This window comes from Thunnus maccoyii, chromosome 22 (genome assembly GCF_910596095.1).
Source record: "Thunnus maccoyii chromosome 22, fThuMac1.1, whole genome shotgun sequence".
Taxonomy (NCBI): Eukaryota; Metazoa; Chordata; class Actinopteri; order Scombriformes; family Scombridae; genus Thunnus; species Thunnus maccoyii.
In genome coordinates, this window is record NC_056554.1 from 6129645 (window position 1) to 6189100 (window position 59456).

General features: G+C 37.9%; 9 protein-coding genes and 1 pseudogene across 13 annotated transcripts; all 10 read right to left on the minus strand.

The window, feature by feature from the left end:
• Positions 1–281: 281 nt before the first annotated feature.
• On the minus strand, positions 282–2491 carry LOC121890073 (immunoglobulin kappa light chain-like). The gene is made up of 5 exons (XM_042402340.1): positions 2212–2491; positions 1354–2064; positions 1107–1229; positions 984–1027; positions 282–850 (listed from the first exon to the last, which is right to left on the minus strand). The coding sequence occupies exons 1-5, from the start codon at positions 2264–2266 to the stop codon at positions 737–739; spliced, it is 1047 nt and encodes a 348-aa protein (XP_042258274.1). The 5' UTR covers positions 2267–2491; the 3' UTR covers positions 282–736.
• Positions 2492–6780: 4289 nt separating this feature from the next.
• On the minus strand, positions 6781–8526 carry LOC121890029 (immunoglobulin kappa light chain-like). 2 transcript variants are annotated; one of them, XM_042402281.1, is made up of 5 exons: positions 8372–8526; positions 7508–8218; positions 7263–7376; positions 7147–7190; positions 6781–7008 (listed from the first exon to the last, which is right to left on the minus strand). In XM_042402281.1, exons 1-5 carry the CDS (start codon positions 8424–8426, stop codon positions 6889–6891), a joined length of 1044 nt encoding a protein of 347 aa, XP_042258215.1. In that variant the 5' UTR covers positions 8427–8526; the 3' UTR covers positions 6781–6888. The 2 variants fall into 2 exon arrangements, with proteins under 2 accessions (XP_042258215.1, XP_042258217.1); XM_042402283.1 differs by having other exon boundaries at positions 7263–7380.
• Positions 8527–13399: 4873 nt separating this feature from the next.
• LOC121890051 (immunoglobulin kappa light chain-like) lies at positions 13400–15037 on the minus strand. Of its 2 annotated transcripts, XM_042402307.1 has the most exons (5): positions 14883–15037; positions 14019–14729; positions 13774–13887; positions 13658–13701; positions 13400–13519 (listed from the first exon to the last, which is right to left on the minus strand). In XM_042402307.1, exons 1-5 carry the CDS (start codon positions 14935–14937, stop codon positions 13400–13402), a joined length of 1044 nt encoding a protein of 347 aa, XP_042258241.1. In that variant the 5' UTR covers positions 14938–15037. The 2 variants fall into 2 exon arrangements, with proteins under 2 accessions (XP_042258241.1, XP_042258240.1); XM_042402306.1 differs by lacking the exons at positions 13400–13519; positions 13658–13701 and having other exon boundaries at positions 13735–13891.
• Positions 15038–19910: 4873 nt separating this feature from the next.
• Positions 19911–21551, minus strand: LOC121890031 (immunoglobulin kappa light chain-like). Of its 2 annotated transcripts, none has more exons than XM_042402285.1 (5): positions 21410–21551; positions 20537–21247; positions 20290–20403; positions 20168–20211; positions 19911–20030 (listed from the first exon to the last, which is right to left on the minus strand). In XM_042402285.1, exons 1-5 carry the CDS (start codon positions 21462–21464, stop codon positions 19911–19913), a joined length of 1044 nt encoding a protein of 347 aa, XP_042258219.1. In that variant the 5' UTR covers positions 21465–21551. The 2 variants fall into 2 exon arrangements, with proteins under 2 accessions (XP_042258219.1, XP_042258220.1); XM_042402286.1 differs by having other exon boundaries at positions 19917–20030; positions 20290–20407.
• A 3735-nt stretch (positions 21552–25286) lies between these two features.
• Positions 25287–27748, minus strand: LOC121890075 (immunoglobulin kappa light chain-like). The gene is made up of 5 exons (XM_042402342.1): positions 27019–27748; positions 26152–26862; positions 25905–26018; positions 25783–25826; positions 25287–25645 (listed from the first exon to the last, which is right to left on the minus strand). The coding sequence occupies exons 1-5, from the start codon at positions 27071–27073 to the stop codon at positions 25520–25522; spliced, it is 1050 nt and encodes a 349-aa protein (XP_042258276.1). The 5' UTR covers positions 27074–27748; the 3' UTR covers positions 25287–25519.
• Positions 27749–29860: 2112 nt separating this feature from the next.
• On the minus strand, positions 29861–31555 carry LOC121890044 (annotated as a pseudogene).
• Positions 31556–33759: 2204 nt separating this feature from the next.
• LOC121890026 (immunoglobulin kappa light chain-like) lies at positions 33760–37393 on the minus strand. Of its 2 annotated transcripts, none has more exons than XM_042402277.1 (6): positions 37166–37393; positions 35670–35828; positions 34806–35516; positions 34556–34672; positions 34434–34477; positions 33760–34325 (listed from the first exon to the last, which is right to left on the minus strand). In XM_042402277.1, exons 2-6 carry the CDS (start codon positions 35722–35724, stop codon positions 34209–34211), a joined length of 1044 nt encoding a protein of 347 aa, XP_042258211.1. In that variant the 5' UTR covers positions 35725–35828; positions 37166–37393; the 3' UTR covers positions 33760–34208. The 2 variants fall into 2 exon arrangements, with proteins under 2 accessions (XP_042258211.1, XP_042258212.1); XM_042402278.1 differs by having other exon boundaries at positions 34205–34325; positions 34556–34676.
• Positions 37394–41496: 4103 nt separating this feature from the next.
• LOC121889889 (immunoglobulin kappa light chain-like) lies at positions 41497–44658 on the minus strand. The gene is made up of 6 exons (XM_042402114.1): positions 44495–44658; positions 42995–43153; positions 42136–42841; positions 41884–42011; positions 41762–41805; positions 41497–41622 (listed from the first exon to the last, which is right to left on the minus strand). The coding sequence occupies exons 2-6, from the start codon at positions 43047–43049 to the stop codon at positions 41497–41499; spliced, it is 1059 nt and encodes a 352-aa protein (XP_042258048.1). The 5' UTR covers positions 43050–43153; positions 44495–44658.
• Positions 44659–47889: 3231 nt separating this feature from the next.
• Positions 47890–51511, minus strand: LOC121889421 (immunoglobulin kappa light chain-like). The gene is made up of 6 exons (XM_042401368.1): positions 51382–51511; positions 49521–49593; positions 48688–49398; positions 48441–48554; positions 48319–48362; positions 47890–48180 (listed from the first exon to the last, which is right to left on the minus strand). Exons 1-6 carry the CDS (start codon positions 51418–51420, stop codon positions 48061–48063), a joined length of 1101 nt encoding a protein of 366 aa, XP_042257302.1. The 5' UTR covers positions 51421–51511; the 3' UTR covers positions 47890–48060.
• A 2028-nt stretch (positions 51512–53539) lies between these two features.
• LOC121889890 (immunoglobulin kappa light chain-like) lies at positions 53540–55606 on the minus strand. The gene is made up of 5 exons (XM_042402115.1): positions 55033–55606; positions 54172–54879; positions 53925–54038; positions 53803–53846; positions 53540–53664 (listed from the first exon to the last, which is right to left on the minus strand). Exons 1-5 carry the CDS (start codon positions 55085–55087, stop codon positions 53545–53547), a joined length of 1041 nt encoding a protein of 346 aa, XP_042258049.1. The 5' UTR covers positions 55088–55606; the 3' UTR covers positions 53540–53544.
• Between the last annotated feature and the right edge of the window lie 3850 nt (positions 55607–59456).

Genomic DNA, 59456 nt, shown 5'->3' on the forward strand with positions numbered 1-59456 from the left:
GGCTTCATGCGCCACTGAGCAACTTTCATAGGAATGAACGGGGCCCCACCTCCGACGCTGTATCCAGTTCTCTTTATACATCCATGTGAGAAACTCCTGCCCTCCTGCCTCACACAGCCACGCCCCCTCCACACCCCCCAACCCTCCTCCCCTTACACTCTTGCCAGCAATAATTTTCCCCAAACAGTAACACTGTGTATTAACAGAGCTTCAGGTCATTAGACGAAACCTTCCTGTGCCACTTTATTTTGTAGTCTGGGAACAAGTGACTTGTCTCATGGTCAATGTCTTCCAAATTTTTATTATGTTTATTTGATTATTAATATAAAATGTACAAAAACACATACATGCTAAACCAATACAAACAAACCAATGCGGATAAAACACAAAAGTCCAACACAATCTTTATCCTAAAAACCCAGAAGTATCTTCAACAGTATAGATCAAACCATTTACTGATTAAGACACAAAAATCATTATATTCATACAGTATGTACTAAAAATAACATGAGATACACAGTGTATTTGCAAGAAACAAAGTTGTTCAGATATTCTGCTCTAGACTACTCAGACAAAAAGTAGAGTATCCTAAAAATACTAAAGCATAGCAAGAGAATTAAGAAACTATAAAACATATTTCTTTTAAGCTTTCAACTAAATCCATGTTACACCTTCAAAGAGATTCTACAATATAATGTCTTATGCACAAAGTACAAATGAAATATGTCCAGTTCTACTACTTTACGCTGTAGTACACACATTCACTCCAGGTTTGGTTCTGTCTTCTTCGTCTGTTGGTCAGATTCACACTTAAAGCAGCGTAATACAGGTTGTCTGCGTCTTTGTAACCCTGGTAACAAAGTATTAATGATTATGATATTATTCTAAAACAATGTCCAAAAATTTTTTTGTTGTTGCACTGAATGTTAAAAATAAAAATAAAATAAAATAAAAAAGAATTAATGAATACAGTTATTATTCACCTTTGCATTGACTGTAGAGGGAGCTGAAATTCTTTCTTGAGACTCTGGTTGTGAAACACAGAAAAAGTTTTTTATTCAAAAGCCATGTTCAGTGAATACAAGCTGTCAGATATAAACAGTTACCTGCAGATTGGAAGCTGTTGATCATGTTCATCATGCACACTGAGAAAGCCGATAAAACACTGAGGATGGTGGTGAACACCAAAGCTCCACTCAAGAAATACACCAAGACAGGAGAGTCTACCTCATTAGCAGAGAGACATAAAGAGATATTACACAGCTCTCAGATTTATCTCTATTTTGATGTTAAGTCTGATTAGGGAGTAATCATGTATTGATCAGATGAAACAATGTCTGCTAGAAAGTTACTTACGCTCAACGTCCAGCTTGGTCCCGTTTCCAAACAGTATCTGTCCACATGAGGCGACAGCACAGTAGTAGGTCCCAGCATGAGAAAGATCCAGACTCTTCATTGGCAAGTTGTAGACACAGGTGTGTGTTTGTGTGTTGTTGTTCCTCTCACACTGATCATTCCTGCCTCCATGTGTGTAAATGACTCCTGGTTGAGATTCTTCAGAGTTTTTGAACCAGTAAACACTGTGTTCTCCATCATCACAGGTCCCAGTGTGTACTGTACAGTTCAGAGTCACAGAGCCTCCTGGCTGGATGCTCTCAGGTGCCGACTGATGGACCAAACCTTGGATGTTACCTGAACCCTTTACACTGAGAGTAGTGCCCTCCAAAAATTCTAACTTGTTTAAATAGCTACTAATGCAGTAGTAAGTAGCTGAGTCTGAAATGTGCAAATCTATGATCTTCAAGTAATTTTTACTGTTTTCAGTATCCAATGTGAAGCGAGGATTGTTGTTGAATTCATTATAAAAAGTGCCATTACTTTCATAGTCGTAGAGGGTGGAGATGATCCTTGGTTTCTGTCCCAGAGTTTGTTTATACCAGTAAAGCTTTGCTGTAACATCACCTTCATAGGAACATTTCAAAGATACGCTGTCACCAACATTAGCTGATATAAAACTACTGTCTTGACGAACAGATGAGGAGAATTTCAGAGCAGTTGTCTGAGCTGTAGTGAAATGAGAAATAAAGCAAATTGTTTGTTAACAATTCAGCGTAATCAATCCACTAAAAATATTCATAAAATAATCATTTGTATGAGGAGTGAGCATACACTCTTAAAGAAACAAGTTGGAATCACAAAAACACAACTCACCTGTTTCCCCTAAAAACAGACATGTGAGATAGAGAGCAAACACTGGAGATGTCATCGTGTTCAACTTGTCGTGTGAAATGAAAAGAGCATTGATCTTTTCTTCACTCTTCAGAGACAAGACTGCATTTGATTGGCCAACCAGAAGTCATTCTACGTGTCCTACTAAGGAAACATGATCACATGTTCACTTCAACCTATAATGTGAAGTTTGTCTCTCAACAACATTCACATGATGACAGAAATATATAAAGAACAGCTCACATCTTGGCATTCAATTTAAAATGACTAAAAATTAAATATCTAGTATAATCATGTAGCAGGTCATAGTGGGCAGACTTGAATATTTAACTACCTGTGAAGAACATTAGAACACAGCATGATGCAGGTCAGTTGGTAGATGTAGTTGTAACTTAATGAGGAAGTAGATTTTTAAAGAATATAACTGTTATAAAACCCACATACAAATAGCTGCATGCTTTCTTTTAAATGATCTAACTGTGAATTGTCCTGAGTAAACAGGACACTGTGTCTGGACAGAGAAGTTGCTGATTTTCTAATGTGTTTGTTTGATGCTTTGAGTGTAATAATAAATTCCATTCACCTCCATTTTACTGGACTGGTAACAGAAGTCAAATAAAATCAGTTCAATCACCACTAAGCATAAAGTTAGACAGGCTTTTGCATTTGAAATTGCGGGCTGTTCATCTTACAAAGTCGATATAATCAGAAAAGTTTGACCTGATAAGGATGCTGCACTTTTAAGTGTTTAAAGAAAAATTACGGTTTATTTGAACCTGATGTATTTCCCATAAATGTGGCCATTGTGGATCTATGTTTCAGGTAATGTTGCTCTCTCTGGCTCTGTTATAGAGATTCTGGTGAGTCACAAAAAACCCTGGCAGCTTACTGGTGAACTGAACCACCCAGCTGATTCATCCAACTTGTTTATATTTATGAGACTGTCTTTCACTGCAGTTAGAATGTAAGGAAACTAAAAAAAAACTAAATGCAATTATTGGATTATCTGGTGGACTATTATGCGGACAACTGTGAATCATTTCACTTTGACTGGCCAACTGTATTTATTTGAGCCAGAGTACACAGGTGGTAAATGAGTGCACTTATAAAATGCTTTTCAAGTCTACTGAACACTCAGAGTGCTCTACAATAAACACCAACTTGCTCATCAGGAGTGATATAATGCTTTTATATCCAAAGCTCTCCACAATGCTTCTAATGCTAACCCATTCACAACACACACTCACACACTGACGGCAACCATTGGGAGTAATTTGAGGTTCAGTATCTTGCCCAAGAACACTTTGACATGCGGACTGGAGGAGCCGGGCATCGACCCACTGACCTTCTAATTAGTGGATGACTCACTCTAGGTCCTTCCGCCACAGAGAGGAGATAAAAGAACTGAAAGAGGAAATATAAAGAATGGAGGCAGAAAGGCAACAGGACTGTCAGGAAAGACAACGTACAGTAACAGTTACCTCAGAGAAACTACTGCTGTTCCTGAAGTCACTGTTCTCCCGAAGAGTGGAGAGGAAAACTTTTTCTGCAGAGTGGGACCTGTAGCTGTCAGACTCAGAAGATCTAGAAGTGTCCATGGATGAGAATAATCCCAGCTGTGTAACTACCACAAATGGATTTACAGCATTTATTAACATTGTCAAACAGACACTGAACTATCCACAGCCTCAGACGTAAACAAACCAACATGCAAGTGGTCCCGGATGTAGTTCCCTATTAGTACTGGGAAGTTCCAGTGTTTGAGTTGTCTCAGTATATTCGATGATGGACTTCTAAATGTATCAAGTATTCCAAGTCTTCTAGTAGTGGGTGTACTAGTGACCTATTATGCATAATAGTGACCTCTCAGGCCATTAACCAGGACACTCTAACCAGATGTGTGTGTATCAAGTGGTAGTAAATACATTTATGCTTCATTATCCTCTCAAAATATTGGGCTGTAAACTAAATACAGCTGATATTTTATTGCATCAGTTTGTTTTTTTTATTTATTTACAGTGATAATTGTGCTACATGTGTATGATATTTACAGTTAATACTGACTTGTATGAAAAAATAAGAAATGACCTGGAGAAAATTAAGACATTTCAATCAAAATGTAAAACAATTATTAACAGGCACTAAAGTAGTCAAAGTATCTTATCAACCAAACTGCAGCAGAAAGGATCTCCAAAGTCTGCAAGTAGAAAAGTATCTACAGGCTAACAAGCTAACAGGCTAATAAACTGTGTCTGACTCTACATGAACAGACAGCGCATCAGCATGTACAGGGTGTGTCGAAGGCAGCAAGTCTGAATGGTATCAGTTATATCAGTATCAGCAGTTGAGTAGAGTCTAGTATACAGGTTTTGAGTACTAGTAATACAGCTACGGTAAGTAGGAGGGGAAAACCTGTCAGTCTGTCACCAGTCACCTGCACTGCCTCACAACTAAACAGTTTTACACAGTACTCAAATGACTTTTAGCACTATTTAACATTGCAATGTTTCCATTTTGATCACTGGCAGTTAGTTTGGTAACATAAGCAGAACAGGTTGGAGAAGGTGAGGGCTTTTGTTAGTGTTGACATGACTACTAGTACTTCCTGGATACAGTATGTACCAGCAGGTCCAGTACGTGTTGAACCCACAAAAGAATCGGCACTTAGGATTCATTTGTAAATTTTTGACCAGCACTGTCGAGACAGAGCTGATTTAGTCCTGCCCACTCTGGAGGGGAAAACAATTCATTACTCTCCATTGACTTTGTGTTGTGTGGAGGTTCCTCCTTGTCATTTCTGTCTGCTAGCAAACAACAGGAAATGCCTAAAAGCTGCTGTGTGGTGGGATGCACTACCAACAGGGTTCAGAACCCAGAACTAAGTTTTTATAAGTTGCTGAACCAAAAAACTGAACCTTTAAGGAGACAGAAGTGGATACAGGGTTGTAAGAGACAGACCTGACCTGAGCTGCACAGACAGCCTGCTGCTCAAAAACCTCCGTAAAAATGAAACATATACCTGGACATGCTGCTAGTCACAGAGAACACATATCAAAGTAAAAACAGAACAGCTGCTTAATTGAAAGGTACGTTAGTAATAGACTTTTAATCACAGAATAGCTAACCTGCATTCAGCTGAAATATTAACTGTAAAAAGAGCCTGAATAGGAAATGACTGCATGTCTGTGTGTATTGATTATGTTTATAAACTGTAGTCAACATATCAGCAGCCTGTGAAAAGTGTCATGCTTACCTGTTATGTAGTGGAGTTTGCTATACAGTTACATAGACATGATGTCAGCCCTTGCATTCATGTATTGCATCTTAGCATATACAATGTATCAGGTTTCAGCATTTACTATAAACTACTTTTTACACTCTTGTAGACATAGGGCGCTAAAATAATAATTTGACATGCTGAAATCTAATGTTGTTCACTAGCTAGAGGCATTTTGTTAGCATTTCAGCCCTTGGTTGCATATTATGGCGCCGACTGTTTTCCCCACCGGCGGGCGGGCTTTTCAGAGTATGACGCAGTGCACTCTGTCTCTGTTCTCTATGCAGTTAGCCATTATGGCTACTACAGGCAGCTAGTTTCTTTCTTTACTTTCGTTCAGACTGAGAAACACACTTTTGAAGTGATTCATGTTTATTTGGGAAGTTGAAGAAGTCTCAGCAGTTTGTCCCAATGATAGATGTCTTTGTGAATTCCCTGAATCTCTATAACAGAGCTGGAGAGAGCAAAATTAACATGACACACAGAGCCACAATAACCACATTTACGGGAAATACATCAGGTTGAAATGAACTGGAATTTTCCTTTAAGTGGATTTGGCTCAAGAGATATCATTGTGAGAGTGGAAACACTCTTACATCCTGCTAAAAACCACAAATTTTAGTATTATAGTAAAGGTTGAAACAGTTGCTGCATGTTGGATGTGCAGTAGAACACAGTACACAGTGGGAAGACACAATAATAACCTGGTCGTGTAATAGTGAGTGAATTAATAACAGATCTACTAGACCCTGTTTTCAAATGAAGTCACTGAGTGAAAGTGGGATCATCCTCCAGCCTGTTACATTGTTACATTTCCAGACTTCATATATTGTACCTGACTTGGACATATGTGGATTCAAGTACTGAAGGTCAGTATAAAAACCTTCCTGTGCCATTTTACTTTTGTGCCAGAACACGAGAGTCACCCACTAACTAGAGTGAGTGATGTCAGTTACATGATTTCTCTGATTCACATGATGCCACCAGCCACACTTGTATGATGAAGCTGCAGTTAATGCTACCAGGAACTGAACTCACACCCACACATATTATCTCAAGGTCAAAGTGATCCATAATCAACTTATATTATTTATGTGATCACTAATGATATAAAATGTATATATAAAAACAAAAGCCATGAATCATCAATTAATCTGTGCTTATACAATACATTTACTAGTTTTTAATCAAAATGGAATTTATTCAAATGTATTAAAAATTGTCTCAGTATTTTAAATACAATTTTTCTTCTTACAATAAGAAATCCTGCTTAAAACCACAAGGACAAAAAATATTTATCTCAAGATCAACTTCTAAATATGCATTTTTGTATAAAAATAAAAAAATAAAAAACTTTAAAACTGGAATTGTAACATGTAATTCTACCGCTTTACACTGGAGTACACACATTCATTCTTGGTGTTGTTCCCCGCTCTTCTTGGTCTGTTGGGCAGGTTCACACTTAAAGCAGCATAATGCAGGTTGTCTGTGTCTTGGTAACCCTGGTAACAAAATATGTACAAGTTGATAACAATATGGATCCTGACAAACATCAACACAATGTCCAAACAACTCTCCAACAATAATGGTTATATAAAAATGTGTTTAAATATTAATTCAACTGTTAAAATAAGTTTTACCTCGCCGTTTGTTGCATAGGAAGCTGAAAATCTTGCTTGAGACTCTGGTTGTGAAAACAGAAATTTTATTCAAAGTCATGTTCAGTGAATACAAGCTGTCAGATATAAACAGTTACCTGTAGATTGGAAGCTGTTTCTCTTCATCTTGTACATTGAGAAAGCCAGTAAAACACTGAGGATGGTGGTGAACGCCAAAGCTCCACTCAAGAAATACACCAAGACAGCAGAGTCTACCTCATTAGCAGAGACATAAAGAGATATTACACAGCTCTCAGATTTATCTCTATTTTGATGTCAAGTTTGATTAGGGAGTAATCATGTATTGATCAGATGAAACAATGTCTGCTAGAAAGTTACTTACAGCCAACGTCCAGCTTGGTCCCGTTTCCAAACAGTATCTGTCCACATGAGGCGACAGCACAGTAGTAGGTCCCAGCATGAGAAAGATTCAGACTCTTCAATGGCAAGTTGTAGACACAGGTGTGTGTTTGTGTGTTGTTGTTCCTCTCACACTGATCATTCCTGCCTCCATGTGTGTAAATGACTCCTGGTTGAGATTCTTCAGAGTTTTTGAACCAGTAAACACTGTGATTTCCATCATCACAGGTCCCAGTGTGTACTGTACAGTTCAGAGTCACAGAGCCTCCTGGCTGGATGCTCTCAGATGCCGACTGATGGACCAAAGCTTGGATGTTCAAACCTGAACCCTTTACACTTACAATAATGTTCTCTGAAAATTTTAATGTGTATAAATAGCTACTAACGCAGTAGTAAGTAGCTGAGTCTGAAATGTGCAAATCTGTGATCTTCAAGTAATTTTTACTGTTTTCAGTATCCAGTGTGAAGCGAGGATTGTTGTTGAATTCATTATAAAAAGTGCCATTTCTGTCAAACGTATAGAAAGTGGAGATGATCCTTGGTCCCTGTCCCAGAATTTGTTTATACCAGTAAAGCCTTGTCACAACATCACCTTCATAGGAACATCTCAAAGATACGCTGTCACCAAAATAAGCTGATATAAAACTACTGTCTTGACGAACAGATGAGGAGAAATTCAGAGCAGTTGTCTGAGCTGTAGTGAAATGAGAAATAGAGCAAATTGTTTGCTAACTTAATGTGACAGAATTCAGCATAATCAGTACATTAAAAATATTAGAATCATTTGTATGAGGAGTGAGCATACACTCTTAAAGAAACAAGTTGGAATTACAAAAACACAACTCACCTGTTTTCCCCAAAAACAGACATGTGAGATAGAGAGCAAACACTGGAGATGTCATCGTGTTCAACTTGTCGTGTGAAATGAAAAGAGCATTGATCTTTTCTTCACTCTTCAGAGACAAGACTGCATTTGATTGGCCAACCAGAAGTTATACTGACTGTCCTATTAAAGAAACATGATCACATGTTCACTTCAACCTATAATGTGAAGTTTGTCTCTCGACAACATTCACATGATGACAGAAATATATAAAAAAAACAGCTCACATCTTGGCATTCAATTTAAAATGACTAAAAATTAAATATCCAGTACAAACATGTAGCAGGTCACAGTGGGCAGGCTTGAATATTTAACTACCTGTGAAGAACACTAGAGACACAGCATGTTGCAGATCAGTTGGTAGATGTAGTTGTAACTTAATGAGGAAAAAGATTTTTAAAGAATATAACTGTTATAAAACCCACATACAAATAGCTGCATGCTTTGTTTTAAATGATCTAACTGTGAATTGTCCTGAATAATCAGGACACTGTCTCTGAACAGAGAAGTTGCTGATTTTCTAATGTGTTTGTTTGATGCTTTGAGTGTAATAATAAATTCCATTCACCTCCATTTTACTGGACTGGCAACAGAAGTCAAATAAAATCAGTTCAATCACCACTAAGCATAAAGTTAGACAGGCTTTTGCATTTGAAATTGCAGGCTTTTCATCTTACAAAGTCGATATAATCAGACAAGTTTGACCTGATAAGGATGCTGCACTTTTAAGTGTTTAAAGGAAAAGTCCAGTTTATTTGAACCTGATGTATTTCCCATAAATGTAGCCATTCTGTCACTATGTGTCAGGTAATGTTGCTCTCTCTGGCTCTGTTATAGAGATTCTGGTGATTCACAAATTCATGTCAGATTACTGGTGAACTGAGCCACCCAGCTGATTCATCCAATTTGTTTATATGTATGAGTCTGATTTTCACTGCGGTTAGAATGTAAGGAAACTAAAAAAACTAAATGCAATTATTGGATTATCTGGTGGACTATTATGAGGACAACCGTGAGTCATTTCACTTTGACTGGCCAACTGTATTTATTTGAGCCAGAGTACACAGGTGGTAAATGAGTGCACTTATAAAATGCTTTTCAAGTCTACTGAACACTCAGAGTGCTCTACAATAAACACCAACCTGCTCATCAGGAGTGATATACTGCTTTTATATCTAGAGCTCTCCACAGTGCTTCTAATGCTAACCCATTCACACACACACTCACACAATGACGGCAACCATTGGGAGTAATTTGGGGTTCAGTATCTTGCCCAAGAACACTTTGACATGCGGACTGGAGGAGCTGGGCATCGATCCACCGACCTTCTAATTAGTGGATGACTCACTCTAGGTCCTTCCGCCACAGAGAGGAGATAAACGAACTGAAAGAGGAAATATAAAGAATGGAGGGAGAAAGGCAACAGGACTGTCAGGAAAGACAACGTACAGTAACAGTTACCTCAGAGAAACTGCTGCTGTTCCTGAAGTCACTGTTCTCCTGAAGAGTGAAGAGGAAAACTTTTTCTGCAGAGTGGGACCTGTAGCTGTCAGACTCAGAAGATCTAGAAGTGTCCATGGATGAGAGTAATCCCAGCTGTGTAACTACAACAAATGGATTTACAGCATTTATTAACATTGTCAAACAGACACTGAACTATCCACAGCCTCAGATGTAAACAAACCAACATGCAAGTGGTCCTGGGTGTAGTTCCCTATTAGTACTGGGAAGTTCCAATGTTTGAGTTGTCTCAGTATAGTCGATGTTGGACTTCTAAATTTATTGAGTATTCCAAGTCTTCTAGTAGTGGGTGTACTAGTGACCTAGTGTGCATTATAGTGACCTCTCAGGCCATTAACCAGGACACTCTAACCAGATGTGTGTGTATCAAGTGGTAGTAAATACATTTATGCTTCATTATCCTCTCAAAATATTGGGCTGTAAACTAAATACAGCTGATATTTTATTGCATCAGTTTGTTTTATTTATTTACAGTGATAATTGTGCTACATGTGTATGATTTTTATAGTTAATACTGACTTGTATGACAAAATAAGAAATGACCTGGAGAAAATGAAGACATTATCAATCAAAATGCAAACAATTATTAACAGGCACTAAAGTAGTCAAAGTATCTTATCAACCAAACTGCAGCAGAAAGGATCTCCAAAGTCTGCAAGTAGCAAAGTATCTACAGGATAACAAGCTAACAGGCTAACAAACTGTGTCTGACTACATGAACAGACAGCGCATCAGCATGTACAGGATGTGTCGAAGGCAGCAAGTCTGAATGGTATCAGTTATATCAGTATTGCAGTTGAGTAGAGTCTAATATACAGGTTTTTAGTACTAGTAATACAGCTACGGTAAGTAGGAGGGGAAAACCTGTCAGTCTGTCACCAGTCACCTGCACTGCCTCACAACTAAACAGTTTCGTACAATAGTTTGAGTTTTAGCACTATTTAATGTTGTAATGTTTTCATTTTGTTCACTGGCAGTTAGTTTGGTAACATAAGCAGAACAGGTTGGAGAAGGTGAAGGCTTTTGTTAGTGTTTACATGGCTACTAGTACTTCCTGGATACAGTATGTACCAGCAGGTCCGGTATGTGTTGAACCCGGAAAAGAATCGGCACATAGGATTCATTTGTAAATTTTTGACTGTAGAGACAGAGCTGATTAAGTCCCGCCCACTCTGGAGGGGAAAACAATTCATCGCTCTCCATTGACTTTGTGTTGTGTGGAGGTTCCTCCTTGTTACTTCTGCTTGCAAACAACAAGAAATGCAAAAAAAGCTGCTGTGTGGTGGGATGTGCTACCAACAGGATAAAGAAACCAGAACTAAGTTTTTATAAGTTGCTGAACCAAAAAACTGAACCTTTAAGGAGACAGAAGTGGATACAGGGTTGTAAGAGACAGACCTGACCTGAGCTGCACAGACAGCCTGCTGCTCAAAAACCTCCATAAAAATGACACATATACCTGGACATGCTGCTAGTCACAGAGAACACATATGAAAGTAAAAACAGAACAGTTGCTTAATTGAAAGGTACGTTAGTAATAGACTTTTAATCACAGCATAGCTAACCTGCATTCAGCTGAAATATTAACTGTAAAAAGAGCCTGAATAGGAAATGAATGCATGTCTGTGTGTATTGATTATGTTTATAAACTGTAGTCAACATATCAGCAGCCTGTGAAAAGTGTCATGCTTACCTGTTATGTAGTGGAGTTTGCTATACAGTTGTCCTATCTCTACTGTAGTCATGATGTCAGCCCTTGCATTCATGTATTGCATCTTAGCATATACAATGTATCAGGTTTCAACATTTACTATAAACTACCTTTTACACTCTGGTAGACATAGCACTAAAATAACAGTAATGCAGTTAACCATTATGGCTACTACAGACAGCTAGTTTCTTTCTTTACTTTCGTTCAGACTGAGAAATATACTTTTGAAGTGATTCATGTTTATTTGGAAAGTTGAAGGAGTCTCAGCAGTTTGTCCCAATGATAGACATCTTTGTGAATTCCCTGAATCTCTATAACAGAGCTGGAGAGAGCAAAATTAGCACGACACACAGAACCACAATAACCCCATTTAAAGAGAATACATCAAGTTGAAATGAAGCGCAATTTTCCTTTAAGTGGATTTGGCTCAAGAGATATCATTGTGAGAGTGGAAACACTCTTACATCCTGCTAAAAACCACAAATTACTTTTCTTTTCTACATATGTTCATTGTCAAAAAAGTGCCAAAATGTATAACCACTGTATTTCATGAAAGCTTTTCCCCTCTTAAACCTGCTCTACATGGGCTGCATAGTGAAAGCAGCACAAAGCAGCAGCTGCAGTCCTCCATCAGTGTGTAACTGGATGTGTTCAGTCACAGTGCTGCTGTGCACTCAGATGCAGCTCAGTATACAGTCGATGCAGTAATGTGTGGTGGGTCAGAGTTACACTCATAAAGCACCAATATATACCCCGATATATGTTGTGTTGCGTGAGTCCTCATCCTCGTTAGCATGACTCATTGAGTCACAATGACCACATTTATGGAAAATTCATCAGGGAAATATACCATAAATTTTCTTTTCACTGGTCAGTCACTCTCATATTTGTATCCAAATCTGCACAAACCTGGCATAAAGTCTGTATACAAGCTTGTTTTGTAAAAACAATCAAACACTAAGTATTTCTCTGTATTTTCAGCAGTAAATGTTGAAACAGTGGCTGCATGTTGGATGTGCAGTAGAACACAGTACACAGTGGGAAGACACAATTATAACCTGGTCGTGTAATAGTGAGTGAATTAATAACAGATCTACTAGATCCAGTTTTCAAATGAAGTCACTGAGTGAAAGTGGGATCATCCTCCAGCCTGTTACATTGTTACATTTCCAGACTTCATATATTGTACCTGACTTGGACATATGTGGATTCAAGTACTGAAGGTCAGTATAAAAACCGTCCTGTGCCATTTTACTTTTGTGCCAGAACATGAGAGTCACCCACTAACTAGAGTGAGTGATGTCAGTTACATGATTTCTCTGATTCACATGATGCCACCAGGCACACTTGTATGATGAAGCTGCAGTTAATGCTACCAGGGACTGAACTCACACCCACACATATTATCTCAAGGTCAAAGTGATCCATAATCAACTTATATTATTTATGTGATCACTAATGATATAAAATGTATGTATAAAAACAAAGGCCATGAGTCATCAATTAATCTGTGCTTATACAATACATTTACTAGTTTTTAATCAAAATGGAATTTATTCAAATGTATTAAAAATTGCCTCATTATTTTGAATACAATTTTTCTTCTTACAATAAGAAATCCTGCTTAAAACCACAAAGACAAAAAATATTTATCTCAAGATCAACTTCTAAATATGCATTTTTGTATAAAAAAACAAAACAAAACTTTTTTATATTATATATATAATATTACTTTAAAACCAGAATTGTAACATGTAATTCTACTGCTTTACACTGGAGTACACACATTCATTCTTGGTGTTGTTCCTCGCTCTTCTTGATCTGTTGGGCAGGTTCACACTTAAAGCAGCATAATGCAGGTTGTCTGTGTGTTGGTAACCCTGGTAACAAAATATGTACAAGTTGATAACAATATGGATCCTGACAAACATCAACACAATGTCCAAAAAACTCTCAAAACATAATGGTTGTGTAAAAATGTGTTTAAATATTAATTCAACTGTTAAAATAAGTTTTACCTCGCCGTTTGTTGCATAGGAAGCTGAAAATCTTGCTTGAGACTCTGGTTGTGAAAACAGAAATTTTATTCAAAGTCATGTTCAGTGAATACAAGCTGTCAGATATAAACAGTTACCTGTAGATTGGAAGCTGTTTCTCTTCATCTTGTACATTGAGAAAGCCAGTAAAACACTGAGGATGGTGGTGAACGCCAAAGCTCCACTCAAGAAATACACCAAGACAGCAGAGTCTACCTCATTAGCAGAGACATAAAGAGATATTACACAGCTCTCAGATTTATCTCTATTTTGATGTCAAGTTTGATTAGGGAGTAATCATGTATTGATCAGATGAAACAATGTCTGCTAGAAAGTTACTTACAGCCAACGTCCAGCTTGGTCCCGTTTCCAAACAGTATCTGTCCACATGAGGCGACAGCACAGTAGTAGGTCCCAGCATGAGAAAGATTCAGACTCTTCAATGGCAAGTTGTAGACACAGGTGTGTGTTTGTGTGTTGTTGTTCCTCTCACACTGATCATTCCTGCCTCCATGTGTGTAAATGACTCCTGGTTGAGATTCTTCAGAGTTTTTGAACCAGTAAACACTGTGATTTCCATCATCACAGGTCCCAGTGTGTACTGTACAGTTCAGAGTCACAGAGCCTCCTGGCTGGATGCTCTCAGATGCCGACTGATGGACCAAAGCTTGGATGTTCAAACCTGAACCCTTTACACTTACAATAATGTTCTCTGAAAATTTTAATGTGTATAAATAGCTACTAACGCAGTAGTAAGTAGCTGAGTCTGAAATGTGCAAATCTGTGATCTTCAAGTAATTTTTACTGTTTTCAGTATCCAGTGTGAAGCGAGGATTGTTGTTGAATTCATTATAAAAAGTGCCATTTCTGTCAAACGTATAGAAAGTGGAGATGATCCTTGGTCCCTGTCCCAGAATTTGTTTATACCAGTAAAGCCTTGTCACAACATCACCTTCATAGGAACATCTCAAAGATACGCTGTCACCAAAATAAGCTGATATAAAACTACTGTCTTGACGAACAGATGAGGAGAAATTCAGAGCAGTTGTCTGAGCTGTAGTGAAATGAGAAATAGAGCAAATTGTTTGCTAACTTAATGTGACAGAATTCAGCATAATCAGTACATTAAAAATATTAGAATCATTTGTATGAGGAGTGAGCATACACTCTTAAAGAAACAAGTTGGAATTACAAAAACACAACTCACCTGTTTTCCCCAAAAACAGACATGTGAGATAGAGAGCAAACACTGGAGATGTCATCGTGTTCAACTTGTCGTGTGAAATGAAAAGAGCATTGATCTTTTCTTCACTCTTCAGAGACAAGACTGCATTTGATTGGCCAACCAGAAGTTATACTGACTGTCCTATTAAAGAAACATGATCACATGTTCACTTCAACCTATAATGTGAAGTTTGTCTCTCGACAACATTCACATGATGACAGAAATATATAAAAAAAACAGCTCACATCTTGGCATTCAATTTAAAATGACTAAAAATTAAATATCCAGTACAAACATGTAGCAGGTCACAGTGGGCAGGCTTGAATATTTAACTACCTGTGAAGAACACTAGAGACACAGCATGTTGCAGATCAGTTGGTAGATGTAGTTGTAACTTAATGAGGAAAAAGATTTTTAAAGAATATAACTGTTATAAAACCCACATACAAATAGCTGCATGCTTTGTTTTAAATGATCTAACTGTGAATTGTCCTGAATAATCAGGACACTGTCTCTGAACAGAGAAGTTGCTGATTTTCTAATGTGTTTGTTTGATGCTTTGAGTGTAATAATAAATTCCATTCACCTCCATTTTACTGGACTGGCAACAGAAGTCAAATAAAATCAGTTCAATCACCACTAAGCATAAAGTTAGACAGGCTTTTGCATTTGAAATTGCAGGCTTTTCATCTTACAAAGTCGATATAATCAGACAAGTTTGACCTGATAAGGATGCTGCACTTTTAAGTGTTTAAAGGAAAAGTCCAGTTTATTTGAACCTGATGTATTTCCCATAAATGTAGCCATTCTGTCACTATGTGTCAGGTAATGTTGCTCTCTCTGGCTCTGTTATAGAGATTCTGGTGATTCACAAATTCATGTCAGATTACTGGTGAACTGAGCCACCCAGCTGATTCATCCAATTTGTTTATATGTATGAGTCTGATTTTCACTGCGGTTAGAATGTAAGGAAACTAAAAAAACTAAATGCAATTATTGGATTATCTGGTGGACTATTATGAGGACAACCGTGAGTCATTTCACTTTGACTGGCCAACTGTATTTATTTGAGCCAGAGTACACAGGTGGTAAATGAGTGCACTTATAAAATGCTTTTCAAGTCTACTGAACACTCAGAGTGCTCTACAATAAACACCAACCTGCTCATCAGGAGTGATATACTGCTTTTATATCTAGAGCTCTCCACAGTGCTTCTAATGCTAACCCATTCACACACACACTCACACAATGACGGCAACCATTGGGAGTAATTTGGGGTTCAGTATCTTGCCCAAGAACACTTTGACATGCGGACTGGAGGAGCTGGGCATCGATCCACCGACCTTCTAATTAGTGGATGACTCACTCTAGGTCCTTCCGCCACAGAGAGGAGATAAACGAACTGAAAGAGGAAATATAAAGAATGGAGGGAGAAAGGCAACAGGACTGTCAGGAAAGACAACGTACAGTAACAGTTACCTCAGAGAAACTGCTGCTGTTCCTGAAGTCACTGTTCTCCTGAAGAGTGAAGAGGAAAACTTTTTCTGCAGAGTGGGACCTGTAGCTGTCAGACTCAGAAGATCTAGAAGTGTCCATGGATGAGAGTAATCCCAGCTGTGTAACTACAACAAATGGATTTACAGCATTTATTAACATTGTCAAACAGACACTGAACTATCCACAGCCTCAGATGTAAACAAACCAACATGCAAGTGGTCCTGGGTGTAGTTCCCTATTAGTACTGGGAAGTTCCAATGTTTGAGTTGTCTCAGTATAGTCGATGTTGGACTTCTAAATTTATTGAGTATTCCAAGTCTTCTAGTAGTGGGTGTACTAGTGACCTAGTGTGCATTATAGTGACCTCTCAGGCCATTAACCAGGACACTCTAACCAGATGTGTGTGTATCAAGTGGTAGTAAATACATTTATGCTTCATTATCCTCTCAAAATATTGGGCTGTAAACTAAATACAGCTGATATTTTATTGCATCAGTTTGTTTTATTTATTTACAGTGATAATTGTGCTACATGTGTATGATTTTTATAGTTAATACTGACTTGTATGACAAAATAAGAAATGACCTGGAGAAAATGAAGACATTATCAATCAAAATGCAAACAATTATTAACAGGCACTAAAGTAGTCAAAGTATCTTATCAACCAAACTGCAGCAGAAAGGATCTCCAAAGTCTGCAAGTAGCAAAGTATCTACAGGATAACAAGCTAACAGGCTAACAAACTGTGTCTGACTACATGAACAGACAGCGCATCAGCATGTACAGGATGTGTCGAAGGCAGCAAGTCTGAATGGTATCAGTTATATCAGTATTGCAGTTGAGTAGAGTCTAATATACAGGTTTTTAGTACTAGTAATACAGCTACGGTAAGTAGGAGGGGAAAACCTGTCAGTCTGTCACCAGTCACCTGCACTGCCTCACAACTAAACAGTTTCGTACAATAGTTTGAGTTTTAGCACTATTTAATGTTGTAATGTTTTCATTTTGTTCACTGGCAGTTAGTTTGGTAACATAAGCAGAACAGGTTGGAGAAGGTGAAGGCTTTTGTTAGTGTTTACATGGCTACTAGTACTTCCTGGATACAGTATGTACCAGCAGGTCCGGTATGTGTTGAACCCGGAAAAGAATCGGCACATAGGATTCATTTGTAAATTTTTGACTGTAGAGACAGAGCTGATTAAGTCCCGCCCACTCTGGAGGGGAAAACAATTCATCGCTCTCCATTGACTTTGTGTTGTGTGGAGGTTCCTCCTTGTTACTTCTGCTTGCAAACAACAAGAAATGCAAAAAAAGCTGCTGTGTGGTGGGATGTGCTACCAACAGGATAAAGAAACCAGAACTAAGTTTTTATAAGTTGCTGAACCAAAAAACTGAACCTTTAAGGAGACAGAAGTGGATACAGGGTTGTAAGAGACAGACCTGACCTGAGCTGCACAGACAGCCTGCTGCTCAAAAACCTCCATAAAAATGACACATATACCTGGACATGCTGCTAGTCACAGAGAACACATATGAAAGTAAAAACAGAACAGTTGCTTAATTGAAAGGTACGTTAGTAATAGACTTTTAATCACAGCATAGCTAACCTGCATTCAGCTGAAATATTAACTGTAAAAAGAGCCTGAATAGGAAATGAATGCATGTCTGTGTGTATTGATTATGTTTATAAACTGTAGTCAACATATCAGCAGCCTGTGAAAAGTGTCATGCTTACCTGTTATGTAGTGGAGTTTGCTATACAGTTGTCCTATCTCTACTGTAGTCATGATGTCAGCCCTTGCATTCATGTATTGCATCTTAGCATATACAATGTATCAGGTTTCAACATTTACTATAAACTACCTTTTACACTCTGGTAGACATAGCACTAAAATAACAGTAATGCAGTTAACCATTATGGCTACTACAGACAGCTAGTTTCTTTCTTTACTTTCGTTCAGACTGAGAAATATACTTTTGAAGTGATTCATGTTTATTTGGAAAGTTGAAGGAGTCTCAGCAGTTTGTCCCAATGATAGACATCTTTGTGAATTCCCTGAATCTCTATAACAGAGCTGGAGAGAGCAAAATTAGCACGACACACAGAACCACAATAACCCCATTTAAAGAGAATACATCAAGTTGAAATGAAGCGCAATTTTCCTTTAAGTGGATTTGGCTCAAGAGATATCATTGTGAGAGTGGAAACACTCTTACATCCTGCTAAAAACCACAAATTACTTTTCTTTTCTACATATGTTCATTGTCAAAAAAGTGCCAAAATGTATAACCACTGTATTTCATGAAAGCTTTTCCCCTCTTAAACCTGCTCTACATGGGCTGCATAGTGAAAGCAGCACAAAGCAGCAGCTGCAGTCCTCCATCAGTGTGTAACTGGATGTGTTCAGTCACAGTGCTGCTGTGCACTCAGATGCAGCTCAGTATACAGTCGATGCAGTAATGTGTGGTGGGTCAGAGTTACACTCATAAAGCACCAATATATACCCCGATATATGTTGTGTTGCGTGAGTCCTCATCCTCGTTAGCATGACTCATTGAGTCACAATGACCACATTTATGGAAAATTCATCAGGGAAATATACCATAAATTTTCTTTTCACTGGTCAGTCACTCTCATATTTGTATCCAAATCTGCACAAACCTGGCATAAAGTCTGTATACAAGCTTGTTTTGTAAAAACAATCAAACACTAAGTATTTCTCTGTATTTTCAGCAGTAAATGTTGAAACAGTGGCTGCATGTTGGATGTGCAGTAGAACACAGTACACAGTGGGAAGACACAATTATAACCTGGTCGTGTAATAGTGAGTGAATTAATAACAGATCTACTAGATCCAGTTTTCAAATGAAGTCACTGAGTGAAAGTGGGATCATCCTCCAGCCTGTTACATTGTTACATTTCCAGACTTCATATATTGTACCTGACTTGGACATATGTGGATTCAAGTACTGAAGGTCAGTATAAAAACCGTCCTGTGCCATTTTACTTTTGTGCCAGAACATGAGAGTCACCCACTAACTAGAGTGAGTGATGTCAGTTACATGATTTCTCTGATTCACATGATGCCACCAGGCACACTTGTATGATGAAGCTGCAGTTAATGCTACCAGGGACTGAACTCACACCCACACATATTATCTCAAGGTCAAAGTGATCCATAATCAACTTATATTATTTATGTGATCACTAATGATATAAAATGTATGTATAAAAACAAAGGCCATGAGTCATCAATTAATCTGTGCTTATACAATACATTTACTAGTTTTTAATCAAAATGGAATTTATTCAAATGTATTAAAAATTGCCTCATTATTTTGAATACAATTTTTCTTCTTACAATAAGAAATCCTGCTTAAAACCACAAAGACAAAAAATATTTATCTCAAGATCAACTTCTAAATATGCATTTTTGTATAAAAAAACAAAACAAAACTTTTTTATATTATATATATAATATTACTTTAAAACCAGAATTGTAACATGTAATTCTACTGCTTTACACTGGAGTACACACATTCATTCTTGGTGTTGTTCCTCGCTCTTCTTGATCTGTTGGGCAGGTTCACACTTAAAGCAGCATAATGCAGGTTGTCTGTGTGTTGGTAACCCTGGTAACAAAATATGTACAAGTTTGTAACAATATGGATCCTGACAAACATCAACACAATGTCCAAAAAACTCTCCAACAATAATGGTTATGTAAAAATGTGTTTAAATATTAATTCAACTGTTAAATAAGTTTTACCTCGCCATTTGTTGTGGAGGAAGCTGAAAATGTTGCTTGAGACTCTGGTTGTGAAAACAGAAAAAGTAATTTTATTCAAAGTCATGTCCAGTGAATACAAGCTGTCAGATATAAACAGTTACCTGCAGATTGTAAGCTGCTTCTCTTCATCTTGTACACTGAGAAAGCCAGTAAAACACTGAGGATGGTGGTGAACGCCAAAGCTCCACTCAAGAAATACACCAAGACAGCAGAGTCTACCTCATTAGCAGAGAGACATAAAGAGATATTACACAGCTCTCAGATTTATCTCTATTTTGATGTTAAGTTTGATTAGGGAGTAATCATGTATTGATCAGATGAAACGATGTCTGCTAGAAAGTTACTTACAGCCAACGTCCAGCTTGGTCCCGTTTCCAAACAGTATCTGTCCACATGCAGCGACAGCACAGTAGTAGGTCCCAGTATGAGAAAGATCCAGACTCTTCAATGGCAAGTTGTACACACAGGTGTGTGTTTGTGTGTTGTTGTTCCTCTCACACTGATTATTCCTGCCTCCATGTGTGTAAATGACTCCTGGTTGAGATTCTTCAGAGTTTTTGAACCAGTAAACACTGTGTTCTCCATCATCACAGGTCCCAGTGTGTACTGCACAGTTCAGAGTCACAGAGCCTCCTGGCTGGATGCTCTCAGATGCTGACTGACGGACCAAAGCTTGGATGTTCAAACCTGAACCCTTTACGCTTAGAGTAGTACCCTCCAAAAATTCTAACTTGTTTAAATAGCTACTAATGCAGTAGTAAGTAGCTGAGTCTGAAATGTGCAAATCTGTGATCTTCAAATGATTTTTACTGTTTTCAGTGTCCAGTGTGAAGCGAGGATTGTTGTTGAATTCATTATAAAAAGTGCCATTACTGTCAAACGTATAGAAAGTGGAGATGAGTCTTGGTTTCTGTCCCAGAGTTTGTTTATACCAGTAAAGCTTTGTTGCAACATCACCTTCATAGGAACATCTCAAAGATACGCTGTCACCAACATTAGCTGATATAAAACTACTGTCTTGACGAACAGATGAGGAGAATTTCAGAGCAGTTGTCTGAGCTGTAGTAAAATGAGAAATAGAGGAAATTGTTTGTTAACTTAATGTGACAGAATTCAGCATAATCAATACATTAAAAATATTAAAAATATTAGAATCATTTGTATGAGGAGTGAGCATACACTCTTAAAGAAACAAGTTGGAATCACAAAAACACAACTCACCTGTTTTCCCCAAAAACAGACATGTGAGATAGAGAGCAAACACTGGAGATGTCATCGTGTTCAACTTGTGTGAAATGAAAAGAGCATTGATCTTTTCTTCACTCTTCACAGACAAGACTACATTTGATTGGCCAACCAGAAGTTATACTGACTGTCCTATTAAAGAAACATGATCACATGTTCACTTCAACCTATAATGTGAAGTTTGTCTCTCCACAACATTCACATGATGACAGAAATATATAAAGAACAGCTCACATCTTGGCATTCAATTTAAAATGACTAAAAATTAAATATCTAGTATAATCATGTAGCAGGTCATAGTGGGCAGACTTGAATATTTAACTACCTGTGAAGAACACTAGAGACACAGCATGATGCAGATCAGTTGGTAGATGTAGTTGTAACTTAATGAGGAAAAAGATTTTTAAAGAATATAACTGTTATAAAATCCACATACAAATAGCTGCATGCTTTCTTTTAAATGATCTAAGTGTGAATTGTCCTGAGTAAGCAGGACACTTTTGCATTTGAAATTGCAGGCTTTTCATCTTACAAAGTCAATGTAATCAGAAAAGTTTGACCTGATAAGGATGCTGCACTTTCAAGTGTTTAAAGGAAAATTACGATTTATTTGAACCTGATGTATTTCCCATAAATGTGGCCATTGTGGATCTATGTGTCAGGTAATGTTGCTCTCTCTGGCTCTGTTATAGAGATTCTGGTGATTCACAAATCCGTGGCAGCTTACTGGTTCACTGAACCACCCAGCTTATTCATTCAATTTGTTTATATGTATGAGTCTGACTTTCACTGCAGGTAGACTGTAAGGAAACTAAAAAAAACTAAATGCCATTATTGGATTATTTGTTTTTTTATTTATTTACAATGATAATTGTGCTACATGTGTATGATTTTTACAGTAAATGAAGAAAAACACTGACTCGTATGACAAAATAAGAAATGACCTGGAGAAAATGAAGACATTTCAATCAAAATGCAAAACAATTATTAACAGGCACTAAAGTAGTCAAAGTATCTTATCAACCAAACTGCAGTAGAAAGGATCTCCAAAGTCTGCAAGTAGCAAAGTATCTACAGGCTAACAAACTGTGTCTGATTCTACATGAACAGACAGCGCATCAGCATGTACAGGATGTGTCGAAGGCAGCAAGTCTGAATGGTATCAGTTGTATCAGTATCAGCAGTTGAGTAGAGTCTAATATACAGGTTTTTAATACTAGTAATACAGCTACGGTAAGTAGGAGGGGAAAACCTGTCTGCCTAACCTGCACTGCCTAACAACTAAACAGTTTTACACAGTACTCAAGTGAGTTTTAGCACTATTTAACATTGTAATGTTTCCATTTTGATCGCTGGCAGTTAGTTTTGTAACATAAAATAAACAGAACAGGCTGGAGAAGGTGAGGGCTTTTGTTAGTGTTTACATGACTACTAGTACTTCCTGGATACAGTACGTACCAGCAGGTCCGGTACGTGTTGAACCTACAAAAGAATCGGCACTTAGGATTCATCTTTATATTTTTCGCCAGCACTGTAGAGACAGAGCCGATTAAGTCCCGCTCACTCTGGAGGGGAAAACAATTCATCACTCTCCATTGACTTTGTGTTGCGTGGAGGTTCCTCCTTGTCATTTCTGTCTGCTAGCAAACAACAGGAAATGCATAAAAGCTGCTGTGTGGTGGGATGCACTACCAACAGGGTTAAGAACCCAGAACTAAGTTTTTATAAGCTGCTGAACCAAAAAACTGAACCTTTAAGGAGACAGAAGTGGATACAGGGTTGTAAGAGACAGACCTGACCTGAGCTGAACAGACAGCCTGCTGCTCAAAAACCTCCATAAAAATGACACATATACTTGGACATGCTGCTAGTCACAGAGAACACACATGAAAGTAAAAACAGAACAGCTGCTTAATTGAAAGGTACGTTAGTAATAGACATTTAAATCACAGAATAGCTAACCTGCATTCAGCTGAAATATTAACTGTAAAAAGAGCCTGAATAGGAAATGATTGTATGTCTGTGTGTATTGATTATGTTTATAAACTGTAGTCAACATATCAGCAGCCTGTGAAAAGTATCATGCTTACCTGTTACGTAGTGGAGTTTGCTATACAGTTATATACACATGATGTCAGCCCTTGCATTCATGTATTGCATCTGAGCATATACAATGTATCAGGTTTCAGCATTTACTATAAACTACCTTTTACACTCTGGTAGACATAGGGCACTAAAATAATCATTTGACATGCTGAAATCTAATGTTGTTCGCTAGCTAGAGGCATTTTGTCAGCATTTCAGCCCTTGGTTGCATATTATGGCGCCGACTGTTTTCCCCTCCGGTGGGCGGGGTTTTCAGAGTATGACGCAGTGCGCTCTGTCTCTGTTCTCTATGCAGTTAGTCATTATGGCTACTACAGGCAGCTAGTTTCTTTCTTTACTTTCGTTCAGACTGAGAAATATACTTTTGAAGCGATTCATGTTTATTTGGGAAGTTGTAGGAGTCTCAGCAGTTTGTCCCAATGATAGATGTCTTTGTGAATTCCCTGAATCTCTATAATAGAGCTGGAGAGAGCAAAATTAGCACGACACACAGAACCACAATAACCACATTTACAGGAAATACATCAGGTTGAAATGAAGCGCAATTTTCCTTTAAGTGGATTTGGCTCAAGAGATATCCTTGTGAGAGTGGAAACACTCTTACATCCTGCTGAAAACCACAAATTACTTTTCTTTTCTACATATGTTCATTGTTAAGTGCCAAAATGTATAACCACTGTATTTCATGAAAGCTTTTCCCCTCTTAAACCTGCTCTACATGGGCTGCATAGTGAAAACAGCACAAAGCAGCAGCTGCAGTCCTCCATCAGTATGTAACTGGATGTATTCAGTCACAGTGCTGCTGTGCACTCAGATGCAGCTCAGTATACAGTCGATGCAGTAATGTGTGGTGGGTCGAAGTTACACTCATAAAGCACCAATATATACCCCGATATACATTATGTTGTGTTGTGTGAGTCTTCATGTCCATGAATCTCTATACTAACGCTGGCGAGTGCAATGTTAGCATGACTCATTGAGTCACAATGACCACATTTATGGAAAATTCATCAGGGAAATATACCATAAATTTTCTTTTCACTGGTCAGTCACTCTCATATTTGCATCCAAACCTGCACACTGGAACAAAGTCTGTATACAAGCTTGTTTTGTAAAAACAATCAAACACTAAGTATTTCTCTGTATTTTCAGCAGTAAATGTTGAAACAGTGGCTGCATGTTGGATGTGCAGTAGAACACAGTACACAGTGGGAAGACACAATTATAACCTGGTCATGTAATAGTGACTAAATTAATAACAGATCTACTAGATCCTGATTTCAAATGAAGTCACTGAGTGAAAGTGGGATCATCCTCCAGCCTGTTACATTGTTACATTTCCAGACTTCATATATTGTACCTGACTTGGACATATGTGGATTCAAGTACTGAAGGTCAGTATGAAAACCTTCCTGTGCTATGTTACTTTTGTGCCAGAACATGAGAGTAACCCACTAACTAGAGTGAGTGATGTCAGTTACATGATTTCTCTGATTCACATGATGCCACCAGCCACACTTGTATGATGAAGCTGCAGTTAATGCTACCAGGGACTGAACTCACACCCACACATATTATCTCAAGGTCAAAGTGATCCATAATCAACTTATATTATTTATGTGATCACTCATGATATAAAATGTATGTATAAAAACATGAGTCATCAATTAATCTGTGCTTATACAATACATTTATTAGTTTCATCAAAATAGAATTTATTCAAATGTATTAAAAAGTATCTCAGTATTTTAAATACAGATTTTTCTTCTTATTATAAGATATCCTGCTTGAAACCACAAAGATAAAAGCAACAGAGACGTTTGCTAAATGTGCACATTAACTAACCTCATCTAAGATTAAAGAGATCTTATCTTTTGACTGCAGACCACAAGGAAGCTATAAAAATATATTTATCTCAAGATCAACATGTAAATCTACATCACACTTTGAATATCAAAAAAAACTTAAAATGCAACATTTCTAATTCCACTGCTTTACACTGGAGTACACACATTCATTCTTGGTGTTGTTCCTCGCTCTTCTTGGTCTGTTGGGCAGGTTCACACTTAAAGCAGCATAATGCAGGTTGTCTGCTTCTTGGTAACCCTGGTAACAAAATATGTACAAGTTGATAACAATATGGATCCTGACAAACATCAACACAATGTCCAAAAAACTCTCAAAACATAATGGTTGTGTAAAAATGTGTTTAAATATTAATTCAACAGTTAAATAAGTTTTACCTCGCCATTTGTTGTGGAGGAAGTTGAAAATGTTGCTTGAGACTCTGGTTGTGAAAACAGAAAAAGTAATCTTATTCAAAGTCATGTTCAGTGAATACAAGCTGCCAGATATAAACAGTTACCTGCAGATTGGAAGCTGTTTCTCTTCATCTTGTACACTGAGAAAGCCAGTAAAACACTGAGGATGGTGGTGAACACCAAAGCTCCACTCAAGAAATACACCAAGACAGAAGAGTCTACCTCATTTGCAGAAAGACATAAAGAGATATTACACAGCTCTCAGATTTATCTTCTTTTAGATGTTAAGTTTGATTAGGGAGTAATCATGTATTGATCGGATGAAACAATGTCTGCTAGAAAGTTACTTACAGCCAACGTCCAGCTTGGTCCCGTTTCCAAACACTATCCGTCCACATGAGGCAACAGCACAGTAGTAGGTCCCAGCATGAGAAAGATCCAGACTCTTCATTGTCAAATTGTAGACACAGTTGTGTGTTTGTGTGTTGCTGTTCCTCTCACACTGATCATTCCTGCCTCCATGTGTGTAAATGATTCCTGGATGAGATTCTTGAGAGTTTTTGAACCAGTAAACACTGTGATTTCCATCATCACAGGTCCCAGTGTGTACTGCACAGTTCAGAGTCACAGAGCCTCCTGGCTGGATGCTCTCAGATGCCGACTGATGGACCGAAGCTTGGATGTTCAAACCTGAACCCTTTACACTGACAATAATGTTCTCTGAAAATTCTAACGTGTATAAATAGCTACTAACGCAGTAGTAAGTAGCTGAGTCTGAAATGTGCAAATCTGTGATCTTCAAGTAATTTTTACTGTTTTCAGTATCCAGTGTGAAGCGAGGATTGTTGTTGAATTCATTATGAAAAGTGCCATTACTTTTGTAGTCGTAGAGGGTGGAGATGATCCTTGGTTTCTGTCCCAGAGTTTGTTTATACCAGTAAAGCTTTGCTGCAACATCACCTTTATAGGAACATCTCAAAGATACGCTGTCACCAACATTAGCTGATATAAAACTACTGTCTTGACGAACAGATGAGGAGAATTTCAGAGCAGTTGTCTCAGCTGAAGTGAAATGAGAAATAGAGCAAATTTTTGTCAACTTAATGTGATTCAGCGTAATCAGTACATTAAAAATATTAAAAATATTAGAATCATTTGTATGAGGAGTGAGCATACACTCTTAAAGAAACAAGTTGGAATCACAAAAACACAACTCACCTGTTTCCCCTAAAAACAGACATGTGAGATAGAGAGCAAACACTGGAGATGTCATCGTGTTCAACTTGTCGTGTGAAATGAAAAGAGCATTGATCTTTTCTTCACTCTTCAGAGACAAGACTGCATTTGATTGGCCAACCAGAAGTCATACTGCGTGTCCTATTAAGGAAACATGACCACATGTTCACTTCAACCTATAATGTGAAGTTTGTCTCTCGACAACATTCACATGATGACAGAAATATATATAAAAAAAACAGCTCACATCTTGGCATTCAATTTAAAATGACTAAAAATTAAATATCTAGTATAATCATGTAGCAGGTCATAGTGGGCAGGCTTGAATATTTAACTACCTGTGAAGTGCACTAGAGACACAGCATGATGCAGATCAGTTGGTAGATGTAGTTGTAACTTAATGAGGAAAAAGATTTTTAAAGAATATAACTGTTATAAAACCCACATACAAATAACCACATGCTTTCTTTTAAATGATCTAACTGTGAATTGTCCTGAGTAAGCAAGACACTGTTTCTGAACAGAGAAGTTGCTGATTTTCTAATGTGTTTGTTTGATGCTTTGAGTGTAATAATAAATTCCATTCACCTCCATTTTACTGGACTGGCAACAGAAGTCAAATAAAATCAGTTCAATCACCACTAAGCATAAAGTTAGACAGGCTTTTGCATTTGAAATTGCGGGCTTTTCATCTTACAAAGTCAATATAATCAGAAAAGTTTGACCTGATAAGGATGCTGCACTTTTAAGTGTTTAAAGGAAAAGTCCGGTTGTATTTCCCATAAATGTGACCATTGTGGATCTATGTGTCAGGTAATGTTGCTCTCTCTGGCTCTGTTATAGAGATTCTGGTGATTCACAAATCCATGTCAGCTTGCTGGTGAACTGAACCACCCAGTTTATTCATCCAATTTGTTTATATGTATGAGTCTGATTTTCACTGCGGTTAGACTGTAAGGAAACTAAAAAAACTAAACGCAATTATTGGATTATCTGGTGGACTATTATGAGGACAATTGTGAGTCATTTCACTTTGACTGGCCAACTGTATTTATTTGAGCCAGAGTACACAGGTGGTAAATGAGTGCACTTATAAAACGCTTTTCAAGTCTACTGAACACTCAGAGTGCTCTGCAATAAACACCAACCTGCTCATCAGGAGTGATATAGTGCTTTTATATCCAAAGCTCTCCACAATGCTTCTAATGCTAACCCATTCACACACACACTCATACAACAATGGCAACCATTGGGAGTAATTTGGGGTTCAGTATCTTGTCCAAGGACACTTTGACATGCGGACTGGAGGAGCTGGGTATCGACCCACCGACCCTCTAATTAGTAGATGACTCACTCTACGTCCTGCCGCCACAGAGAGGAGATAAAACAACTGAAAGAGGAAATATGAAGAATGGAGGCAGAAAGGCAACAGGACTGTCAGGAAAGACAACATACAGTAACAGTTACCTCAGAGAAACTGCTGCTGTTCCTGAAGTCACTGTTCTCCTGAAGAGTGAAGAGGAAAACTTTTTCTGCAGAGTGGGACCTGTAGCTGTTAGACTCAGAAGATCTAGAAGTGTCCATGGATGAGAATAATCCCAGCTGTGTAACTACAACAAATGGATTTACAGCATTTATTAACATTGTCAAACAGACACTGAACTATCCACAGCCTCAGACGTAAACAAACCAACATGCAAGTGGTCCTGGGTGTAGTTCCCTATTAGTACTGGGAAGTTCCAATGTTTGAGTTGTCTCAGTATAGTCGATGTTGTTGTTATATGTTGTGTTGTGTGAGTCCTTGTCCTCGTTAGCATGACTCATTTATGGAAAATTCATCAGGGAAATATACCATAAATTTCCTTTAAGTAACCAATCACCTCATAGATCAGTTAGTCTCATATTTTTATCCAAATCTGCACACTGGAACATAATCTGTATACAAGCTTGTTTTGTAAAAACAATCAAACACAAAGTATTTCCCTGTATTTTCAGTTGTAAATGTTGAAACAGTGGCTGCATGTTGGATGTGCAGTAGAACACAGTACACAGTGGGAAGACACAATTATAACCTGGTTGTGTAATAGCGACTGAGTTACTACAAATCTACTAGATCCAGTTTTCAAATGAAGTCACTGAGTGAAAGTGGGATCATCCTCCAGCCTGTTACATTGTTACATTTCTAGACTTCATATATTGTACCTGACTTGGACATATGTGGATTCAAGTACTGAAGGTCAGTATAAAAACCTTCCTGTGCCATTTTACTTTTGTGCCAGAACACGAGAGTCACCCACTAACTAGAGTGAGTGATGTCAGTTACATGATTTCTCTGATTCACATGATGCCACCAGGCACACTTGTATGATGAAGCTGCAGTTAATGCTACCAGGAACTGAACTCACACCCACACATATTATCTCAAGATCAAAGTGATCCATAATCAACTTATATTATTTATGTGATCATTGATGATATAAAATGTATGTATAAAAACAAAGGCCATGAGTCATCAATTAATCTGAGCTTATAAAATACATTTACTAGTTTCATCAAAATGGAATTTATTCAAATGTATTAAAAACTGTCTCAGTATTTCAAATACAGATTTTCCTCTTACAATAAGAAATCCTGCTTAAAACCACAAAGACAAAAGCAACAGAGACGTTTGCTAAATGTGCACATTAACTAACCTCATCTAAGATTAAAGAAGCTATAAAAATATTTATCTCAAGATCAGCTTCTAAATCTACATGATAATATGAAAATGAAATAAAATAAAATAAAATAAAAAATATTACTTTAAAACTGGAAATGTAACATGTAATTCTACTGCTTTACACTGGAGTACACACATTCATTCTTGGTGTTGTTCCTCGCTCTTCTTGATCTGTTGGGCAGGTTCACACTTAAAGCAGCATAATGCAGGTTGTCTGATTCTTTGTAACTCTGGTAACAAAATATGTACAAGTTGATAACAATATGGCTCCTGACAAACATCAACACAATGTCCAAAAAAACCCTCCAACAATAATGGTTGTGTCAAAAATGTGTTTAAATATTAATTCAACAGTAAAAATAAGTTTTACCTCGCAATTTGTTGTGGAGGAAGCTGAAAATGTTGCTTGAGACTCTGATTGTGAAAACAGAAAAAGTGATTTTATTCAAAGTCATGTTCAGTGAATACAAGCTGTCAGATATAAACAGTTACCTGTAGATTGGAAGCTGGTTCTCTTCATCTTGTACACTGAGAAAGCCAGTAAAACACTGAGGATGGTGGTGAACGCCAAAGCTCCACTCAAGAAATACACCAAGACAGGAGAGTCTACCTCATTTGCAGAAAGACATAAAGAGATATTACACAGCTCTCAGATTTATCTCTATTTTGATGTTTAGTTCGTTTAGGGAGTAATCATGTATTGATCAGATGAAACAATGTCTGCTAGAAAGTTACTTACAGCCAACATCCAGCTTGGTCCCGTTTCCAAACAGTATCCGTCCACATGAGGCGACAGCACAGTAGTAGGTCCCAGCATGAGAAAGATTCAGACTCTTCATTGGCAAGTTGTAGACACAGGTGTGTGTTTGTGTGTTGTTGTTCCTCTCACACTGATCATTCCTGCCTCCATGTGTGTAAATAATTCCTGGATGAGATTTTTGAGAGTTTTTGAACCAGTAAACACTGTGTTCTCCATCATTACAGGTCCCAGTGTGTACTGTACAGTTCAGAGTCACAGAGCCTCCTGGCTGGATGCTCTCAGATGCCGACTGATGGACCAAAGCTTGGATGTTCAAACCTGAACCCTTTACATTGACAACAGTTCCTTCTGCTAATTCAAATTTGTATGATAGACTAGTTGCACAGTAGTAAGTAGCTGAGTCTGAAAGACGTAACTCTGAGATCGTCAAGTGATTTTTACCGTTTTCAGTATCCAGTGTGAAGCGAGGATTGTTCTTGAATTCATCATAAAAAGTACCATTTATCTCATTCACATAGAAGGGTAGAGATGAGCCTTGGTTTCTGTCCCAGAGTTTGCTTGTACCAGTACAGCCATGTTGAAACATCAGCGTCATAGAAACATTGTAAAGACAGCTTTTCCCCAACATTAACTGATAGAAAACCACTCTCTTGGTGCACAGATGAGGACAATTTAAGATTGGTCACCTGTGCTGTAGTATGATGAGAGAGAGATTTTGGTGATAGAAATCAGCACATTGAAAAATTAAACATTTGCATGAGGAGTGAGCTCACACTGAAAGATAAAAACTGGGCACACAAAAACACTACTCACCCATTTTCCCCAAGAACAGACATGTCAGATAGAAAACAAAGTTTGGAGATGTCATCGTGTTCAAATGTCTGTGCTGAATGACAGTATATCGATAGTTACTCCACTCTTTACAGACAGGACTGCGTTTGATTGGCTAACTTGAAGTGACACTGTGTGCCCTAATAAGGAAACTTGATCACATGTTTGCTTTTAGAGACGGTTCACATGGTGAGAGGTACATGAAGAACACAAAGGCTCTCCACCCTGGCGTCATATTTAATATTAGGGAAACATAAACTAACTGTGCAGTATAAACACTAGTGAGGACATACTGTGGAGACCAGTTGTGGTTGAGATTTGGCAATGGAGTGACCGTCATGTTCAGCAGATAACATGTAGGCATGATAATATTTACCCCCATGATAATATAATACCCCTGAAATAGACGAGTAATACAACATGGCAAAGATCATTTGTCAGATGTACACAATCTTAACATCATTTCTATCTAAGCTGGAGGAGACAAACCCCTTTTTTCTCAAGCTGTAGTCCAAAAATAACTTTTTGATGCTTTGAGCACTACAAATAAGAACTCTGTTGTACTGGGAGTGGAGGCAGAAGACGAATAAAGCCCAAACTATCTGCTAGATACCACTTGTGGTAGCATCAGTGGAAAAATATGGTTTTGTAGATCTTTTTTTTTTTTTTTTTTTTTCTGTAGAACTTAGAGTTAGATCCAAGCAGCAACATCCGAGGCTGAAAATTGAAGCCAACGCGGAAGTGTCAAAAACTGCAGTTCCTTGAATGGCCACTTGAGGCTGGCTCCAAAAGCAAGTCAATCCCCATAGACTCTCATGTTAAAATGCCTTTACAGCAGAAATAAACATGTTTACAGCCTGCTACAAAACACAGTTTTGCTTATGACTAATTTCCTTGTTCATGACAACTGCACAGGGGGTAAATTTTTGTATAGCTTACCCATTTAAATTTTTACTAAGGCTTAAAGTTAGGCATAATTAAGGGCAGGGCTGCATTGAGTGACAGGTGGGTGCCATCACAGGCAAGTCACTCCCACGGCGACATCCTTGGTTAGGTAACGTAACCATAGCGTAACCCCAGATTCATAGAGTATAGATGTAGCTGTAATTGTCGCTATTTCAGTGTGTTTTCAGTTAATGAAAGTTAATTGTAACATTTTGGTCACCTACAAAAGTCTTGTTCGGCATTTGGTTGTACTAAAAGACCCTCTAAGGAGTTTTTTCCAGTAAGTACATTGTGTTTTAATGGTTTAAGCCTGTTGTTCACTAATGAAAAATACCATTAGCATTTGCATTACCACAGTTAATCATAGATTGTAAATGCAATGTGCTAACCAAGCTAGCAGCTAGCATTAGGATCAGCTCCATCCTCTCATGTAAATATCCAAAAATCCAAGATGGCGACAGTCAAAATGCAAACTTGAGGCTTCAAAATGGGAGTCCACAAAGCAATAGGTGATGTCACAGTGGCTATGTCCATTATTTTTACAGTCTATGGTATTCTGACTAGTACTCTTAAAGAGGTAAAATTACTGCACATTAAAACGTGTTTTTTGAGCCGTAAACTAAATTATATGACTGTACTGTAATGAAACACATCAACGCTGGTGTTCATATTGACATTGACAACAAATATATACAAAATCGGCATTTCATAGCTTGCAAATGGCTCAACCTGCCATCTGCTGTTTAAAATCAGCCCTGAAAAGGCATGGCCAATGCTGACATAGAGTATCATGAAATTTATATAAATGGTAGAATGATAACGACCACCTCACCCAGCCCCCTCGCTTATTTTCAAATATATGCTGATCGAGACAGTTTTAGCTTCAGGAGCTAATGGCAGCTACAGCGCTGCTGTCTGTTCCTGTGGTTATCAGCTAGTAAAATCTTGTTGTAAAACGTTAAATTGCAGTGTAACCGGAGCTCAGCCAAAACTGCTTATCCTGTCTATGAGCTGAACCTGTCTGCTACACAGCAGAGCTGCGGTCAGGCAGGTTCAGTAATGGCTCAGGTTACACTGTGGTTTAATGTTTTAAAACAAGATTTTACCAGCTGATATCTGCAGAAACGGACAACTGGAGAGTTAAAGAGCTGCAGGCCGAGATGAGAGGAGGATTTGTTTTGTTTTTGTGGCTGCCAGCTCTGACTTCTGACTCGTTTAAACGACGTTGCACTGTTTGTCTTCCTCTCATTATTATTATTATATGTCACTGAGCAACTCCTGCCCTCCTGCCTCACACAGCCACGCCCACTCCACGCCCCCCACCCCTCCTCCCCTTACACTCTTGCCAGCTCAATTTTCCCCAAACAGTAACACTATAAATTAATAGAGCTTCAGGTCATTAGAAGAAACCTTCCTGTGCCACTTTATTTTGTTGTTCCAGAAAAAGTGACTTGTCTCATGGTCAATGTCTTCCAAATTTAGATTATGTTTATTTGATTATTAATATAAAATGTACAAAAACACATACATGCTAAACCAATACAAACAAACCAATGTGGATAAAACACAAAAGTCCAACACAATCTTTATCCTAAAAACCCACAAGTACCTTCTACAGTATAGATCAAATGATTTACTGGTTAAGACACAAAAATCTTTATATTCATACAGTATGTACTAAAAATAACATGACATACACAGTGCATTTGCAAGAAACAAAGCTGTGCAGATATTCTACTAAAGACTACTAAGACAAAAAGTAGAGTATCCTAAAAATACTACAGCATAGCAAGAGAATTAAGAAACTATAAAACATATTTCTCTCAAACTTTCAACTAAATCCATGTTACACCTTCAAAGAGATTCTACAACATAATGTCTTATGCACAAAGTACAAATGAAACATGTCCAGTTCTACTACTTTACGCTGTAGTACACACATTCACTCAAGGTTTGGTTCTTCTGTCTTCTTCGTCTGTTGGTCAGATTCACACTTGAAGCATCATAATACAGGTTGTCTGTGTCTTTGTAACCCTGGTAACAAAGTATATATCAGTATGATATTATTCTAAAACAATGTTAAAAAAAATTTATTGTTGCGCTGAATGTTAAAAAAGGATATTAGCAAAGGATATTATTCACCTTTGCATTGACTGTCAGGGGAGCTGAAATTCTTGCTTGAGACTCTGGTTGTGAAAACAGAAAAAGTAATTTTATTCAAAGTCATGTTCAGTGAATACAAGCTGTCAGATATAAACAGTTACCTGCAGATTGGAAGCTGTTGATCATGTTCATCATGCACACTGAGAAAGCCAGTAAAACACTGAGGATGGTGGTGAACGCCAAAGCTCCACTCAAGAAATACACCAAGACAGGAGAGTCTACCTCATTAGCAGAAAGACATAAAGAGATATTACACAGCTCTCAGATTTATCTCTATTTTGATGTTAAGTTTGATTAGGGAGTAATCATGTATTGATCAGATGAAACAATGTCTGCTAAAAAGTTACTTACAGCCAACGTCCAGCTTGGTCCCGTTTCCAAACAGTATCTGTCCACATGAGGTGACAGCACAGTAGTAGGTCCCAGCATGAGAAAGATCCAGACTCTTCATTGGCAAGTTGTACACACAGGTGTGTGTTTGTGTGTTGTTATTCCTCTCACACTGATCATTCCTGCCTCCACGTGTGTAAATGACTCCTGGTTGAGATTCGTGAGAGTTTTTGAACCAGTAAACACTGTGTTCTCCATCATCACAGGTCCCAGCGTGTACTGTACAGTTCAGAGTCACAGAGCCTCCTGGCTGGATGCTCTCAGATGCCGACGGATAGACCAAAGCTTGGATGTTCAAACCTGAACCCTTTACACTGACAATAATGTTCTCTGAAAATTCTAACGTGTATAAATAGCTACTAACGCAGTAGTAAGTCGCTGAGTCTGAAATGTGCAAATCTGTGATCTTCAAGTAATTTTTACTGTTTTCAGTATCCAGTGTGAAGCGAGGATTGTTGTTGAATTCATTATAAAAAGTGCCATTTCTGTCAAACGTATAGAAAGTGGAGATGATCCTTGGTCTCTGTCCCAGAGTTTGTTTATACCAGTAAAGCCTTGTCACAACATCACCTTCATAGGAACATCTCAAAGATATGCTGTCACCAACATTAGCTGATATAAAACTACTGTCTTGACGAACAGATGAGGAGAAATTCAGAGCAGTTGTCTGAGCTGTAGTAAAATGAGAAATAGAGGAAATTGTTTGCTAACTTAATGTGACAGAATTCAGCATAATCAGTACATTAAAAATATTAGAATCATTTGTATGAGGAGTGAGCATACACTCTTAAAGAAACAAGTTGGAATCACAAAAACACAACTCACCTGTTTTCCCCAAAAACAGACATGTGAGATAGAGAGCAAACACTGGAGATGTCATCGTGTTCAACTTGTCGTGTGAAATGAAAAGAGCTATGATCTTTTCTTCACTCTTCAGAGACAAGACTGCATTTGATTGGCCAACCAGAAGTCATACTGCGTGTCCTATTGAGGAAACATGATCACATGTTCACTTCAACCTATAATGTGAAGTTTGTCTCTCCACAACATTCACATGATGACAGAAATATATAAAAAACAGCTCACATCTTGGCATTCAATTTAAAATGACTAAAAATTAAATATCTAGTACAAACATGTAGCAGGTCATAGTGGACAAGCTTGAATATTTAACTACCTGTGAAGTACACTAGAGACACAGCATGATGCAGATCAGTTGGTAGATGTAGTTGTAACTTAATGAGGAAGTAGATTTTTACAGAATATAACTGTTATAAAACCCACATACAAATAACTACATGCTTTCTTTTAAATGATCTAACTGTGAATTGTCCTGAGTAAGCAGGACACTGTTTCTGGACAGAGAAGTTGCTGATTTTCTAATGTGTTTGTTTGATGCTTTGAGTGTAATAATAAATTCCATTCACCTCCATTTTACTGGACTGGCAACAGAAGTCAAATAAAATCAGTTCAATCACCACTAAGCATAAAGTTAGACAGGCTTTTGCATTTGAAATTGCGGGTTTTTCATCTTACAAAGTCGATATAATCAGACAAGTTTTACCTGATAAGGATGCTGCACTTTTAAGTGTTGAAAGGAAAAGTCTAAACTAAACTAAAAGTTTATGTGAACCTGATGTATTTCCCATAAATGTGGCCATTCTGTCTCTATGTTTCAGGTAATGTTGCTCTCTCTGGCTCTGTTATAGAGATTCTGGTGATTCACAAATCCGTGTCAGCTTACTGGTGAACTGAACCACCCAGCTTATTCATCCAATTTGTTTATATGTGTGAGGCTGACTTTCACTGCGGTTAGACTGTAAGGAAACTAAAAAAACTAAATGCAATGACAGATTATCTGGTGGACTATTATGAGGACAACCGTGAGTCATTTCACTTTGACTGGCCAACTGTATTTATTTGAGCCAGAGTACACAGGTGGTAAATGAGTGCACTTATAAAACGCTTTTCAAGTCTACTGAACACTCAGAGTGCTCTACAATACACACCAACCTGCTCATCAGGAGTGATATAGTGCTTTTATATCTAAAGCTCTCTACAATGCTTCTAATGCTAACCCATTCACACACACACTCACACAACAATGGCAACCATTGGGAGTAATTTGGGGTTCAGTATCTTGCCCAAGAACACTTTGACATGCGGACTGGAGGAGCCCACCAACCTTCTAATCAGTGGATGACTCACTCTACGTCCTGCCGCCACAGAGAGGAAATAAAACAATTGAAACAGGAAATATAAAGAATGGAAGCAGAAAGGTAACAGGACTGTCAGGAAAGACAACGTACAGTAACAGTTACCTCAGAGAAACTGCTGCTGTTCCTGAAGTCACTGTTCTCCTGAAGAGTGAAGAGGAAAACTTTTTCTGCAGAGTGGGACCTGTAGCTGTTAGACTCAGAAGATCTAGAAGTGTCCATGGATGAGAATAATCCCAGCTGTGTAACTACTACAAATGAATTTACAGCATTTATTAACATTTTCAAACAGACACTGAACTATCCACAGCCTCAGACGTAAACAAACCAACATGCAAGTAGTCCCGGATGTAGTTCCCTATTCGTACTGGGAAGTTCCAATGTTTGAGTTGTCTCAGTATATTCGATGATGGACTTCTAATGATGGATCGGTGGTTCGATTCCCGGCTCCTCCAGTCTGCATGTCAAAATGTCCTTGGGCAAGATTCCCCCTGCTGGACAGGTTTGGACCATGGTATGGTCCTGTACCCATTCAGCGTATGAATGTGTGTGTGAATGGGTGAATGTGACACGTAATGTAAAAGTGCTTTGAGTGGTCAGAAGACGCTTTACCAGTACAGTCCATTTACCATTGCACTGGGTGTACTAGTGACCTAGTATGCATTATAGTGGCCTGAGAGGTCAATATAACCAGGACACTCTAACCAGATGTGTGTGTATCAAGTGGTAGTAAATATATTTATGCTTCATTATCCTTTCAAAATGTTGGGCTGTAAATATAGCTGATATTTTATTGCATCTGTTTGTTTTTTTATTTATTTACAGTGATAATTGTGTTACATGTGTATGATTTTTGTAGTAAATAAAGAAAGGTATAAACTCATATGCGAAAATAAGAAATGACTTGGAGAAAATAAAGACATTTCAATCAAAATGCAAAACAATTATTAACAGGCACTAAAGTAGTCAAAGTATCTTATCAACCAAACTGCAGTAGAAAGGATCTCCAAAGTCTGCAAGTAGCAAAGTATCTACAGGCTAACAAGCTAACAGGCTAACAAACTGTGTCTGACTCTACAAGAACAGACATCGCATCAGCATGTACGGGATGTGTCAAAGGCAGCAAGTTTGTAAATTTATCAGTTGTATCAGTATTGGCAGTCGAGTTGAGTCTAGTATACAGGTTTTTAGTACTAATAAAACAGTTACGGTAAGTAAGAGGGGAAAACGTTTCAATCTGTTACCAGTAACCTGCATTGTCTCACAACTAAACAGTTTTGCACAGTACTTGAGTGAGTTTTAGCACTACTTAATGTTGTAATGTTTCCGTTTTGCTACCAACAGGGTAATGAACCCAAAACTAAGTTTTTATAAGCTGCTGAACAAAAAAACTGAGCTTTAAAGAAGACAAAAGTGGATACTGTAGGATACAGACCCAACGTGAGCTGCACAGACAGCCTGTAGCTCAAAAACCTCATTAAAATTGACACATATACCTGGACATGCTGCTAGTCAAAGAGAACACACATCAAAGTAAAAACAGAACAGCTGTTTAGTTGAAAGGTATGTTAGTAACAGCATATGCTGTAATATACCTTTTCCTCTCCGGTAGACATAGGGCGCTAAAATAATCATTTGACATGCTGAAATCTAATGTTTTTAGCTAGCTAGAGGCATTTTCTTAGCGTTTCAGCCCTTGGTTGCATATTATGGCGCCAACTGTTTTCCCCTCCGGTGGGTGGGGTTTTCAGAGTATGACGCGGTGCACTCTGTCTCTGTTCTCTCTGCAGTTAGCCATAATGGCTACTACAGGCAGCTAGTTTCTTTCTTTACTTTCGTTCAGACTGAGAAACACACTTTTGAAGTGATTCATGTTTATTTGGAAAGCTGAAGGAGTCTCAGCAGTTTGTCCCAATGATAGACGTCTTTTTGAATTGCCTGAATCTCAATAACAGAGCTGGAGAGAGCAAAATTAGCATGACACACAGAACCACAGTAACCACATTTATGAGAAATACACCAGGTTGAAATGAACCGGAATTTTCTTCTAAGTGGATTTGGCTCAAGAGATATCCTTGTGAGAGTGGAAACACTCTTACATCCTGCTAAAAACCACAAATTATTTTTCTTTTCTACATGTGTTTATCATCAAAAAAGTGCCAAAAATGTATAACCACTGTATTTCATGAAAGCTTTTCCCCTCTTAAACCTGCTCTACATGGACTGCATAGTGAAAGCAGCACAAAGCAGCAGCTGCAGTCCTCCATCAGTATGTAACTGTATGTGTTCAGTCACAGTGCTGCTGTGCACTCAGATGCAGCTCAGTATATAGTCGATGCAGTAATGTGTGGTGGGTCGAAGTTACACTCATAAAGCACCAGTATATACCCCGATATATGTTGTGTTGTGTGAGTCTTCATATCCATGAATCTCTATATTGATGCTGGCGAGTGCAAAGTTAGCATGACTCATTGAGTCACAATGACCACATTTATGGAAAATTCATCAGGGAAATATACCATAAATTTTCTTTTCACTGGTCAGTCAGTCTCATATTTGTATTCAAATCTGCACACAACTGGCATAAAGTCTGTATACAAGCTTGTTTTGTAAAAACAATCAAACACTAAGTATTTTTCTGTACTTTCAGCAGTAACTATTGAAACAGTGGCTGGATGTTGGATGTGCAGTAGAACACAGTACACAGTGGGAAGACACAATGATAACCTGGCCGTGTAATAGCAACTGAGTTAGTAACAGATCTACTAGATCCAGTTTTCAAATGAAGTCACTGAGTGAAAGTGGGATCATCTTCCAGCCTGTTACATTGTTACATTTCCAGACTTCATATATTGTACCTGACTTGGACATATGTGGATTCAAGTACTGAAGGATGGTATAAAAACCTTCCTGTGCCATTTTACTTTTGTGCCAGAACACGAGAGTCACCCACTAACTAGAGTGAGTGATGTCAGTTACATGATTTCTCTGATTCACATGATGCTACCAGGAACTGAACTCACACCCACACATATTATCTCAAGATCAAAGTGATCCATAATCAACTTATATTATTTATGTGATCACTAATGATATAAAATGTATGTATAAAAACAAAGGCCATGAGTCATCAATTAATCTGTGCTTATACAATACATTTACTAGTTTTGGAATTTATTCAAATGTATTAAAAACTGTCTCAGTATTTCAAATACAGATTTTCATCTTACAATAAGAAATCCTGCTTAAAACCACAAAGACAAAAGCAACACCTTAGAGACGTTTGCTAAATGTGCACATTAACTAACCTCATCTAAGATTAAAGAAGCTATAAAAAATATTTATCTCAAGGTCAACTTCTAAATCTACATGATAATATGAAAATGAAATAAAATAAAATTAAAAAAAAATATATTACTTTAAAACTGGAAATGTAACATGTAATTCTACTGCTTTACACTGGAGTACACACATTCATTCTTGGTGTTGTTCCTCGCTCTTCTTGGTCTGTTGGGCAGGTTCACACTTAAAGCAGCATAATGCAGGTTGTCTGCTTCTTATAGTAAATGTTGAAACAGTGGCTGCATGTTGGATGTGCAGTAGAACACAGTACACAGTGGGAAGACACAGTTATAACCTGGTCGTGTAATAGCGACTGAGTTACTACAAATCTACTAGATCAAGTTTTCAAATGAAGTCACTGAGTGAAAGTGGGATCATCCTCCAGCCTGTTACATTGTTACATTTCCAGACTTCATATATTGTACCTGACTTGGACATATGTGGATTCAAGTACTGAAGGTCAGTATAAAAACCTTCCTGTGCCATTTTACTTTTGTGCCAGAACATGAGAGTCACCCACTAACTAGAGTGAGTGATGTCAGTTACATGATTTCTCTGATTCACATGATGCCACCAGGCACGCTTGTATGATGAAGCTGCAGTTAATGCTACCAGGGACTGAACTCACACCCACACATATTATCTCAAGGTCAAAGTGATCCATAATCAACTTATATTATTTATTTGATCACTAATGATATAAAATGTATGTATAAAAACACTTATACAGTTAAAAACCATTAAATGTAAAACAATCAAGTCCAAGATAAAGGCCATGAGTCATCCATTATTCTGTGCTTATACAATATATTTAGTAGTTTCATCAAAATGGAAATTATTCAATTGCATTAAAAACTGTCTCAGTGTTTTAAATAGTTTTTCTTCTTACAATGAGAAATCCTGCTTAAAACCACAAAGATAAAAGCAACACCTTAGAGACGTTTGCTAAATGTGCAAATTAACTAACCTCATCTAAGATTAAAGAAGCTATAAAAAATATTTATCTCAAGATCAACTTCTAAATCTACATTATAGAACGAAATAAAATAAAATAAAATAAAAAATGTTACTTTAAAACTGGAAATGCAACATTTCTAATTCCACTGCTTTACACTGGAGTACACACATTCATTCTTGGTGTTGTTCCTCGCTCTTCTTGATCTGTTGGGCAGGTTCACACTTAAAGCAGCATAATGCAGGTTGTCTGCTTCTTTGTAACTCTGGTAACAAAATATGTACAAGTTGATAACAATATGGATCCTGACAAACATCAACACAATGTCCAAACAACTCTCCAACAATAATGGTTGTGTTAAAAATGTGTTTAAATATTAATTCAACAGTAAAAATAAGTTTTACCTCGCCATTTGTTGTGGAGGAAGCTGAAAATGTTGCTTGAGACTCTGGTTGTGAAAACAGAAAAAGTAATTTTATTCAAAGTCATGTTCAGTGAATACAAGCTGTCAGATATAAACAGTTACCTGTAGATTGGAGGCTGTTTCTCTTCATCTTGTACACTGAGAAAGCCAGTAAAACACTGAGGATGGTGGTGAACGCCAAAGCTCCACTCAAGAAATACACCAAGACAGGAGAGTCTACCTCATTTGCAGAGACACATAAAGAGATATTACACAGTTCTCAGATTTACCTCCTTTTTGATGTTAAGTTTGATTAGGGAGTAATCATGTATTGATCAGATGAAACCATGTTTGCTAAAAAGTTACTTACGCTCAAAGTCCAGCTTGGTCCCGTTTCCAAACAGTATCTGTCCACATGAGGCGACAGCACAGTAGTAGGTCCCAGCATGAGAAAGATCCATACTCTTCATTGGCAAGTTGTAGACACAGGTGTGTGTTTGTGTGTTGCTGTTCCCCTCACACTGATCATTCCTGCCTCCATGTGTGTAAATGACTCCTGGTTGAGATTCTTCAGAGTTTTTGAACCAGTAAACACTGTGTTCTCCATCATCACAGGTCCCAGTGTGTACTGTACAGTTCAGAGTCACAGAGTCTCCTGGCTGGATGCTCTCAGATGCCGACTGATGGACCGAAGCTTGGATGTTCAAACCTGAACCCTTTACATTGAGAGTAGTGCCCTCCAAAAAATCTAACTTGTTTAAATAGCTACTAACGCAGTAGTAAGTAGCTGAGTCTGAAATGTTTAAATCTGTGATCTTCAAGTAATTTTTACTGTTTTCAGTGTCCAGTGTGAAGCGAGGATTGTTGTTGAATTCATTATAAAAAGTGCCATTACTTTTGTAGTCGTAGAGGATGGAGATGATCTTTGGTTTCTGTCCCAGAGTTTGTTTATACCAGTAAAGCTTTGCTGCAACATCACCTTCATAGGAACATTTCAAAGATATGCTGTCACCAACATTAGCTGATATAAAACTACTGTCTTGACGAACAGAAGAGGAGAATTTCAGAGCAGTTGTCTGAGCTGTAGTAAAATGAGAAATAGAGGAAATTTTTTGTTAACTTAATGTGATAGAATTCAGCATAATCAGTACATTAAAAATATTAGAATCATTTGTATGAGGAGTGAGCATACACTCTTAAAGAAACAAGTTGGAATCACAAAAACACAACTCACCTGTTTTCCCCAAAAACAGACATGTGAGATAGAGAGCAAACACTGGAGATGTCATCGTGTTCAACTTGTCGTGTGAAATGAAAAGAGCTATGATCTTTTCTTCACTCTTCAGAGACAAGACTGCATTTGATTGGCCAACCAGAAGTCATACTGCGTGTCCTATTAAAGAAACATGATCACATGTTCACCTCAACCTATAATATGAAGTTTGTCTCTCGACAACATTCACATGATGACAGAAATATATAAAGAACAGCTCACATCTTGGCATTCAATTTAAAATGACTAAAAATTAAATATCTAGTATAATCATGTAGCAGGTCATAATGGACAGGCTTGAATATTTAACTACCTGTGAAGTACACTAGAGACACAGCATGATGCAGATCAGTTGGTAGATGTAGTTATAACTTAATGAGGAAATAGATTTTTACAGAATATAACTGTTATAAAACCCACATACAAATAACTACATGCTTTCTTTTAAATGACCTAACTGTGAATTGTCCTGAGTAAGCAGGACACTGTTTCTGGACAGAGAAGTTGCTGATTTTCTAATGTGTTTGTTTGATGCTTTGAGTGTAATAATAAATTCCATTCACCTCCATTTTACTGGACTGGCAACAGAAGTCAAATAAAATCAGTTCAATCACCACTAAGCATAAAGTTAGACAGGCTTTTGCATTTGAAATTGCGGGCTTTTCATCTTACAGAGTCGATATAATCAGACAAGTTTGACCTGATAAGGATGCTGCACTTTTAAGTGTTTAAAGGAAAAGTCCGGTTTATTTGAACCTGATGTATTTCCCATAAATGTGGCCATTGTGTCTCTATGTTTCAGGTAATGTTCCTCTCTCTGGCTCTGTTATAGAGATTCTGGTGATTCACAAAAGTCCGTGGCAGCTCACTGGTGAACTGAACCACCCAGCTTATTCATCCAATTTGTGTATATGTATGAGGCTGACTTTCACTGCGGTTAGATTGTAAGGAAACTAAAAAAAACTAAATGCAATTATTGGATTATCTGGTGGACTGTTATGAGGGCAATTGTGAGTCATTTCACTTTGACTGGCCAACTGTATTTATTTGAGCCAGAGTACACAGGTGGTAAATGAGTGCACTTATAAAACGCTTTTCAAGTCTACTGAACACTCAGAGTGCTCTACAATACACATCAACCTACTCATCAGGAGTGATATAGTGCTTTTATATCTAAAGCTCTCCACAATGCTTCTAATGCTAACCCATTCACACACACACACTCACACAATGACGGCAACCATTGGGAGTAATTTGGGGTTCAGTATCTTGCCCAAGGACACTTTGACATGTGGACTGGAGGAGCCAGGCATTGACCCACCAATCGTCTAATTAGTGGATGACTCACTGTACGTCCTGCCGCCACAGAGAGGAAATAAAACAATTGAAACAGGAAATATAAAGAATGGAGGCAGAAAGGCAACAGGACTGTCAGGAAAGACAACGTACAGTAACAGTTACCTCAGAGAAACTGCTGCTGTTCCTGAAGTCACTGTTCTCCTGAAGAGTGAAGAGGAAAACTTTTTCTGCAGAGTGGGACCTATAGCTGTCAGACTCAGAAGATCTAGAAGTGTCCATGGATGAGAGTAATCCCAGCTGTGTAACTACAACAAATGGATTTACAGCATTTATTAACATTTTCAGACAGACATTGAACTATCCACAGCCTCCAACATAAACAAACCAACATGCAAGTGGTCCCGGATGTAGTTCCCTATTAGTACTGGGAAGTTCCAGTGTTTGAGTTGTCTCAGTATACTCGATGATGGACTTCTAAATGTATCAAGTATTCCAAGTCTTCTAGTAGTGGTTGCACTAATGACCTAGTGTGCATTATAGTGACCTCTCAGGCCATTAACCAGGACACATCGTCTCAAAATATTGGGCTGTAAACTAAATACAGCTGATATTTTATTGCATCAGTTTGTTTTATTTATTTATTTATTTACAGTGATAATTGTGCTACATGTGTATGATTATTGCAGTTAATACTGACATGTATAACAAAATAAGAAATGACCTGGAGAAAATAAAGACATTTCAGTCAAAATGCAAAACAATTACTAACAGGCACTAAAGTAGTCAAAGTATCTTATCAACCAAACTGCAGCAGAAAGGATCTCCAAAGTCTGCAAGTAGAAAAGTATCTACAGGCTAACAAGCTAACAGGCTAACAAACTGTGTCTGACTCTACATGAATGGACAGCGCATCAGCATGTACAGGATGTGTCGAAGGCAGCAAGTCTGAATGGTATCAGTTGTATCAGTATCAGCACTTGATTAGAGTCTAGTATACAGGTTTTTAGTACTAGTAATACAGCTACGGTAAGTAGAAGGGGAAAACCTGTCAGTCTGTCACCAGTCGCCTGCACTGCCTCACAACTAAACAGTTTTACACAGTACTCAAATGAGTTTTAGCACTATTTAACATTATAATATTTCCATTTTGATCACTGGCAGTTAGTTTGGTAACATAAGTAGAACAGGTTGGAGAAGGTGAGGGCTTTTGTTAGTGTTTACATGGCTACTAGTACTTCCTGGATACAGTATGTACCAGCAGGTCCGGTACGTGTTGAACCCGGAAAAGAATCGGCACTTAGGATTCATTTGTATATTTTTGACCAGCACTGTAGAGACAGAGCCGATTAAGTCCCGCCCACTCTGGAGGTGAAAACAAGTCATCGCTCTCCATTGACTTTGTGTTGCGTGGAGCTTCCTCCTTGTCACTTCTGTCTGTTAGCAAACAACAGGAAATGCCTAAAAGCTGCTGTGTGGTGGGATGCACTACCAACAGGGTTCAGAACCCAGAACTAAGTTTTTATAAGTAAGAACAGCTGCTTAATTGAAAGGTATGTTAGTAATAGACGTTTAAATCACAGAATAGCTAACCTGCATTCAGCTGAAATATTAACTGTAAAAAGAGCCTGAATAGGAAATGATTGCATGTCTGTGTGTATTGATTATGTTTATAAACTGTAGTTGACATATCAGCAGCCTGTGAAAAGTGTCATGCTTACCTGTTACATAGTGGAGTTTGCTATACAGTTATATACACATGATGTCAGCCCTTGCATTCATGTATTGCATCTTAGCATATACAATGTAACAGGTTTCAGCATTTACTATAAACTACCTTTTACACTCTGGTAGACATAGGGCGCTAAAATAATCATTTGACATGCTGAAATCTAATGTTGTTGACTAGCTAGAGGCATTTTGTTAGCATTTCAGCCCTTGGTTGCATATTATGGCGCCGACTGTTTTCCCCACCGGTGGGCGGGGTTTTCAGAGTATGACGCGGTGCACTCTGTCTCTGCTCTCTATGCAGTTAGCCATTATGGCTACCACAGGCAGCTAGTTTCTTTCTTTACTTTCGTTCAGACTGTGAAACACACTTTTGAAGTGATTCATGTTTATTTGGAAAGCTGAAGGAGTCTCAGCAATTTATCCCAATGACAGACGTCCTTGTGAATTCCCTGAATCTCTATAACAGAGCTGGACAGAGCAAAATTAGCATGACACACAGAACCACAGTAACCACATTTATGGGAAATACACAAGGTTGAAATGAACCGGAATTTTCTTCTAAGTGGATTTGGCTCAAGAGATATCCTTGTGAGAGTGGAAACACTCTTACATCCTGCTAAAAACCACAAATTATTTTTCTTTTCTACATGTGTTTATCATCAAAAAAGTGCCAAAAATGTATAACCACTGTATTTCATGAAAGCTTTTCCCCTCTTAAACCTGCTCTACATGGACTGCATAGTGAAAGCAGCACAAAGCAGCAGCTGCAGTCCTCCATCAGTATGTAACTGTATGTGTTCAGTCACAGTGCTGCTGTGCACTCAGATGCAGCTCAGTATACAGTCGATGCAGTAATGTGTGGTGGGTCGAAGTTACACTCATAAAGCACCAGTATATACCCCGATATATGTTGTGTTGTGTGAGTCTTCTTATCCATGAATCTCTATATTGATGCTGGCGAGTGCAAAGTCAGCATGACTCATTGAGTCACAATGACCACATTTATGGAAAATTCATCAGGGAAATATACCATAAATTTTCTTTTCACTGGTCAGTTAGTCTCATATTTGTATTCAAATCTGCACACAACTGGCATAAAGTCTGTATACAAGCTTGTTTTGTAAAAACAATCAAACACTAAGTATTTTTCTGTACTTTCAGCAGTAACTATTGAAACAGTGGCTGCATGTTGGATGTGCAGTAGAACACAGTACACAGTGGGAAGACACAATAATAACCTGGTCGTGTAATAGCAACTGAGTTAGTAACAGATCTACTAGATCCAGTTTTCAAATGAAGTCACTGAGTAAAAGTGGGATCATCCTCCAGCCTGTTACATTGTTACATTTCCAGACTTCATATATTGTACCTGACTTGGACATATGTGGATTCAAGTACTGAAGGTCAGTATAAAAACCTTCCTGTGCCATTTTACTTTTGTGCCGGAACACGAGAGTCACCCACTAACTAGAGTGAGTGATGTCAGTTACATGATTTCTCTGATTCACATGATGCCACCAGCCACGCTTGTATGATGAAGCTGCAGTTAATGCTACCAGGGACTGAACTCACACCCACACATATTATCTCAAGGTCAAAGTGATCCATAATCAACTTATATTATTTATGTGATCACTAATGATATAAAATGTATGTACAAAAACAAAGGCCATGAGTCATCAATTAATCTCAGTTTATACAATACATTTACTAGTTTCATCAAAATGGAATTTATTCAAATGTATTAAAAACTGTCTCAGTATTTCAAATACAGATTATCATCTTACCATATGAAATCCTGCTTAAAACCACAAAGATAAAAGCAACAAAGAGACGTTTGCTAAATGTGCACATTAACTAACCTCATCTAAGATTAAAGAAGCTATAAAAAATATTTATCTCAAGATCAACTTCTAAATCTACATGATAATATGAAAATAAAATAAAATAAAATAAAAATAAAAAATATTACTTTAAAACTGGAAATGTAACATGTAATTCTACTGCTTTACACTGGAGTACACACATTCATTCTTGGTGTTGTTCCTCGCTCTTCTTGGTCTGTTGGGCAGGTTCACACTTAAAGCAGCATAATGCAGGTTGTCTGCTTCTTTGTAACTCTGGTAACAAAATATGTACAAGTTGATAACAATATGGCTCCTGACAAACATCAACACAATGTCCAAAAAACTCTCCAACAATAATGGTTGTGTTAAAAATGTGTTTAAATATTAATTCAACAGTTAAATAAGTTTTACCTCGCCATTTGTTGTGGAGGAAGCTGAAAATGTTGCTTGAGACTCTGGTTGTGAAAACAGAAAAAGTAATTTTATTCAAAGTCATGTTCAGTGAATACAAGCTGTCAGATATAAACAGTTACCTGTAGATTGGAAGCTGTTTCTCTTCATCTTGTACACTGAGAAAGCCAGTAAAACACTGAGGATGGTGGTGAACGCCAAAGCTCCACTCAAGAAATACACCAAGACAGCAGAGTCTACCTCATTAGCAGAGAGACATAAAGAGATATTACACAGCTCTCAGATTTATCTCTATTTTGATGTTAAGTTTGATTAGGGAGTAATCATGTATTGATCAGATGAAACAATGTCTGCTAGAAAGTTACTTACAGCCAACGTCCAGCTTGGTCCCATTTCCAAACAGTATCTGTCCACATGAGGCGACAGCACAGTAGTAGGTCCCAGTATGAGAAAGATCCAGACTCTTCATTGGCAAGTTGTGGACACAGGTGTGTGTTTGTGTGTTGTTGTTCCTCTCACACTGATCATTCCTGCCTCCATGTGTGTAAATGACTCCTGGATGAGATTCTTGAGAGTTTTTGAACCAGTAAACACTGTGTTCTCCATCATCACAGGTCCCAGTGTGTACTGTACAGTTCAGAGTCACAGAGCCTCCTGGCTGGATGCTCTCAGATGCCGACTGATGGACCGAAGCTTGGATGTTCAAACCTGAACCCTTTACATTGACAACAGTTCCTTCTGCAAATTCAAATTTGTATGATAGTCTACTCACACAGTAGTAAGTGGCTGAGTCTGAAAGACGTAACTCTGAGATCGTCAAGTGATTTTTACCGTTTTCAGTATCCAGTGTGAAGCGAGGATTGTTCTTGAATTCATCATAAAAAGTGCCATTTATGTCTTGCACGTAGAAGGTAGAGATGAGCCTTGGTTTCTGTCCCAGAGTTTGCTTGTACCAGTACAGCCATGTTGAAACATCAACCTCATAGAAACATTGTAAAGACAGCTTTTCCCCAACATTAACTGATAGAAAACCACTCTCTTGGTGCACAGATGAGGACAATTTCAGATTGGTCACCTGAGCTGTAGTAAGATGAGAGAGAGATTTTGGCTATAGAAATCAGCACATTGAAAAATTAAACATTTGCATGAAGAGTGAGCTCACACTGAAAGATAAAAACTGGGCACACAAAAACACTACTCACCCATTTTCCCCAAGAACAGACATGTCAGATAGAAAACAAAGTTTGGAGATGTCATCGTGTTCAAACGTCTGTGCTGAATGACAGTATATCGATAGTTACTCCACTCCTTACAGACAGGACTACGTTTGATTGGCTAACTTGAAGTGACACTGTGTGCCCTAATAAGGAAACTTGATCACATGTTTGCTTTTAGAGACGGTTCACATGGTGAGAGGTACATGAAGAACACAAAGGCTCTCCATCTTGGCATCTTATTTAATATTAGGGAAACATAAACTAATTATGCAGTATAAACACCAGTGAGGACATACTGTGGAGACCAGTTGTGGTTGAGATTTGGCAATGGACTGACTGTCACGTTCAGCAGATAACATGCAGGCATGATAATATTTACCCCCATGATAATATAATACCCCTGAAATAGACGACAAATACAGCATGGCAAAGATCATTTGTCAGATGTACACAATCTTAACATCATTTCTATCTAAGCTGGAGGAGATAAACCCCTTTTTCTCAGCTGTAGTCCAAAATAACTTTTTGATGCTTTGAGCACTACAAATAAGAACTCTGTTGCACTGGGGGTGGAGGCAGAAGACGAATAAAGCCCAAACTATCTGCATAGCTAGATACCACTAGTGGTAGCATCAGTGGAAAAATATGGTTTTGTAGATCTTTTTTTTAAAAATCTTTTTTATAGAGCTTAGAGTTAGATCCAAGCAGCAACATCTGAGGCTGAAAATTGAAGCCAATGCAGAAGTGTCAAAATCTGCAGTTCCTTGAATGGCCACTTGAGGCTGGCTCCAAAAGCGAGTCAATCCCCATAGACCCCCATGTTAAAATGCCCAACTTCACAGCAGAAATAAACATGTTTACAGCCTGTTACAAAACACAGTTTTGCTTATAACTAATTTCCTTGTTCATGACAACTGTACAGGGGGTACATTTTTGTATAGCTCACCCATTTAAATTTTTATTAATGCTTAAAGTTAGGCATAATTAAGGGCAGGGCTGCATTGAGTGACAGGTGGGTACCGTCACAGGCAAGTCACTTCCACGGCGACATCGTTGGTTAGGTAACGTAACCATAGCGTAACCCCAGATTCACAGAGTATAGATGTAGCTGTAATTGTCGCTATTTCAGTGTGTTTTCAGTTGATGAAAGTTAATTGTAACATTTTGGTCACCTACAAAAGTCTTGTTCAGCATTTGGTTGTGCTAAAAGACCCTCTAAGGAGTTTTTTCCAGTAAGTACATTGTGTTTTAATGGTTTAAGACTGTGTTCACTAGTGAAAAATACCATTAGCATTTGCATTACCACAGTTAATCATAGATTGTAAATGCAATTTGCTAACCAAGCTAGCAGCTAGCATTAGGATCAGCTCAATCCTCTCATGTAAATATCGTCATTTCTGGCTCCAAAAATCCAAGATGGCGACAGTCAAAATGCAAACTCAAGGCTTAGAATGGGAGTCCACAAACCAGTCGGTGATGTCACAGTGGCTATGTCCATTATTTTTACAGTCTATGGTATTCTGACTAGTGCTCTTAAAGAGGTAACATTACTGCACATTAGAACGTGTTTTTTGAGCCGTAAACTAAATTATATGACTGTACTGGTCAGCTGATATAAAACTACTGTCTTGACGAACAGAAGAGGAGAATTTCAGAGCAGTTGTCTGAGCTGTAGTGAAATGAGAAATAAAGCAAATTGTTTGTTAACTTAATGTGACAGAATTCAGCATAATCAGTACATTAAGAATATTAGAATTATTTGTATGAGGAGTGAGCATACACTCTTAAAGAAACAAGTTGGAATCACAAAAACAGTGGATACAGGGTTGTAAGAGACAGACCTGACCTGAGCTGCACAGACAGCCTGCTGCTCAAAAACCTCCATAAAAATGACACATATACCTGGACATGCTGCTAGTCACAGAGAACAGACATGAAAGTAAAAACAGAACAGCTGTTTAATTGAAAGGTACGTTAGTAATAGACGTTTAAATCACAGAATAGCTAACCTGCATTCAGCTGAAATATTAACTGTAAAAAGAGCCTGATTGCATGTCTGTGTGTATTGATTATGTTTATAAACTGTAGTCAACATATCAGCAGCCTGTGAAAAGTGTCATGCTTACCTGTTACATAGTGGAGTTTGCTATACAGTTGTCCTATCTCTACTGTAGTCATGATGTCAGCCCTTGCATTCATGTATTGCATCTTAGCATATACAATGTAACAGGTTTCAGCATTTACTATAAACTACCTTTTACACTCTGGTAGACATGGGGCACTAAAATAATCATTTGACATGCTGAAATCTAATTTTGTTCTCTAGCTAGAGGCATTTTGTTAGCATTTCAGCCCTTGGTTGCATATTATGGCGCTGACTGTTTTCCCCACCGGTGGGCGGGGTTTTCAGAGTATGATGCGGTGCACTCTGTCTCTGTTCTCTATGCAGTTAGCCATTATGGCTACTACAGACAGCTAGTTTCTTTCTTTACTTTCGTTCAGACTGAGAAACACACTTTTGAAGTGATTCATGTTTATTTGGAAAGCTGAAGGAGTCTCAGCAGTTTGTCCCAATGACAGACGTCTTTGTGAATTCCCTGAATCTCTATAACAGAGCTGGACAGAGCAAAATTAGCATGAAACACAGAACCACAATAACCACATTTATGGGAAATACATCAGGTTGAAATGAACTGGAATTTTCCTTTAAGTGGATTTGGCTCAAGAGATATCCTTGTGAGAGTGGAAACACTCTTACATCCTGCTAAAAACCACAAATTATTTTTCTTTTCAACATGTGTTTATCATCAAAAAAGTGCCAAAATGTATAACCACTGTATTTCATGAAAGCTTTTCCCCTCTTAAACCTGCTCTACATGGGCTGCATAGTGAAAGCAGCACAAAGAAGCTGCTGCAGTCCTCCATCAGTGTGTAACTGCATGTGTTCAGTCACAGTGCTGCTGTGCACTCAGATGCAGCTCAGTATACAGTCGATGCAGTAATGTGTGGTGGGTCGAAGTTACACTCATAAAGCACCAGTATATACTCCGATATATGTTGTGTTGTGTGAGTCTTCATATCCATGAATCTCTATATTGATGCTGGCGAGTGCAAAGTTAGCATGACTCATTGAGTCACAATGACCACATATATGGAAAATTCATCAGGGAAATATACCGTAAATTTCCTTTAAGTAACCAATCACCTCATAGATCAGTCAGTCTCATATTTTTATCCAAATCTGCACACTGGAACAAAGTCTGTATACAAGCTTGTTTTGTAAAAACAATCAAACACTAAGTATTTCTCTGTATTTTCAGCAGTAAATGTTGAAACAGTGGCTGCATGTTGGATGTGCAGTAGAACACAGTACACAGTGGGAAGACACAATTATAACCTGGTTGTGTAATAGTGAGTGAATTAATAACAGATCTACTAGATCCTGTTTTCAAATGAAGTCACTGAGTGAAAGTGGGATCTTCCTCCAGCCTGTTACATTGTTACATATCCAGACTTCATATATTGTACCTGACTTGGACATATGTGGATTCAAGTACTGAAGGTCAGTATAAAAACCGTCCTGTGCCATTTTACTTTTGTGCCAGAACATGAGAGTCACCCACTAACTAGAGTGAGTGATGTCAGTTACATGATTTCTCTGATTCACATGATGCCACCAGGCACACTTGTATGATGAAGCTGCAGTTAATGCTACCAGGGACTGAACTCACACCCACACACATTATCTCAAGGTCAAAGTGATCCATAATCAACTTATATTATTTATGTGATCACTAATGATATAAAATGTATGTATAAAAACAAAGGCCATGAGTCATCAATTAATCTGTGCTTATACAATACATTTACTAGTTTCATCAAAATGGAATTTATTCAAATGTATTAAAAATTATCTGTACAATTTTTCTTCTTACAATAAGAAATCTACATTTTTGTATAAAAACAAAAAAAATGAAAAACTTTAAAACTGGAAATGTAACATGTAATTCTACTGCTTTACACTGGAGTACACACATTCATTCTTGGTGTTGTTCCTCGCTCTTCTTGATCTGTTGGGCAGGTTCACACTTAAAGCAGCATAATGCAGGTTGTCTGTGTGTTGGTAACTCTGGTAACAAAACATGTACAAGTTGATAACAATATGGATCCTGACAAACATCAACACAATGTCCAAAAAACTCTCCAACAATAATGGTTGTGTTAAAAATGTGTTTAAATATTAATTCAACAGTTAAATAAGTTTTACCTCGCCATTTGTTGTGGAGGAAGCTGAAAATGTTGCTTGAGACTCTGGTTGTGAAAACAGAAAAAGTAACTTTATTCAAAGTCATGTTCAGTGAATACAAGCTGTCAGATATAAACAGTTACCTGCAGATTGTAAGCTGATTCTCTTCATCTTGTACACTGAGAAAGCCAGTAAAACACTGAGGATGGTGGTGAACACCAAAGCTCCACTCAAGAAATACACCAAGACAGCAGAGTCTACCTCATTTGCAGAGAGACATAAAGAGATATTACACAGCTCTCAGATTTATCTCTATTTTGATGTTAAGTTTGATTAGGGAGTAATCATGTATTGATCAGATGAAACGATGTCTGCTAGAAAGTTACTTACAGCCAACGTCCAGCTTGGTCCCGTTTCCAAACAGTATCTGTCCACATGAGGCGACAGCACAGTAGTAGGTCCCAGCATGAGAAAGATCCAGACTCTTCATTGGCAAGTTGTGGACACAGGTGTATGTTTGTGTGTTGTTGTTCCTCTCACACTGATCATTGCTGCCTCCATGTGTGTAAATGATTCCTGGTTGAGATTCTTCAGAGTTTTTAAACCAGTAAACACTGTGATTTCCATCATCACAGATCCCAGTGTGTACTGTACAGTTCAGAGTCACAGAGCCTCCTGGCTGGATGCTCCCAGATGCCGACTGATGGACCAAAGCTTGGATGTTACCTGAACCCTTTACACTGACAATAATGTTCTCTGAAAATTCTAACGTGTATAAATAGCTACTAACACAGTAGTAAGTAGCTGAGTCTGAAATGTGCAAATCTGTGATCTTCAAATCATTTTTACTGTTTTCAGTATCCAGTGTGAAGCGAGGATTGTTGCTGAATTCATTATAAAAAGTGCCATTACTTTTGTAGTCGTAGAGGATGGAGATGATCTTTGGTTTCTGTCCCAGAGTTTGTTTATACCAGTAAAGCTTTGCTGCAACATCACCTTCATAGGAACATCTCAGAGATACGCTGTCACCAACATTAGCTGATATAAAACTACTGTCTTGACGAACAGAAGAGGAGAATTTCAGAGCAGTTGTCTGAGCTGTAGTAAAATGAGAAATAGAGCAAATTTTTTGTTAACTTAATGTGATAGAATTGAGCGTAATCAGTACATTAAAAATATTAGAATCATTTGTATGAGGAGTGAGCATACACTCTTAAAGAAACAAGTTGGAATCACAAAAACACAACTCACCTGTTTTCCCCAAAAACAGACATGTGAGATAGAGAGCAAACACTGGAGATGTCATCGTGTTCAACTTGTCGTGTGAAATGAAAAGAGCTATGATCTTTTCTTCACTCTTCAGAGACAAGACTGCATTTGATTGGCCAACCAGAAGTCATACTGCGTGTCCTATTAAGGAAACATGATCACATGTTCACTTCAACCTATAATGTGAAGTTTGTCTCTCGACAACATTCACATGATGACAGAAATATATATAAAAAAAACAGCTCACATCTTGGCATTCAATTTAAAATGACTAAAAATTAAATATCTAGTATAATCATGTAGCAGGTCATAGTGGGCAGGCTTGAATATTTAACTACCTGTGAAGTGCACTAGAGACACAGCATGATGCAGATCAGTTGGTAGATGTAGTTGTAACTTAATGAGGAAATAGATTTTTAAAGAATATAACTGTTATAAAACCCAGATACAAATAGCTGCATGCTTTCTTTTAAATGATCTAACTGTGAATTGTCCTGAGTAAGCAAGACACTGTTTCTGAACAGAGAAGTTGCTGATTTTCTAATGTGTTTGTTTGATGCTTTGAGTGTAATAATAAATTCCATTCACCTCCATTTTACTGGACTGGTAACAGAAATCAAATAAAATCAGTTCAATCACCACTAAGCATAAAGTTAGACAGGCTTTTGCATTTGGAATCTAATTAGTGGATGACTCACTCTACGTCCTGCCACCACAGAGAGGAGATAAACAACTGAAAGAGGAAATATGAAGAATGGAGGCAGAAAGGCAACAGGACTGTCAGGAAAGACAACGTACAGTAACGGTTACATCAGAGAGACTGCTGCTGTTCCTGAAGTCACTGTTCTCCTGAAGAGTGAAGAGGAAAACTTTTTCTGCAGAGTGGGACCTGTAGCTGTCAGACTCAGAAGATCTAGAAATGTCCATGGATGAGAGTAATCCCAGCTGTGTAACTACTACAAATGGATTTACAGCATTTATTAACATTGTCAAACAGACACTGAACTATCCACAGCCTCAGATGTAAACAAACCAACATGCAAGTGGTTCTGGATGTAGTTCCCTATTAGTACTGGGAAGTTCCAATATTTGAGTTGTCTTAGTATACTTGATGACAGACTTCTAAATGTATCAAGTATTTCAAGTTTTCTAGTTGTTTGTTAGGGTGGCTTGGGCTCAGGAGGTAGAGCTGGTTGGGACCTTGCATGGTAGCCCCTCTACCCTTTCAGCGTATGAATGTGTGCGTGAATGGGTGAATGTGACACATAATGTAAAAGTGCTTTGAGTGGTCGGAAGATGCTTTACAAGTACAGTCCATTTACCATTGCATTGGGTGTACTAGTGACCTAGTATGTATTATAGTGGCCTGAGAGGTCAATATAACCAGGTCACTCTAACCAGATGTGTGTGTATCAAGTGGTAGTAAATATATTTATGCTTCATTATCCTTTCAAAATGTTGGGCTGTAAATATAGCTGATATTTTATTGCATCTGTTTGTTTTTTTATTTATTTACAGTGATAATTGTGTTACATGTGTATGATTTTTGTAGTAAATAAAGAAAGGTATAAACTCATATGCGAAAATAAGAAATGACTTGGAGAAAATAAAGACATTTCAATCAAAATGCAAAACAATTATTAACAGGCACTAAAGTAGTCAAAGTATCTTATCAACCAAACTGCAGTAGAAAGGATCTCCAAAGTCTGCAAGTAGCAAAGTATCTACAGGCTAACAAGCTAACAGGCTAACAAACTGTGTCTGACTCTACATGAACAGACAGCGCATCAGCATGTACAGGATGTGTTGAAGGCAGCAAGTCTGAATGGTATCAGTTATATCAGTATCAGCAGTTGAGTAGAGTCTAGTATACAGGTTTTTAGTACTAGTAATACAGCTACAGTAAGTAGGAGGGGAAAACCTGTCAGTCTGTCACCAGTCACCTGCACTGCCTAACAAATAAACAGTTTTACACAGTACTCAAATGAGTTTTAGCATTATTTAACATCGCAATGTTTCCACTTTGCTGGCAATTAGTTTGGTAACATAAGCAGAATAGACTGGAGAAGGTGAGGGCTTTTGTTAGTGTTGACATGACTACTAGTACTTCCTTGATACAGTACGTACCAGCAGGTCCGGTACGTATTGAACCCGCAAAAGAATCGGCCCTTAGGATTCATTTGTATATTTTTGACCTGCACTGTAGAGACAGAGCCGATTAAGTCCCGCCCACTCTGGAGGGGAAAACAATGCATTGCCCTCCATTGACTTTGTGTTGCGTGGAGCTTCCTCCTTGTCACTTCTGCTTGCAAACAACAGGAAATGCATAAAAGCTGCTGTGTGATTGGATGCACTACCAACAGGATAAAGAACCCAGAACTAAGTTTTTATAAGTTGCTGAACCAAAAAACTGAACCTTTAAGAAGACAGAAGTGGATACAGGGTTGTAAGAGACAGACCTGACCTGAGCTGCACAGACAGCCTGCTGCTCAAAAACCTCCGTAAAAATGACACATATACCTGGACATGCTGCTAGTCACAGAGAACAGACATGAAAGTAAAAACAGAACAGCTGCTTAATTGAAAGGTATGTTAGTAATAGACATTTAAATCACAGAATAGCTAACCTGCATTCAGCTGAAATATTAACTGTAAAAAGAGCCTGAATAGGAAATGATTGCATGTCTGTGTGTATTGATTATGTTTATAAACTCTAGTCAACATATCAGCAGCCTGTGAAAAGTGTCATGCTTACCTGTTACATAGTGGAGTTTGCTATACAGTTGTCCTATCTCTACTGTAGTCATGATGTCAGCCCTTGCATTCATGTATTGCATCTTAGCATATACAATGTATCAGGTTTCAGCATTTACTATAAACTACCTTTTACACTCCAGTAGACATAGGGCACTAAAATAACCCTTTGACATGCTGAAATCTAATGTTGTTCACTAGCTAGAGGCATTTTGTTAGCATTTCAGCCCTTGGTTGCATATTATTGCGCCGACTGTTTTCCCCACCGGTGGGCGGGGTTTTCAGAGTATGACGAGGTGCACTCTGTCTCTGCTCTCTATGCAGTTAGCCATTATGGCTACTACAGGCAGCTAGTTTCTTTCTTTACTCTCTGTTTAGACTGAGAAACACACTTTTGAAGTGATTCATGTTTATTTGGAAAGCTGAAGGAGTCTCAGCAGTTTGTCCCAATGACAGACATCTTTGTGAATTCCCTGAATCTCTATGACAGAGCTGGAGAGAGCAAAGTTAGCATGACACACAGAACCACAATAACCACATTTATGGGAAATACATCAGGTTGAAATGAACCGGAATTTTCCTTTAAGTGGATTTGGCTCAAGAGATATCCTTGTGAGAGTGGAAACACTTTTACATCCTGCTAAAAACCACAAATTATTTTTCTTTTATTCAAATCTGCACAAACCTGGCATAAAGTCTGTATACAAGCTTGTTTTGTAAAAACAATCAAACACTAAGTATTTCTCTGTATTTTCAGCAGTAAATGTTGAAACAGTGGCTGCATGTTGGATGTGCAGTAGAACACAGTACACAGTGGGAAGACACAACGATAACCTGGCCGTGTAATAGTGACTGAATAAATAACAAATCTACTAGATCCAGTTTTCAAATGAAGTCACTGAGTGAAAGTGGGATCATCCTCCAGCCTGTTACATTGTTACATTTCCAGACTTCATATATTGTACCTGACTTGGACATATGTGGATTCAAGTACTGAAGGTCAGTATGAAAACCTTCCTGTGCCATTTTACTTTTGTGCCAGAACACGAGAGTCGCCCACTAACTAGAGTGAGTGATGTCAGTTACATGATTTCTCTGATTCACATGATGCCACCAGCCACACTTGTATGATGAAGCTGAAGTTAATGCTACCAGGGACTGAACTCACACCCACACATATTATCTCAAGGTCAAAGTGATCCATAATCAACTTATATTATTTATGTGATCACTAATGATATAAAATGTATGTATAAAAACAAAGGCCATGAGTCATCAATTACTCTGTGCTTATACAATACATTTACTAGTTTCATCAAAATAGAATTTATTCAAATGTATTAAACATTGTCTCAGCATTTTAAATACCAGTTTTTCTTCTTATTATAAGAAATCCTGCTTAAAACCACAAAGACAAAAGCAATGAAGAGACGTTTGCTAAATGTGCACATTAACTAACCTCATCTGAGATTAAAGAGATCTTATCTTTTGACTGCAGACCACAAGGAAGCTATAAAAAGATATCTATCGCAAGATCAACATGTAAATCTACATCACACTTTGAATATCAAAAAAAAAGTTGAAATTCAACATTTCTAAGTCTACTACTTTACACTGGAGTACACACATTAATTCTTGGTGTTGTTCCTCGC

Bases quoted from the DNA above. Each gene is read 5' to 3' on its own strand.
- LOC121890073 (XM_042402340.1), bottom strand. From the start codon at position 2,266: ATGACATCTCCAGTGTTTGCTCTCTATCTCACATGTCTGTTTTTAGGG. The intron at 1,230-1,353 runs AGTAACTTTCTA...TCTCTGCTAATG, and splicing joins CAAGCTGGACGTTGAGCGTA to AGGTAGACTCTCCTGTCTTG. The intron at 1,028-1,106 runs GTAACTGTTTAT...TTTCACAACCAG, and splicing joins CAACAGCTTCCAATCTGCAG to AGTCTCAAGAAAGAATTTCA.
- LOC121890029 (XM_042402281.1), bottom strand. From the start codon at position 8,426: ATGACATCTCCAGTGTTTGCTCTCTATCTCACATGTCTGTTTTTGGGG. The intron at 8,219-8,371 runs GTGAGTTGTGTT...ATTTCACTACAG, and splicing joins TCTGTTTTTGGGGAAAACAG to CTCAGACAACTGCTCTGAAT. The intron at 7,377-7,507 runs GTAAGTAACTTT...CTAATGAGGTAG, and splicing joins GACCAAGCTGGACGTTGGCT to ACTCTGCTGTCTTGGTGTAT.
- LOC121890051 (XM_042402307.1), bottom strand. From the start codon at position 14,937: ATGACATCTCCAGTGTTTGCTCTCTATCTCACATGTCTGTTTTTGGGG. The intron at 13,702-13,773 runs GTAACTGTTTAT...TTTCACAACCAG, and splicing joins AAACAGCTTCCAATCTACAG to AGTCTCAAGCAAGATTTTCA. The intron at 13,520-13,657 runs GTAAAACTTATT...TTTTGTTACCAG, and splicing joins CCTATGCAACAAACGGCGAG to GGTTACCAACACACAGACAA.
- LOC121890031 (XM_042402285.1), bottom strand. From the start codon at position 21,464: ATGACATCTCCAGTGTTTGCTCTCTATCTCACATGTCTGTTTTTGGGG. The intron at 21,248-21,409 runs GTGAGTTGTGTT...ATTTTACTACAG, and splicing joins TCTGTTTTTGGGGAAAACAG to CTCAGACAACTGCTCTGAAA. The intron at 20,404-20,536 runs GTAAGTAACTTT...CTAATGAGGTAG, and splicing joins GACCAAGCTGGACGTTGGCT to ACTCTGCTGTCTTGGTGTAT.
- LOC121890075 (XM_042402342.1), bottom strand. From the start codon at position 27,073: ATGACATCTCCAGTGTTTGCTCTCTATCTCACATGTCTGTTTTTAGGG. The intron at 26,019-26,151 runs GTAAGTAACTTT...CAAATGAGGTAG, and splicing joins GACCAAGCTGGACGTTGGCT to ACTCTTCTGTCTTGGTGTAT. The intron at 25,827-25,904 runs GTAACTGTTTAT...TTTCACAACCAG, and splicing joins AAACAGCTTCCAATCTGCAG to AGTCTCAAGCAACATTTTCA.
- LOC121890026 (XM_042402277.1), bottom strand. From the start codon at position 35,724: ATGACATCTCCAGTGTTTGCTCTCTATCTCACATGTCTGTTTTTGGGG. The intron at 34,478-34,555 runs GTAACTGTTTAT...TTTCACAACCAG, and splicing joins CAACAGCTTCCAATCTGCAG to AGTCTCAAGCAAGAATTTCA. The intron at 34,326-34,433 runs GTGAATAATATC...CTTTGTTACCAG, and splicing joins CCCTGACAGTCAATGCAAAG to GGTTACAAAGACACAGACAA.
- LOC121889889 (XM_042402114.1), bottom strand. From the start codon at position 43,049: ATGACATCTCCAGTGTTTGCTCTCTATCTCACATGTCTGTTTTTGGGG. The intron at 42,012-42,135 runs TGAGCGTAAGTA...TTTATGTGTCTC, and splicing joins AACGGGACCAAGCTGGACTT to TGCAAATGAGGTAGACTCTC. The intron at 41,806-41,883 runs GTAACTGTTTAT...TTTCACAACCAG, and splicing joins AAACAGCCTCCAATCTACAG to AGTCTCAAGCAACATTTTCA.
- LOC121889421 (XM_042401368.1), bottom strand. From the start codon at position 51,420: ATGGAGGTTTTTGAGCAGCAGGCTGTCTGTGCAGCTCAG. The intron at 49,399-49,520 runs GTGAGTAGTGTT...ATCTTACTACAG, and splicing joins TCTGTTCTTGGGGAAAATGG to CTCAGGTGACCAATCTGAAA. The intron at 48,363-48,440 runs GTAACTGTTTAT...TTTCACAACCAG, and splicing joins AAACAGCTTCCAATCTACAG to AGTCTCAAGCAACATTTTCA.
- LOC121889890 (XM_042402115.1), bottom strand. From the start codon at position 55,087: ATGACATCTCCAGTGTTTGCTCTCTATCTCACATGTCTGTTTTTGGGG. The intron at 53,847-53,924 runs GTAACTGTTTAT...TTTCACAACCAG, and splicing joins AATCAGCTTACAATCTGCAG to AGTCTCAAGCAACATTTTCA. The intron at 53,665-53,802 runs GTAAAACTTATT...TTTTGTTACCAG, and splicing joins CCTCCACAACAAATGGCGAG to AGTTACCAACACACAGACAA.